This window comes from Procambarus clarkii, chromosome 43 (assembly GCF_040958095.1).
Source record: "Procambarus clarkii isolate CNS0578487 chromosome 43, FALCON_Pclarkii_2.0, whole genome shotgun sequence".
NCBI classification, from domain to species: domain Eukaryota; kingdom Metazoa; phylum Arthropoda; class Malacostraca; order Decapoda; family Cambaridae; genus Procambarus; species Procambarus clarkii.
In genome coordinates this window covers 24,656,670-24,720,845 of record NC_091192.1, presented here as the reverse complement: position 1 = coordinate 24,720,845, position 64,176 = coordinate 24,656,670, and the positions used below count along the sequence as shown (strand labels likewise).

Below are 64,176 nucleotides of genomic sequence, written 5' to 3'. Positions count from 1 at the left end.
TTGTGGCAAGGAAAATAGCACAAAATTAGAAGCATTTTTCCATGAAGGATGGGAAGCTGCCCTTTCTAGATGTAACAGTCATGGAAAGGAGCGGAGGTTTCCACACTGCAGTCTACACTAAGGAAACAAACATAGGAATGTGCCTCATTGAAGAAATCCGAACTCCACCTGCCAAAGATTATTGGGGAATACAAACCTGGGTATGCGTATGGAAATGTCAAGACACACAAGCCTGGAAACCCACTTCGGCCAATCATCAGCCAGATATCCACACCCACGTACAGACTGGCAAAGCGACTCAATGGCTTGCTGACTCCTTATGTCCCTTGCGCCTTCAGCCTGAAGTCTCCAAAGGAATTTGTTGACTTACTGCGGGGAACACGGGCCGCAGGGAGAAGAGCCTCGTTGGAAGTAGAATCACTGTTTACCAACGTACCTGTGGATGAAACAATCGGGATGATAGCGGACAGAGTGTATCGTGATCCGGCCTGTACTCCTCTTGACATACCAGAAAACATTCTAAGGAAACTACTCCAAACTTGTACTAAAGAGGCACCCTTCTTGAGCCCGGATGGGCACATGTATAAGTAAGTAGATGGGGTCGCCATGGGTTCTCCCCTAGGTGTCATGTTTGCGAACTTCTACATGGGTACCATCGAACAGAAGGTCTTAGTCGACATGAACTTGAAACTGGCCATATACTGCAGGTATGTTGATGACATTTTTACACAGGTACCTGATGTCAGACATCTGCAGGAGCTGAAAGAGGCATTTGAGCGGAATTCTGTGTTGCGTTTCACTTACGAGATGGAGAAGGAGGGGAAGCTGCCCTTTCTAGATGTAACAGTCATGAAAAGGAGCGGAGGTTTCCACACTGCAGTCTACACTAAGGAAACAAACAAAGGAATGTGCCTCAATGCCAACAGTGACTGCCCGGTCAGGTACAAGAGGAGTGTTGTTAACGCTTATGTTGATCGTGCTCTCAGCCACAGCTCAGGATGGAAGCAAGTCGATGAAGAACTCTGTAGGGTAAGGCAGGTCCTAGTCAACAACGGCTTCTCCAATGGTTTCGTTGAAGACATCATAAGAAGGAAGGTGAAACGCAATGCAACCTCTGAAGAGACAACTAACACAACACCTTTACCCCTTATTAGACTATTTTACAGGAACTTCTTTTCCACAGCTCATAAAACGGAGGAAAGGGTCCTGAAAGATATTGTTAATAGAAACGCTATCCCTACAGACAAAAATCAGAAGATACAATTGATGATTTACTATAAAACCAAAAAAACGGCCAACCTACTCATGAGAAACTCTCCAGACACAAAGCAGAACGCTTTAAAAGAGACCAACGTCGTCTATGCCTTCAAATGCCCACTTGGGGACTGTAAGCCTCAAAGAACTCAATATATAGGCAAGACAACAACATCTCTTTCCAGGCGATTAACGATGCATAAGCAACAGGGCTCCATCAAGGAACATATAATCTCTTCCCACAACCAGACCATCACCAGAGAAATCTTAACAAACAACACAAAAATCATCGATAGATACAGCGATAGCAGGCAGCTTGACATCTGCGAGGCACTACACATCAAGAGGTCAACACCAGCAATCAACAGCCAATTAATGCACAACTATATTCTACCCAATTCAAGACTCCGCACCAATATAGAAGCATCAAGAAATATGGGCCAATAGGCCCTTTGCAGTTACTTCCATTCTTCCCTTTAATTTACCCAATTTATACCCATTGTTTCATGTTTATTTATTTATTTATTTATTTATTTATTTATTTATATATATACAAGAAGCTACATTGGGTTTGTGAGAGTACATTGGATAGTACAGTATTTACATTCTTGTAAAGCCACTAGTACGCACAGCGTACTAGTGGCTTTAGTAGTGGCTTTGACTAGTGGCTTTGACTAGTGTGTTCTGTCTTGTGTTGAAAGTTTGCTCTACCTTGTGTTGAAAGTTTTGTTCACCTCATCCAAAACTGTTGTAACATATCACCTCACCCAAATGCGATTATATAAGATGAAAGCTGTTTAAATTATAGCATAGTAGAACACTGTTTGCATGTTATAGTTGTGTGTATGTGTAAACTAAAGTCTTTGAAAATGTAATAAATTATTACGAAACGCGTTCAAGTTTCGCGTCAGAAAATGAAATAAAAAACTAGAAATAAAAATGAATTTTGGAGAATTGATTTTTCAGTTACCATCGACAGTGAAAAGAAACATAAGAAATATTGAGAAAATTCGTGTTAGAATTATTAATCTTACTTTTTCGGTCATTTTTAATAATATAAGATAATTGTTAGCCTTAAAAAGAATGCAAAGGTCTCAGAGATCCTTTGTTTATATTTAACATGACGAATCTCCCGAGCAATGATAGATCAAACAAAATTTTAATTATTTTTAAATGAGGCATGACAAAATTATACAAATTGACAAAGCCATTACCAAAAAAAGGTAACAAGAATAGCCTAAGCTACTCTATCCCTTTGAGATGTATTTCTTTCTTATCTCAATAAACATACTTGAACTTGAACCAAGAATGTAAAGACTATTTAACACTGTTTGTGTCGCAGGACATTCAAAATGGCTTAAATATGGTCACTGCTTGATCGCAAGCGGGGATTTTTCTGGCGGGGGAGAAAGAAACAATTGCGCAGCGCGTCCCGCGGCGTTGCGCGGGCAGTTTGGGGCCGTATAAATACGGGCGCACAATGGGGCTCTGCCTCACTCCGCCTGCCCTCGCCGCTGCCCTCGCAAAACCCCACCCTCCCCCCCTTTGCAAGCGGCTGCTTTTGTACCCCCGTCATGCTTTGCACAGTTGTCCCGATTGTCTCCCCACTGCATGTGGGAAGGGGGGTGCAGTGCCGGTCCCCAAGTGTCCCGCTGTCCGCAGCTAATACTTTGCCCAGTCTAGGTGCTAGTAAGCCCTACTTGTAGTCACCCCCCTTCTCCTTATCCATTAGGTCTTTTACGGCCTCTTGGCCGGGTACATTACGTGTTATGTGGTCTCTCACTTATTAGTTATTCTTTGTGTCCTGCCTGTTATATCCTAGTGTTATATAATTACTACACATTTGCACTCGGCCTTAATTCTAGTACCAGTTAACCTTTAGGTTTCTGCAGAATTAGTTTCCATGTCACTATAGGCTAAGGTCTCATACTTACTACGGGTGTACCTTTTAAGTTAAATCTAGTCCTCGGACTTGGAATTGTTACTGTTAATTCTTACTTTATATATTTACTTTATATATTTTAATATAAACGTTATATATTTACTTAATTTATATTTGGAAACTTTATATATTTACATGTTCAATATTAAGTTTAATATAATATCAACTTTGTTATAAGTCTATAATATAAACCGTGTTTAATATAAACTTTATATAATTACTTACTTATATATTTGAACTTTATATATTTACATGTTCTGCAGAATTTAATCTTCAATAAACTTTAACGCCCCATACTGCCAGTATCTTTCTCCCCCTGGTCAGAAAATCACTACTCAGGATGCAAATAGAGAGAAGAGTTAAATAAATGAGAAATATTCACCTGGGACGCAACACTTGCACTTCCGTCCTCGACAGCCCTTCTTCACCACCTTCTCGCCAGGCGAACACTGCTTCTTGCAGGACCCGCCACGCTTCTCGCACTTCTTCTTTATCTTACACCCTGTCGGAGGAACACAGTGTTTCTACCATAAATTTATAATTAAGAAAAAATATTAGAATCATTTTTTACACCCTTAAAATCTCAGGGATACTGTCATCTTTGAAATACTGAATTATAATTATGAAAGTTTCTTTTTGAATAAAATATAGTTTGATAAAAGTAATTAATGAAAGATACTGTCGGGATAAGGTACTCAGTCAAAAGCTATAATTCATACAGTAACTGCAAATAGATAAAAAATAAAAATAAATACAGAACATAACAATTAGATCAGCACGGTCATCAAATTCAGTCCTAAACAAAATACATTAATGAAACAAAATACATTAATGAAACAACCCCCTGAAAACTGCTAGACAGGTAGAGGTCAGTTGACTGACAATGTTTAAGAAATGTACAACATTTTGAGTAACTATTTCACATAAATACTCACCAGGGAAGAACTTAACAATACACGAGGTTAGACACTGTTTACAGAGGAAGTGAAGTTCATTGCTGATTTAAGCAGCTAATAATAAAACTAAGATTTGTAAAACTACAGAACAATCCAAGTCAGTTTTGGGGTCAATTATGAGATATTTGTTAGACTTAAAAATAAAAGAATGTAAGGAAGAGCTCAGAGAACCTTTGTTAAAGTTAATCCTTAACATGATACAATCTGCTAGCTGTATTGTGCCTACCAATTTTTTTGTCAACTACCATTCAAGCTGTCATTGCAATCAATCTTAGCTATCTATGTGCTTTAATATACTGTACCTACAATTTCTATCATCTTTTTTTTTTTCATTTCATGTAATCTGTTATCATTTTTTTGTCTATAATTTTTGCAAGTATTTACCTCCTTAAAATTTTCTTAGATTAAGGACCTGCCCGAAACGCTGCGCGTGCTAGTGGCTTTACAAGGCTGTAATTACCATATTTGTATCCTCACATTCCTTATGTACATTCTTGTATATGCATAAATAAATAAATAAATAAATAAATGAAGCATCTCCAAAGCGATGATAAAGAAAACTGAACTTATATTCGCTTCAAATGCTTTGAATAAGAGGTATGACTAAAGTATACAACCCGGCGACGTACGCATCAAAAGAAGGCAAACATTATTTAGCACCGTCTGGGTCGCAGGATATTCAAAAGGTCCTAAAAGTGTCTCGGGATGCAAATGGACGAAACACATAAATAAATGAGAAATATTCACCTGGAACACAACACTTGCACTTCCGTCCTCGGCAGCCTTTCTTCACCTTCTTCTCGCCGGGCGAACACTGCTTCTTGCAGGACCCGCCACGCTTCTTGCACTTCTTCTTTGCCTTGCACTCTGTCGGAGGAGCACAGTGTTTCTATAGTAAATGCTTCAGCTTATTAGCCTAGCCTCATCAACAAACGCCAAATGTGGTAATCCAGAAGTCAAACCCCGTTTTTTAATGTGAGATCCTTTTCACACGACTCGCAACTGATGTATGTACTTTTTGTAAAAAGTGCTCCGTTCACGTACCCACGAAATATTTCTAAATATTTCACCCAAGTACTGCAAACACACCACAGCCCGTCCTCATCAGCAGAGTATCCCGTCCTTATCAACAAAGGCCAAATGCTCGTTAATCTAGCCGTCAAACCCACTGTTTAAGAAAGAAACCGGTTTACACACGACTGAAAACTGATAAAGCAACCCGTCCTCGACTCAAGTCCATTACATCCAGCGGTCGACCCCTCACACGCATTCATAAATTTTTACATGATGTTCATTCAAAACGGGAATTCTCTCAAATATAGATTAATATTACAATATATTAGCATATTGTGCATATATAGACAAAGATTAGGTTAGGTTAGGTGTTTAGGTTCTGTTGGCGATTATTTGTATTTGTAGTACGTGGGTGAAGCATTTACAGCATTGTGGTTCGAACAAAATTCGTCTGTGAAGCACTTGTTCCAGAATTGTTCGAAAGAAATCAGTTGAGTCGTGTGTAAACCGTTTTTCATTCATAAACAGGGGCTTTGGCGGGTGCATGGAATCACTTTTGGGTCTTTGTTTAGAGGACGTGCTGGACTCACAACTGATTTCATTAGAACCCTTCCGGAACAAGTGCTTCACTGACGAATTTTGCTCGAACCACAAACCTGTAAATGCTTCACCCACGTACTATATATATAAATAATCGCCAGCAGAACCGAAACACCTAACCATATATGTACAATATGCTAATATAAAATAATATTCATTTATAAATGATAAAATTTCTGTTTTGAATGAACAACATGTTAAAATTGATGAATGCGTCTTTGGGGTCGACCGCTGGATGAAATGGAATGGTCCGAGGACGGGTAAATGCTCCACCCACATAGAACAAATAGAAATAATCGGTACCTGTACCTAACCTATGCTTAACTATACATAGAATTGTAATGTATAATAATATTGAGTATTAGAACAAATCTATTTTTATTACACAGTACTTTAAAATTGATGAATGCGTCTTGGAGGATGGCCACCGCTTTAACGCCCTTGGCCTGAGGACAGGTTGAGGTTGAAACTGATAACGTTCGAAAATTTATCGAACAATGGTTCGCTGACGACTTCATTTTGAACTGCAACTCTGTAATTGCTTCTTCACCCATGTACTTGAAATACAAATAATCGCCAACAGAACTTAACCACCTAATGAAGCCTAATCTATTCCTAACTATACATGGAACTTTAAAATGTAGTAATACTAACATAAATGAGAAGTAACCTTCATTTAATATGGCGTACGTTTAAATTGATAAATGTGTCTCTGGGGGCTGTAGCCTGGACGAGCCTAACTTGAGAAGGGGTTGTTACATACTATAAATATACACATTTTAAGCATAATAGCCAAAATATATTGAAATGGGTAACCAACTACAGTGTAACTCAGGTCAGAGATGTGAAGAATGACAAGTCATTTGCCTAAGTGGTATTATGAGCCTTTTCCAGAAACAAAATAATATTATCAGCAAAATAACAAACATCAACCAATAACAGTCTGTGTTAGGAGGATAACAGAAAAGGAACAAACAATGGTTGTCAGCGACCTTACATATACAATAACTAATAGGCTATTAGCAAGATAAATACTATGTGTTAGCAACATAACAAAAGCAAGGGCCTGCAGGGTGTTCGTTTCATAACAAGTAATAGCCTGAGTAACAGCCAACAATAATGTGCGTCAGAAACATAAAAGAAAACTATAGTCCGAGTGTTAGAAACAACGGAAAACTACAATTTATGTTAAAACAGTAAATGGAAATCTGGATAGAAACTCTATCAGAATATAATCGTTTGGGTTTGAGAAAATTATAGATACTAATAGTCTGGGAGCACCATAACCTCTTGTTTTGGTGGTACTCATAGGAAGGATGAAGACCATAGGACCAAAGTGCATATACCTATGCACAACACAATTGGAAAGCAGAAATTTGTACTATTGAATGTGGACAAACCGGAAAACGATTTTCTACTTATGTTCCAAAGACAAACTAAACTAACCTAACTTTCTTCGGCCTAATACACGCTTTCTGCGGCCTAATATAGAACATAAGTGTGCTATACAAGACCTAGGAATAGTTAAGTTTGTAGTACGTCAATGTTTGTACTTTGGTGCATATAGTTACAAAAAGCACTATCTAAACAGGAGGATGGGTTGCTGGGGCTATAAACATAACAAAACAATAGTGTGGGAATTAGAAATATAACAAAAAACAATAGTCTGGGAGTTAGAAAAATTACAGAAAACGATAGTTTCGGCATCATAAACTTAACAGAAAACAAGTGTCGGGTATTAGATAAATAATTCAACAAAAGGAGACAAGACTCACCTTGTTTACAACATTTACAAGTCTTGCAGGTGTTGCTGGAGTAAGTTTCGTATAGCGATGGACACTCCTTGTCCGGACTGACGCACCAGCCGCCGTACCTCTTACAAGCTTCCATGGTCTCCTCACACAGGGGATCGCCTGACCAACCTTTCCAGGAGGCCTTGCCCTTCCTGGCTTTCTTATTCTTCCTGGAGGCTCCAGCCTTACCCTTCTTATTCTTCCTGGAGACTCCAGCCTTGCCCTTCTTATTCTTCTTAGAGGCTCCAGCCTTGCCCTTCTTATTCTTCCTGAAGGCTCCAGCCTTACCCTTCTTATTCTTCCTGGAGGCTCCAGCCTTGCCCTTCTTATTCTTCCTGAAGGCTCCAGCCTTACCCTTCTTATTCTTCCTGGAGGCTCCAGCCTTGCCCTTCTTATTCTTCTTGGAGGCTCCAGCCTTGCCCTTCTTATTCTTCCTGAAGGCTCCAGCCTTACCCTTCTTATTCTTCCTGGAGGCTCCAGCCTTGCCCTTCTTATTCTTCCTGAAGGCTCCAGCCTTACCCTTCTTATTCTTCCTGGAGGCTCCAGCCTTGCCCTTCTTATTCTTCTTGGAGGTTCCAGCCTTACCCTTCTTATTCTTCTTAGAGGCTCCAGCTTTGCCCTTCTTATTTTTCCTGGAGGCTCCAGTCTTGCCCTTCTTATTCTTCTTGGAGGTTCCAGCCTTACCCTTCTTATTCTTCTTAGAGGCTCCAGCCTTACCCTTCTTATTTTTCCTGGAGGCTCCAGCCTTACCCTTCTTATTTTTCCTGGAGGCTCCAGCCTTACCCTTCTTATTTTTCCTGGAGGCTCCAGCCTTACCCTTCTTATTTTTCCTGGAGGCTCCAGCCTTACCCTTCTTATTCTTCCTAGAGGCTCCAGCCTTGCCCTTCTTATTCTTCTTAGAGGTTCCAGCCTTGCCCTTCTTATTCTTATTGGAGGTTCCAGCCTTACCCTTCTTATTTTTCCTGGAGGCTCCAGCCTTGCCCTTCTTATTCTTCTTGGAGGTTCCAGCCTTACCCTTCTTATTCTTCTTGGAGGTTCCAGCCTTACCCTTCTTATTCTTCCTGGAGACTCCAATCTTACTCCTCTTCTTGGAAGTTGCAGCCTGGTTTTTCCTGCCTTTTTTCTGCTTTGTAAGGGCTTGCATTGTGTCCTTCCTGGACTTCTGCCTCCTGGAAGTTCCAGCCTTGCCCTTCCTGGCCTTATTATTCTTACTGGAGGCTCCAGCCTTGCCCTTCCTGGCATTTTTATTCTTACTGGAGGCTCCAGCCTTGCCCTTCCTGGCATTTTTATTCTTACTGGAGGCTCCAATCTTGCCCTTCCTGAACTTCTTATTCTTACTAGAAGCTCCAGCCTTGATTTTCCTGCCATTCGTTAGTATCCTGGAGCTTCCAGCTGAGCTCTTCTTCCTGGAGCTTCCAGCCAAGCTCTTCTTCCTGGAGCTTCCAGCCGAGCTCCTCTTCTTGGAGGCACCAGCCTTGCTATTCCTGCCTCTTTTCCGCTTCCAGGAGGCTCTAGCATTGTTTTTTCGGCTCTTCTGCTTCCTGGAGGCTCCAGTCTTGTCCTTCCTGACGTTCTTCCTGGAGGCTCTAACCTTATTCTTCCTGCCCTTCATGTTTTTATTGAACGCTTCACCCTTACTCTTCCTATTCTTCCAGGAGGCTCCAACCTTGCCTTTCCTGACCTTTTTTTTCTTCCAGGAGGTTCCAGCCTTGCTCTTCCTGACCTTCCTACTATTCTTCTTATTCACCTTAACACTATTTTTGTTCATATTTGGTTTATTTCCCATATTCTCTATATTTTTATTTTCCTTATTTATTGCATTTGTTTCTGTTCTGTTATTTTTGTTCTTTTTCTTATCCTTTTTATTTTTCTTAATCTCCTTTTTTCTCTCACTTTCCTTCGATGTCTTACTGTTTTTATATTTCTTGATCTCTTCACTTCGTCCGTTATTCTTTTTGATTGTCCTCTTCTTTTTCCTCGTTTTAGACACGTTTATTTTTCTTGTTCCTTTTTGTCTTTGTTTACTGCTTTTGTTTGTTCCTTTGTGGTTGTTAGTTGTTCCTCTGCCTCTCTTCCTCTTCTCTATTATTGTTTCCTTTTTATTGTTCCTCTTTCGTTTTATCTGAGTAATGTCTTTGTTTCTCTTCTTTTCCATTTGTATTTGGTTCATTTTCTCTTCGTCCTTTAAGTAATTTGTTTGTTTCATCTTTCTTGTGTTGTTGTTTTTTCCTTTACGTCTTTTCTTATTGTCTCCTTTCCGTCTGCTCTTTCCCCTAATCTCTTCATGTTTTTCTTGTTCTGTTTTCTTAATGCCAATTCCTTTGTTTTTATTCTTTTTCTCTTTAGGAAACTCTTTATTTTTCATTTGCTTGTTCTGTGTTTGGTTGTTGTGTTCTTTATTACTCTTAGTTTTGACATTTTCTGTGTTTTCTTTTCTTTTGGGCGTTTTCTTGTTTATTCCTTCCCGATGTTTTGCTCTTGTTTTCCTTTTATTTCCATTCGTTTTTGACTTGTCGTCTTCGTTCTTGTCATTTCTATTCCGACTCTTGTTATTTTGTTCTTCTTTAACCTCTTTATCGCTCGTGTTCTTCTCCCGTTCTTTACTCTTGACCATTGTCTTGTGTTCTGTCTCGTTTCTGCTCTTAACATGACCTTTATTCTTGTACATTTTAGTGTCATCTTTCTCGTAAATTTTTATGTTTCCTGAATGTTTATCTTTCTCATTTTCGTATCTCTTTCCTTGCCTGTTATTATATGTTTTCTTGGGTCGTTTTCCGTTGCTACCCAGCGAGTCCTTGTGTCGTTTTCTGTTGTTACCCAGCGAGTCCTTGTGTCGTTTTCTGTTGTTACCCAGCGAGTCCTTGTGTCGTTTTCCGTTGCTACCCAGCGAGTCCTTGTGTCGTTTTCTGTTGCTACCCAGCGAGTCATTGTGTCGTTTTCTGTTGCCACTGAGCGAGTCATCGTGTGGTTCATCACTGATGGGTCGTTTCCTGCTATTGAGTCTCTTGCGTGGAGCCTTGCGACCATCCTGGAGGCTTCTGCTCCTGTGATCATCACCTGGGAGGCCTTCCTGGGTGTCTCTCTCAGTCCTTCCTGGTCCGGATAGCTCAGGCAACCCGGTACCTTTGGTTAAATATAGTGACATGAAGAACTGTCTACCCGGCAGATGTATCCATACACCATGATGGCAGCAACATTAACGTTTAGAACATATTTACAGTTATAGTTGGAGTGATATTTATATGGGGATGGGTTTATGTGGGCATGATTTTTATTCAAATCTCATCTCATGTAACATGTCCATGTGGAAACTGTTGATGAATTGGTTATCATGCTGGCTCTGAATCCCCCAATAGTTTTGTGTTTAATTCTTGTTCAGTGAGAGGAATTAATGCCTAAGGCTAATTAAGCAAGTTTCCTGGGTGTAGGCTATCCTGACTCGTCTGTTGCAAAAAAAAAAACCTGCTCTTAAAAATACTCAATCCGTATTTGGAGTTGACGGCGTTGACTAGTGTCAAAACTTGAAATAACATTCTGGCTCTCTGTAAACTATCATAGTTTAATAACAAACGAGTCTTATCGACATTACAATTTTAATTTGCAAAAAGTTACCAAACTTTGCTATGCTGTCTAATTATAATGAAGACATTTTAATTATTATTAAGCAGACTAGATGTGCTTCGAGAGACAATTGTTTATATGTTTGTATTCTGTCAGCCCCACCAAAATAACAGTTAAAATGTCCTACGATCGTCTTCGCCCCAAAATCAACACAACAATAACAGTTAAAATGGAAAACTTACCGTGGAAGCTATAACTACGAAAGAGGATGTCTGTTTGACTGGCCAAGAGTGGAGGACAGACACATGAGGCTAGCCTCCCCCAAACTCTTTAGGGTAACTGGTGGTTGTATGGGAAGGTCAGTGTGCAGGGCCAAAATGGTGGGGTTCTGCAGCCGTGAATTGTGTACTAAACCCAAGGACATTTTTCTATGCGATGGGTGGGTGTATTGGAACAGTTGGTAGGTGGTCGGGGTCAACCCCCTTCTTGGACCTGACGAAGTCAGTGAGGGGATGGCATGCCTAAACGCTTGTTTTGATGACAGATTTACATTCTGAAGGCTCCCAACACTTAAATGGTACAACGTTTTGGCGTCGTCTGGGAACCATTGGTTACCTACAGAAATCATATTAACATAATATATCAAATGAGCAGGTCCATAAGGGTCGTGATGAGGGTTCGAACCTACGCACAGGATGGTGGTGTTGCTAGTCTGTATATGGTGGCTTAAAACGATGAAATTCGAACGACTAGCTACCAATCATCTCCAATTTCACAGAGGTCGCGCTCTCACCAATCACTCTACACAGGTGTTTGGTGAGGGTTGAGAGAGGCTAGCCCCAAGCATCTGGCCTCCATCCTTGGACACACAGATATTTCCTTTCATGTACATTTTACTGGAAGATAATGAAATATAATTAGTATATGGTTGGGTTTGTCCTAGACTCACAATCAGGAATCCCGGATTCGTATCCCATTCAGGACCTAAATGGTTGAGCATGGATCTTTAGCAATAACTGGGTACCCAAAGCTCGGCAACTGCTGTCAGGCTGCACTATTATGAATGGTTGAGAAAGATTAATTGGTGAAGATTAAGCCACCCAAGAGGTGGCACGGGCATGAATAGCCCGTAATTCCATTCCGTTCCAAGGACCCTAGAGCAGGTAAGCAGGGGATGGAAGGCAGGGGCGAGGATGCAGACATCTTGAGCTAGGGGCTGGAGACAAGTCGAAGAAAGGAGAAGAAAACATCAGTGGCCCAACCACCGTGGAAATGATTTCCAGTTGACGCTGTGGGTTGATGGTAGCGTGTAATTATTATGGATGCTCTCTGACACAGGACTGGGCTTGCAAGCAGCTGGCAGTTGATGGTAGTCAATCGATCGTGAGTGTTGCTAGTCTTTTTTTCATTCTTTTTTGGTCTTCGTTCTTCAGGCTTCTTAGTTGTTTTCATCTTCTTCTTATTTCTTCTTCTTCTTCTTTGTCCTGGAAGTAGCAGAAGTTACGGTCTTCCTTCTCGTAGACATTGCTGTGTTGTCGTTCGAGGTGGCGTCCAGTAGGAAGTCATCAGGTGAGTAATGAGCCTTCCCCTGAGGAGGAGGAGATGGTGTTCCTAACGAGACATTTTGACGAATCAGCAGGTGAGGTGGTGGTTCCTGTGTGTGGAGTAGATGCGGGCTGGAGGGAACGCCCCAACACTCTGTTGGGGCGGCGGCTCAGTTTTCTTAAGTGCACCAATCCTTTGCTGCTTCCAGACGGAGAGTTTCGGGTAAATAACAAAGAATCTGGGGTCAGTAAGGTCAGGGGAGTATTAGGGTCAGATAATGGACTGTAATTTTGCGACTGACATCCGTAAACATTTTTACTAATAAAAGTATATTAAAAACAAGAAATATTTTTATTGTTGTTAGATTAGAATAGAATAGGCTTGCTGAAAAGGCAGCGACGACGTAGAACAATCTAACTTTAGGCTCTCTAAAACCCTTCCTCGCCTCGCAGCCCTAGCACCAAACTAATGAAGCTTCTCTGTTGATCAATAACAGCCAAGTATGGGAGAGTCTCAGCTTTAGGCACGAGTCCAGTAAGGACCATACTGGCACCTAAGCTAGAGTGGTGCGGGCAGCACCATTTGTAACCATTTTGATGCAGTGTTGCCGCTTCAAGGACAACATCTTTTAACGAGAGACGTTGTTGACAAATTTTGAACACGTGAAAGACCTGTATAGTCTCCGTGGAGTACCTTACGTCACCCTCACGTGTCCAGAACCTGTCCAAATATACATCTTGTAGTTATGGGGAGAAATCCCATTGAAACAGCATGTGTAAGACAATGAATAATGAAATAAATTAATTTGATACCGAAATGAGACGATAATATGTGGCGCCTAAGATCAAAGGAAGTCAATGATCTAGTCGACAATATACTTCCACACACAATATGAGAATATTCTCACAGGCATTGGAAGTATATTCAAACAGGCTCTATGAGTATAGGTAGGTAAGCATCAGGTGTATACTCATGTCGGCAAAGTAAGAATACTATGAGAGCAAGAGTAAACTCGGTGTAAATAATGAAGTATACTCACGGAGACAGCAGCGAGCACCGGTGGGGCAGTCATCGTAGTTAGTGAGTGAGGTGAGGCAGTCAGCCGGACCCCACACACACACACCTCCCCCTGTACCGCACCTCTCTCCCGCACCTCCTGTCTGCAGCTCCTCCTGTAAGAAGGGAGGGACAGTCAGCCGGACCCCACACACGATGAGCCACAGAGACGTTAGAAAGAATTTTTTCAGTGTCAGAGTAGTTAATAAATGGCATGCACTAGGAAGCACTACCGCCCACGGGATGGGTATGGGGTGCATAATAAATGAACTAAACTAAAAACTAACTCTAGGAAGTGATGTGGTGGAGGCTGACTCCATACACGGTTTCAAATGTAGATATGATAGAGCCCAATAGGCTCAGGAATCTGTACACCAGTTGATTGACAGTTGAAAGGCGGGACCAAAGAGACAAAGCTCAACCCCCGCAAGCACAATTAGGTGAGTACACACACACACGCCTGCCCCTGTACCGTACCTCACCCGCACCTCATGTCTAAGGGAAGAGCGTCAGCCGGACCCCCCCCCCTTCCCACACACACACAGGGTATAGAATCGGAGTATATATAGGTATAGAATCGGAGTATATATAGAATCGGATTCAATACCCAGAGGGTATAGAATCGTTTCTCTCAATGTTTGCCGATGCTGCAAAAATTATGAGGAGGATTGAAACTGAGGACGATAGTAGGAGGCTACAAGATGACCTAGACAGACTGAGTGAATGGTCCAACAAATGGCTGTTGAAGTTCAACCCGAGTAAATGCAAAGTAATGAAACTAGGCAGTGGAAATAGGAGGCCAAACACAGGATACAGAATAGGAGATGAAGTACTTAATGAAACGAACAGAGAGAAAGATCTAGGAGTTGATATCACACCAAACCTGTCTCCTGAAGCCCACATAAAAAGAATAACGTCTGCGGCATATGCGAGGCTGGCTAACATCAGAACAGCGTTCAGGAACCTGTGTAAGGAATCATTCAGAATCTTGTACACCACATATGTAAGACCAATCCTGGAGTATGCGGCCCCAGCATGGAGCCCGTACCTTGTCAAGCACAAGACGAAGCTGGAAAAAGTCCAAAGGTATGCCACTAGACTAGTCCCAGAACTAAGAGGCATGAGTTACGAGGAAAGGCTGCGGGAAATGCACCTTACGACACTGGAAGACAGAAGAGTAAGGGGAGACATGATCACAACCTACAAAATCCTCAGAGGAATCGACCGGGTAAACAAGGATAAACTATTCAACACTGGTGGGACGCGAACAAGGGGACACAGGTGGAAACTGATTACCCACATGAGCCACAGAGACGTTAGAAGGAATTTTTTCAGTTTCAGAGTAGTTAACGGATGGAATGCATTAGGCAGTGATGTGGTGGAGGCTGACTCCATACACAGTTTTAAATGTAGATATGACAGAGCCCAGTAGGCTCAGGAATCTGTACACCAGTTGATTGACAGTTGAGAGGCGGGACCAAAGAGCCAAAGCTCAACTCCCGCAAGCACAAACTGGTGAGTACAAATAGGTGAGTACACACACACACACACACACACACACACACACACACACACACACACATACACGTGTACCAGGCTGTGATATCAGATCTGGTGGAGTCTGTGTTTACAGGTGTTTGAGCTCAAGCGTTCTGTACATGTGTTATGCCTTCAGTACAACATCTGGAAATATTTCAGCCCGTCCTCATCAACAAAGAACAAATGCTCGTTAATCCAGCCGCCAACCCCTCCCCCCCCCCCTGTTTATGAATTAAAAGTACTTTACATACGACTCACAACTGTTGGTCAAATATTTCTTCGCCGATAACCTCTGTGCGTATCGCAACTCTGTAAATGCTTCGCCCACGTACTTCAAATGCAAATAATTGCCAACTGAACTTAATTATTAAAAATATTATTATTTAACACATAATAATATTAACTTATATATGAGAACAAACTAATTTTTAAAACACAATATGTTAACATTGATATAAGCGTCTGGGGAGGACGACCGCCGCTTTCACAAACCTTAAGTTGCATCCTAATGCAGACGATGAGTCACAATAACGTGGCTAAAGTATGTTGACCAGACCACACACTAGAAGGTGAAGAGACGACGACGTTTCGGTCCATCCTGGACCATTCTCAAGTCGATTGTGAATTGTTCATTCTCACACTCGACTTGTGAATGGTCCAGGACGGACCGAAACGTCGTCGTCCCTTCACCTTCTAGTGTGTGGTCTGGTCAACAAGGTGCAGCCGCCAGCGTACTTGATCACTGTGATGGCCTCAGTCACACTTCTCACACCCACCTCGTTCCACTAACTTCCACTTGTTTTGAACCAGACGTCAACATCTTAGAACCGGTTCATATTGCTAGCACGAGGCAGAGTCCTGAGCGTGTAAACAAGAGTCATCAGCTCTTGTTTACACCTCAACCTCGCCTTCAGGAAGTCGGACGTTGTGTCTTTGGATAAAGTTGTATTGTCTCAACCTCTTTTATGTGATATTGACTTGTTTTAATCCTTGGGCTACTTTTTACTTTTTGTAGCTGATCTTGTGCTTAGTAATTTGCTATATATACAATATATACTAAATATGACTGCAAGGATTAGATAATTAGTTCTAGCAGGAATCTTTTTTCTTTTTTTAGATTCTTCTTCATTTGAGAAGAAACTTGAAAACTTAACTCTTTATCTAAGTTCATTTTACAATTGTATTGGCCTGACGCGGGTCGATAAAGGTGTATATGCATCATGGACTATTCTGATCCCGCGAGATATGTAGGTCAAAGTATATGGATTATTTAGCCTGACCGGGAACTATCTACGTTGGCTCCTTCCCGCTTATCTATACTCATTTCTTAATCCTTATCCATACTCTCTCTCCTTCTCTTTGGTTTAAAATCATTCCAGAAAGATTTGATCAGGAGAGGACCTCACTCATCGATGCGAGTAAACTCTAAAGCTTACTCGTTCCGAACGCCATGGTCCCAAACGTACAATATCGTGGCCACTGTGGCAAGGGGAGACTCACGAATATCTAAGTTCTCTATACCTGGGATGGTTAGGTTAGGGTGGGTAGCTTGAGTTCGTGCCTTTTAGTCCCCCCTTATTTTGTACGTTGTGGCAGCTCAAGAGAACTTGCTGGATCTGTAGCTTACCCTGTCGAACCTCTCTCTGCGGGGCCTATAGTGTCCACTCTGGCGCGGGGCCTCGAAAAACTAGTTCCATTTTATTGTTCTGTAATACTTTCATGGTTTAAATCAATACGTTTTAACATAATAACATTGATCCTATTTATCCTTCTGGTGTAATGTGAAACTTGGGCTTGCTTTTTTTTATCAGCACAATTTAATTCGCGATCGCAACTTTGCTGCCAAGTTGTACATTTTGCCGCAAGGTTTTGCAAATTCTCGCGGTACCCTGGATGGGAATCAGTGCCCGAACTTACCTGTTGTCCGCTGACCACAGTGTTGGAGGCGAGGAGAGCGATGACGTACTCCAGGATAAGCCAGGCCGCCGCCGCCATCACGTTCCGGTGATGTTGTTATGGGACCCTTGCCTGCTGCCTCACCCTCCACCACTGTGCCACTGTCAGCGTCGACAGCCTTCCTCCCACCACCGCTGTGCAACTGACAGCACCGAGAGGCTCTCACCCTCCACCACTGTGTGAATCTTCAATGGCCGGCTGTCACCGCCAGCTCCGAAATACTCTCAGCCACCAGCACTGTCCAGATCGCTTGTTCTCGCCCGATGTCACACCAGGAGCGTGTTCCCAGTGACGGCCACAGGAACTGTTCCTAGTGACAGCCTCAGGTACAATGTTCCCCAGACGAAGACTGGAGACTCATGAGCAAAACACCTGCGACACATTTATCTGCCAGTACATCCGACTGGCGTGCCGGCCCGCAAGCAGCCCCCGGATCATAATGGTGCAAGGAAGGCAATACAAAAGTATTACCTGACCGCATATCGCTGCGATGCTGTTTCGTCGGAAACTGCGACCCAAATTGAGTGTCTCCTTTACTTAAAATTCCACACATTCGTGTCTTCCTCGATGTGATGTTTTCCAGTGACCAGAAAAGCGAATTAAACTTTATTATTATTATTATCATCATTATTATTATTGTTATTATTATTATTATCATTATTATTATTGTTATTATTATTATTATTATTATTTGTTTGAGGACAATTTACATCACTCATTGTGTTCTGATGTGGACGATGAATGGTTCATGTGGTAGCCATTGGGCTCGACCACACAATATATGTAATAGATTTACGAAGAGATTCCGGGTCGTCAAACTAAGGGGTGGTCTTGGTTGTGCTGGCGTTGGTGCCTCTCTCTCACACGTTGTTGTGATGTTTGTGTTCAAAGGAACGTTCTCTGTGACTAGGGATGGCTATTTTAGTTCATGGAAATGTTCTATTTGACTAGGAATTGTTCTTTGCGTTAAAGGAAACGTTCTCCGTGACTGGGTACGGTTCTTTGCGTTCACGGAAATGTTCTCTGTGATTGGGTATGGTTCTTTGCGTTCATGGGAGCATTTTAAGTGTCTCAAAAGAGTTCTTCGTGTTCAGGGGAACGTTTTCCGACTTGTAATGTTTTTTGCGTTCAAAGGAACGTCTTCTGTGCTTGGGAATAACTCTTTGTGTTCAAGACATTGCATTCCAAGAGTCTGACCCCGAAGCCGAGTACATGGGCACATTGCCACCAAGAAACTGCATAGCGTCGTACAATGTTTAATAGTGTGTTTAGGGAAATAACTCTATAGTTGTCCGAGGAAGAGCAAGTGCAGGGGCTATTTGCAATAGATGGCGATGAAGCATGGAAGAGGAAGCCTATAAGACACTTAGATAACTAGACATACAGTTGGGAGAAGTCACAAGCACCGCGTCTGAAAGATCAACCATAGCAGCCATTCTCTTCCTCATATATGTCAACGACCTGACACAGGAAGTATTCATCAGAATAATCCGTATCCCTGGTTGCTGGTGATCAAAACTGTTGAGAAGTAATAACGAAGATGACTGAGGGAGACTAAAGTGTGATCCAGATGCGCTCCAACGCTGGTCGGACTGACCGACATCACTCAATCCTGATTTATACACTGATCAAACATGGACACCATCAACTGGTCGACCAGACGCCAGAACACACAAGGCGGACGTTGAAAACATCTGCAGTTGATGTACTCTTGGAGATCGCGCGGACCTCTTGATAATATCGTCGCCAACCAGTTACACAGAGAATACTTGTTTAATGATGATAACATGTTGGCGGCACCTGTGAAAGCCCAATGAACCCAGCATGAGTGCGTGACCTACTACACTTCGATTGCTGATTGCTTGTGTGTGTGTGTGTGTGCTCGCCTGTTTGCGCTTGCGGGGGTTGAGCTCTGGCTCTTTGGTCATTTGTGTGTGTGTGTGTGTGTGTGTGTGTGTGTGTGTGTGTGTGTGTGTGTGTACTCACCTAGTTGTGTTTGCGGGGCTTGAGCTCTGGCTCTTTGGTCCCGTCTCTCAACCGTCAATCAACAGGTGTACAGATTCCTGAGCCTATTGGGCTCTATCATATCTACACTTGAAACTATGTATGGAGTCCGCCTCCACCACATCACTTCCTAATGCATTCCATTTGTCAACCACTCTGACACTGAAAAAGTTCTTTCTAATATCTCTGTGGCTCATTTGGGCACTCAGTTTCCACCTGTGCCCCCTTGTGCGTGTGCCCCTTGTGTTAAATAGCCTATCTTTATCTACCCTATCAATTCCCTTCAGAATCTTGAATGTGGTAATCATGTTCCCCCCCCTAACTCTTCTGTCTTCCAGCGAAGTGAGGTTTAATTCCTGTAGTCTCTCCTCGTAGCTCATACCTCTCAGCTCGGGTACTAGTCTGGTGGCAAACCTTTGAACCTTTTCCAGTTTAGTCTTATCCTTGACTAGATATGGACTCCATGCTGGGGCTGCATACTCCAGGATTGCCCTGACATATGTGGTATACAAAGTTCTGAATGATTCTTTACACAAGTTTCTGAATGCCGTTCGTATGTTGGCCAGCCTGGCATATGCCGCTGATGTTATCCTCTTGTGTGTGTGTGTGTGTGTGCTACTCTTGACTATATATGTAATAAAGTTAGACATTTAAATTTATTCTTCAGCTTAATCTTGCAAGATTAAGTATCCTTGTTAGGCTCCATATAGATTGTGCAGTTCAGGTTAGAGCACCGTACAAGGTGCTTATACAAGGACACACTCTATAGCACTGTATTATTCTTTGCAGATGACACTAGGATCTTCATGAGAGTTGGCAACATAGGGGACACGGCGAACCTCCAATCAGATGTAAATTAGTCTTTCTATGGGCTACAGAAAATAATATGGTGTTTAACGAAGATAAGTTCCAGCTCATGCGCTACGGAAAAAATGAAAATATAAAAGCAGAAACCACGTACAAAACTCAGTCATATCATAACATAGGACGAAAAAGTAAAGGATTTGGGTGTACTCATGTCGGAAGACCTTACCTTCAAAGAACACAATAAAGTAGCCGTCACAACTGCAAGAAAAATGACAGGTTGGATAACAAGAACTTTTCAAACTAGAGATGCAATACCAATGATGATACTCTTCAAGATGCTAGTGCTCTCTAGAGTGGAGTACTGTTGCACAATGACAGCCCCTTTCCAAGCTGGAGAAATTGCTGACCTGGAAAGCGTGCAGAGATCCTTTACTACTAGAATCCACTCAGTAAAACATCTAAACTACTGGGATCGACTAAAAGGCCTAAATCTGTATTCTCTTGAGCGCAGGCGGGAGGGATACATAATTTACACGTGGAAAATAGTAGAAGGGCTGGTCTCAAACCTGCACACAGTAATAACATCACATGAGACCAGAAGACATGGCAGGATCTGCAGAATACCCCCGTTGAAGAGTAGAGGTGCAGCAGGAACTCTGAGAGAGAACTCTATGGGCATCAGAGGCCCGAAACTGTTCAATACTCTTCCACTACACATAAGGGGCATAACTGGCCGACCCCTCACAGTGTTCAATAGAGAACTTGATAAACACCTCCAAAGGATACCTGATCAACCAGGCTGTGATTCATACGTCATGTTGCCAGCAGCCGCGGCTAACAGCCCGGTTGACCAGTCCAGCAACGAGGAGGCCTGGTCGACGACTGGGCCGCGGGGACGCTAAGCCCCGAAAACACCTCAAGATCAAGGTAACCGTAGTATAAAAAAGACATGTTCACTAGAACTCGTACAGAGAAGGATGACGAAGTTTATCCCAAGAAAATACTTGCCACCATTAGGAAAATAGAATTAAAAAAAGCCTAATATACATTCTCTAGAAAGGCAGAGAATAAGATGTGGGAATATGACTGAACAAAGGGTATTGCAAATGGAATAGTAACCGCATGCTCATTATATCAACACGAAATATAGGATACAAATTGGACAAGTTTACATTCAGATTAGACCAGGAGTAAATACTGGTTTGGGAATAGGGTTGAAGATTCATGAAGCAGATTAACAGATGATTTATTAGACGCGGGATAACTTGATTATTTCAAATGTAAGTTAGGGCATATATATATGAGTGAGTTTTGTTGAGTTTCAATAGGAGCTGGCTTGTATTAATAGGCCTATTTTGTTTTATATATTATATTCATTACAACTACACACAAAATAAAAAATATTCAGGTTTAAATAAGCAAGATTATAATTGCATGTATAATTATAATTATTAAAATAATTATGATTATTAAATGTATAAACAAATATATAAAGTACTAAGGGAGGTGCCCAACGTTGGCAGGGTCTGTCTCTCCTGTCTCTACCTACCTCTTCGTCCTCCTACCCCCATGCCCCCCCTCCTCCTCTTTAAGAAACACTGAAACATATGTATGGCAGAGAAAGGAAAAGCAAAAAACTTTGATTTTTCCCCTCTCTTTTCTCCCTATTTTTTATTATAGTTACTCCTGTTACCTAGCAGTAAAATAGGTACCTGGGTGTTAGTCAGCTGTCATGGGCTGCTTCCTGGGGGTAGAAGCCTGGTCGAGGACCGGGCCGCGGGGACACTAAAGCCCCGAAATCATCTCAAGATAACCTCAAGAACCTAGTGTCTTTTCAGTAAAAACTCCACGTTAGTCACACGCTATATTTCACACTTGACTTCATGAAAGACTCCAAGAAAATGGCCTTGGGGTGTTTAAAATTGCTAATATTTCTTATAGTGCTAAACTTAAGCCTATCCCGACCAGCCTATGTCCGTCTTATACCCCAGACCATTTCCCCTGCAAATTTGGGTCAGGGTAGCCCGAAGCGTCTGGCTTTCAACTTTGGACAGACATACATTCTCTCTTATGGGAATAAATATATAAATTACCTTACGTTGGCGGGAAGTGCGTGGGCCAGGGTGAGAGGGAGTGACTCAGTGCCACCATAACCATTACTCTCCAGGCAAGGAGACGGTCGCATGTTGGCAGGGGAGAGTGTGTCGTGAGGAGCATGTGGGGTGGTAGCGTGTTATGGTGGTGGAGGGGGGGGTGAGGGTGTGGGGTGGGAGCATGTGGTGGGGGAGGGGGTGTGGGTGTGGGGTGGGAGCATGTGGTGGAAGAGGGGGTGAGAGCGTGTGGTGGCGGAGGGAGGTGTGAGGGTGTGGGGTGGGAGCATGTGGTGGGGGAGGGGGTGGGAGCGGGTAAGGGAGTGGCTCCCTGCGCCTGGCCTGGGCACCTAACCTGAAGTCCACTATCATCTTACGCCCCTACAAATTAACTATGAAAAATTACTTAATGTATATTGAGATTAAAAATAACTAAGTTCCATGTGCGCTCAAAAATAACTAACATAATGAGTAATAAAAAGAATATATATATATATATATATATATATATATATATATATATATATATATATATATATATATATATATATATATATATATATATATATATATATTTTACGCACCCCATGCCCATCCTGTAGGCGGTGATGGAAAGGGTTACAGAGGTACATAATGGGTTCAGGAAATGAACCCCATAGTTCATTTAGCTAAGCAAGTGACAATCTCTTGAGGCTAGTTATGCAATTGTTAATGTTACATATACATGTACATATATATACATCCATGTACACAAATATATACCAATAATCTTTTTATACCACGAGATTCAACAAGAGGCTCACAACAGTCACTATACAAGACACTTTACATCTATGGTGAGTCACACAGTTACTAGTCTTGCTCCACACCCACCCAACTGGGCGGCAGCTTTACAGTCATGTGCTCCATACCCACTCAACTGGGCGGCAGCTTTACAGTCATGTGCTCCACACCCACCCAACTGGGCGGCAGCTTTACAGTCATGTGCTCCACACCCACCCAACTGGGCGGCAGCTTTACAGTCATGTGCTCCACACCCACCCAACTGGGCGGCAGCTTTACAGTCATGTGCTCCACACCCACCCAACTGGGCGGCAGCTTTACAGTCATGTGCTCCACACCCACCCAACTGGGCGGCAGCTTTACAGTCATGTGTAGGCTGCAACTACAATAAGCAAATTTTGGATACTTCGCCAAGATTCCTGGCAGTATATCATTATGAGTGAAGTACTTACACATTTATTGGACTCCATTGATGCGTTATCTGAATTCCGCGATTTTTTCACATTTCATTATATAATGTCACAACATAATATGTGTTTATAAATAAATAAAATAATAAGTAATTACAAATGATGTAGTAAGTATTTATAGATAAAATAATGAATATTTATTAATATTTAACATAATGAGTATTTAAAAATAACATAAAAATATCCCGTACGTGTTTTTAAAATTAAGAAAGTCTATATATTATTTTTGACACTAGCGTCAAGTTTTGTGAAGAGATAAAAGTATATGCGACATTATTGGAGAGTACATTTTTCCAACGTGTTGTGGTGTTGTTGACAAGGAAGGTGCTCACGCATCACCCAATTCATAATTTTAAGTCCAGCGGTCGACCAAACAAGAAATGATAGTTATTAGTCGAACTATTTGATGCCATTAAATATAAGTTAAAGAAAATACAGTTACATACAATACACAAATAAAATTGTCTCCCCGACCACTGGTTGGCGACCGCTGCTCCAGAGGATAAGGGAGTACCCATGCAACAGAAAACTGTTACTGGCAGATTATTGACAAAATTTAATTACAATTTTGCCTATTCTGAGGAATTCAATTAAGTCTTATTAGAGTGGGGATAATGCTGTCATTCACTGTCACACAGGACAGAGGGTCAAACACAAGACAATAGGTCTAAACAGTAGGCTAAAGCACATATATATCATGGATTACAATGATAGTACATTGTATGATGGGTTACAATCAACGTTTACTGGTAGATGAGAGTGGCCGAGATGTTACCAGTAGCGTCCCACGGGGGTGAGTACTGAGCTAATCCTGTTCCTAATGTATGCTGACGATGAAAGACTGCATGAAACTACAAAATGAATCTATGGTCCCTCAAGTGGCTACTTGAATTTAACTCTATCAAGTGCAAATTAAATGGGATTGGGATAACAGAACGCCAAACACGGTGTTACGTGAGAGATGAAATCCTCCTAGAATCGGATAGGGAGAAAGCTGGTGTTGATATCATGCCGAACCTGTCACCAGAAGCCCATATTTAAAGAAAAACTTCAACTGCATACGGAAGGTTGGTTAATAAAACGAGCTCATATTATGATTTTGAACAGAGGTCGTTCAAGGTCTTGTATATTGTTTATGTCAAATTCTAGAATATGCGACCCAAACGTGGAGTCCTTATCTCGTTTGACAAAACGAGGCTTTAGAATGTTCAGAGGTATGCCACTAGACTAGTCCCAGGGCTAAGAGGAATGAGCTACGAGGAAACACTACAAATGTGTCGCCTCGTGTCACTGGCAGATCAATAGTAATAATGAAGAAACACATTTACGGTAGTTTTAGTGGTGTGATGACCCACGATACCTATAATGTCATCTAATATATATCCCAAAGGTTATTACAAATATATGTGATAATAGAAAACTTTAATTTTTATATTTATTGAATTATTGATGATACTCGGCACATACATATAAAAGATAACTAAGATATAATAATTATTATTGTTCATTTCCCTTACTACTATAGCTATAGGTCATACACCATGCATTATCAACCTGTTTGGCCTGACAATCCCAAGATTTCAGCACTCTCACAGGGGATAAATTTATCTAGGAGTATACCCCTGCTCCTCAGTGTATGTATACCCACTAAGTTTACTTTAGTTCTCGACCATGTTCAGGCCTATAGTTTACTTGCTGGTTAGTAACTATATGCACTTGTGGTGGCCTTAATAACCCTCCGGAGGTTCATAGGACTTACGATTAACCCGAGCTTACACACCTGCAAGCGTTGAACCTAATCCCTCCCCTTCCCCCCATCAGATTAAATCAATCGTCAGCCTAATCCCAGCGATACAATGATGATTCCATAATAGCAGATAAATATTTTTATGGTAGAGAAAGAAATACAATTTTTCTAGCTTGCTAGTCTCTATTATACTAGGAAATATTTAAGAAAATACAAATGATTAGTAAAGTTGTCCCGTAACCAACTCGTCCAGTGTTATAAATAAGCCTTACGGCGTTCATATGTGAAAAAATATACAGCGGTAAATCTCTTTATGTAACAAACAATTATATAAGACGATTTTCTGAGCAATTTCTCACTAATTAGTCATGCTATTCTACATGCTAGTTTGGTATTGAGCTTGAGGCCTCTTAGCCTGATCTGGAGGGTTATTAAGTTATTACCATAGCCTACTGACCAAGCAGCAAAATATACTTTAGTCTTGAATATACTCCAGGACGAAGGTAAAATCTCAGAGATGTAGGTGTACACTAGACCAATGCAGGTGCAATGCAATACACCAAGATGCAGGTGTATACACCAGTCTGTGTATTTATCCGTCCGCGGCCGAGGCGTCAAATGGCGGAGCGAGGCACATCATGGATCTCTTTCCCGGCCCCTGTCGGCGGCGAGGGCGAGCTTGAGGAGAGGAATGACCCGAATGGCAGTAATATCCGCCAGCACCGCCTGCACAAGGGGAGATACGCCCAGTCAGTACAAGGATTTACGATGCATTTAGGTGTGCATTTGAGAGAGCTGTAACTCTTTATCTAGATCACGGTGGTTTTGTCGGTGTTTCTAAACTCTTTTTTACAAGCTCCAAGGTCATCCATAACTGAAGGCTGTTATGGACGATCTTGTTACACTATAGAGCTCGTTAACTGAGATTAGTAAATACCAACAAAGCCGTCATACTCGAGGTAAGTCGTACAGATGTTGTAATTGAACGCGTAAATGTTTTGTGAATCCTGGAACAAGTCTGAGGTCTTATTTACAACCAATATCACACATATTACTTGATTATTATCGCAGACCAGATATATATAATTATCAAATATATCTAAAAATATCATTTTGGATTAATGTTCAAGTTCAAGTATGTTTATTGAGACAATAAGATACCTCTCAAAATTATAGAAAGAAATAGCCTATGCTAATCTATCATTTTGAGATCATGAAAGAAAATCAAGAAAAGAGATCAACAAAGAAAGAAATAGCCTATGCTAATCTTTCTTTGGATTAATGTTAAATCAATTTATTAAACGTTAACACTAATTATGTATAACTAAAAAAGAATATTAAATTATTATCATTATTCAGTTTGTTTACTTACTGCGCGTTATTGGTAATTGAAATATGCCACTGTCGTTATACATGATTTAAACAGTTCTCCTATTTAAATGAACTATATTATTTTCCACAGCAAAATGAGCACAGAATGTGTGTAAGAAGTATCCCTAATTAAAAACGTTATAGGTTCATATTCATGGAAAACTGAGTCATGAGTGAAATTATTTACTCAAGCTGAACCTGTCACGAGCGTTACAATGCAGACTCAAGCTGTCAAGGGCACTACAATTAAGGTTGAAGCTGTCAAGAGCGTTGAAACTGTCAAGAGCAATGTAGACTACACTGTCAAGAAAGTATAATGCAGGTTGAAGTTGTCAAAGATGTTAAAATGTAATCTGAAGTTGTCTAGCCTCGCTATGTAGCTAGCTGAAGCTGTTGCGTTTCTTACGATACAGGCTGTCAAGAAAGTTATAATAAAGATTACAGATGTTTAGAGTGTGGTACTGCAAGCTGATGCTACCTAGGGTGTTATAATGCAAGCTGAAGCTGTCTAGGGTGTTGAAATGCAAGTTGAAGCTATCAAGGACGAAACAGTGTAGATATAAACTGTGATGAGTGTTATAATACATTACTGAATCAGTCAGTACACATGTTTAAAAGAATTCTCCGTGAATGTTTGGCACACCCAGTGACGTATCATTGCTGTGATTGACTCGAGGATTGACTCAGGGAAGTAAGTCACTTGGTAATATGCAGATGATGAGTCACAGTAACGTGGCTGAAATATGTTGACCAGACCACACACTAGAAAATGAAGGGACGACGACGTTTCGGTCCGTCCTGGACCATTCTCAAGTCGACAATCGACTTGAGAATGGTTCAAGACGGACCAAAACGTCGTCGTCCCTTCATTTTCTAGTGTGTGGTCTGGTCATCACTTAGTAATATTTTTTTTCCTGAGACGGGTGATACAATACCTCAGCGGCCTGCTGCGAGGTGACGTCCATGAGGTTCTCCCGACGGAAACTGACGATGGCGAGGGCGAGGATAGGCAGGACCTCGACGGACTCCCAAGCCAACACCACGTCCCACAAGTGGAACAGCTGGTCAGGGATCAGGTACCCGCTAAATCCGCGTACCATCCACTTGAACACTATAGGAAGCCTAAGGACGAGAGCTTCGTTAAAATGGTCTCTGGCAGTAACGTCGAATTTGATTGATTGATTTTACATTGATACAACTGTGTTGTATTAGGACGTCCTTCGCTGGTAGTAACCTGTGCATGATTTATTGCTTTATTTTGCAGTATTGGGGCGTTCTTGGCTGTTTGTAATGGCTGTATTCGTGTCTGATTTATTTATTCATTTGGCTTTAAATTTTGCTTTTTCAAAACCTTCAAAGTCGTACCATGATGATTTGGGATCGTTAATTTGACATCTAACTTAGTAGTACAATGACAACTCTGAACGCTCTAGGAAATCAGATAATGGTATCAATACAACTTGATTACAAAGTTCTCAAAAGCTCGGTTGTAACGTTTGGGATATTTTATTAAGATGAATGGAAGGGTTATATATGAACATTATATTTTAGGTGCACATAAGAGGAGTATATTTGAGTCAGTGTGAGCTGGACATGAGGGTGTCAGTGTGAGTGCGAATATATGAGTGTGTATGAAGGGGAACAGCAAAAAGTGTTACCAACTCACAGTTGTATGGTCATCGCGGCGCAGTGTTGCCAGAGGCGCGTCTCACAACTCTGCAACAGCAACTCAAACTGGAGCGCCAAAGCTGCCGCTCCCTGCACCATAAAGAGAAAGCATCACTCCATCAGAAGCAAATTATCTAACACGCATTAACTCTTAAATACAGAATTAAATAACACTTTGAACCAATCAACTGAACAGGAGAGCCTCTCCTTATACATTCTTATTGGGGGTTATTATTGTTACAGACGTCTGCTCGTCTTTGTTGCAAGAAATCATACACTCAACTTAATTTTTCCTCGTCTCTGATGTGCGATTTAAGGCCTATTAAGCACGGGAACGTAATTAAAGCACCACAGGAGTTTACTGACTATTGCTTACTAAACATCCAGTAGTTCAAAACTAAAGTAAACTCAGTGTATACTCACCTAAAACCAGAATACAACTTTCTTATAAGTGTGGTTAGCAATGTATGTCTACCATAAAACGCTTATAAGCGTTCCAGCAGTCTAAGGGTTAAGAATAATATATCCATCATTTCATGATATCCTTCACTCATTGCCTCATAAATACATAATGAATGAATTAAATAATCATCGGAAATTTGTACCGCCTCAATGAATACTGTCGTGCATGCTAATAAGTCTTATAACACACTAGCAGAAGAATCCCAGTCAAAATACAGCAATAGAACAATGTGTGACTTGTGGATGCTATTATATAGCAACCCGTTCTCGCAAATTTAATAAGTCAATATTGACTTATTAAATATGTGCATAGGTGACATACTTAACATAATAGATACCCTTAAAAAGATTCATAGAAAACACCGACCTTACCTAACCTACTTAGTATGTTAAGATAAGCATCTTATTGCTTCGTAATTACAATTATTACCTAACCTATAATAGGTATAGGTTAAGTAATAATTGTAATTACGAAGCAATAAGATGCTTATCTTAAGATACTAACAAGGTTAGGTAAGGTCGGTGTTTTCTATGAATCTTTTTAAGGGTATCTATTATGTTTAGTATATCACCTATGCACGTAGTTAATAAGTCAATATTGACTTTACGAATTTGCGAGAACGGGTTGCATATAGAGCAAAATCTGACCTGACCAGAGAACCAGGAAGAAGAACCCCTGAAGAGTTGTTATAAAACCAGGAGGGTGGTGCTGAACCACCAGGACTGACCTGGGGGTGGCTGGTGACAATGTGGAGGCGGTACCAGTAGCGGCAGTACATCTCCCTGAAGGTGAAGTACAGGTGTACAGGGTCCTCGTACAGGCAGCTCAGAGGGGCAGCTGAACGACACCGAAACCTCTCTCTTAGATACCCTATGTTATAAATCTCTCTCGAACACACTCCAATATAATGCTCTGAGACACACTACAATATAATGCTCTGAGACACACTACAATATAATGCTCTGAGACACACTACAATATAATGCTCTAAGACACACTCCAATATAATGCTCTGAGACACACTACAATATAATGCTCTGAGACACACTCCAATATAATGATCTGAGACACACTCCAATATAATGCTCTGAGACACACTCCAATATAATGATCTGAGACACACTACAATATAATGCTCTGAGACACACTACAATATAATGCTCTGAGACACACTACAATATAATGCTCTGAGACACACTACAATATAATGCTCTGAGACACACTCCAATATAATGCTCTGAGACACACTACAATATAATGCTCTGAGACACACTACAATATAATGCTCTGAGACACACTCCAATAAAATGCTCTGAGACACACTACAATATAATGCTCTGAGACACACTACAATATAATGCTCTGAGACACACTCCAATATAATGCTCTGAGACACACTACAATATAATGCTCTGAGACACACTCCAATATAATGCTCTGAGACACACTACAATATAATGCTCTGAGACACACTACAATATAATGCTCTGAGACACACTACAATATAATGCTCTGAGACACACTACAATATAATGCTCTGAGACACACTACAATATAATGCTCTGAGACACACTACAATATAATGCTCTGAGACACACTACAATATAATGCTCTGAGACACACTACAATATAATGCTCTGAGACACACTACAATATAATGCTCTGAGACACACTACAATATAATGCTCTGAGACACACTACAATACAATGCTCTGAGACACACTACAATATAATGCTCTGAGACACACTACAATATAATGCTCTGAGACACACTACAATATAATGCTCTGAGACACACTACAATATAATGCTCTGAGACACACTACAATATAATGCTCTGAGACACACTACAATATAATGCTCTGAGACACACTACAATATAATGCTCTGAGACACACTACAATATAATGCTCTGAGACACACTACAATATAATGCTCTGAGACACACTACAATACAATGCTCTGAGACACACTACAATATAATGCTCTGAGACACACTACAATCAAAAAACACTGAGATAACACTAATTCCGTGCACACCAATAATACTAACGTACACACCAACAGGCAAAAACATATTACAAAATAAGAATCTTTTCAATCCATTGGAAACAAAAAAAAACAAAAACAAATATTTTGGTAAATATTTGTTAATATTAAAAAAGTAACATTAGAAATATTTCTAAATAATACCAATAATAATTTAATTTTCTCAATAATTAATTTGATATTTAAATTAACAGGAGGGTTAAATTAACGGTTAATTAAAATAATAGTGGGAGGAAGCTGTATTTTTTTTTTAAATTGTTTAGATAAACAGCTTCTGTTTATTGTAAGGTGAGTGTTTTAGATTGTTTTACTGGGAGTGCGATAGACTCAATGTACGTGGTAAGTGTGACGGGTTCACTGTACGTGGTGAGTGTGATGAGTTCACTGCACGTGGTCGGTGTGGTAGATTCACTGTACGTGGTGAGTGTGATGGGTTCACTGTACGTGGTCGGTGTGGTAGATTCACTGTACGTGGTGAGTGTGATGGGTTCACTGTACGTGGTCGGTGTGGTAGATTCACGTTACATGGCGAGTGTGGTGGACTCACGGTAAGTGGAGCGCCTGGTAGACTCGCAGTACATGTACAGTGGTAGACTCACCGTACATAGTAAACCCATGGAAGGGTATTACCCCACAGGGCGGGTAGGCTACCAGAGTATCCGGCGAGGGAGTGTTTCCCCGGGCCGCCGCCAGGGGAGGCGAGGCGCTGCTGTGCTCGAAGTGGCTCAACACTTCTGTGTCTCTGAAGAAACACAACAACACCTGCAACGAATATACAATAACACCTGTAGTGTATATGCTTAAGCCGTACCGTATATGTTTAAGCCGAAGCTTATATGCTTAAGCTTATAAATAGTAGTAACTGTAGCAAGTAGGATATACATGGCAAGCAGTATGCATAGGAGAAACCATCAAACCCAAGAGTTTTCGTCTATTACGAAGCGTTCTGAAAGTTGGTTGTTCTCAAGCAGCATCAAAGCATTTGATGTTGTTCCTCACAAAATGTGTCCAACCATTTGGGCTAGACGGTGGAGCGACGGTCTCGCTTCATGCAAGTCGCCGTTCAATCCCCGACCGTCCTCAAGTGGTTGGACACCATTCCTCTCCTCCCGTCCCTTCCCAAATCCTTATCCTGACCCCTTCCAAGTGCTATATATAGTCGTAATGGCTTGGCGCTTTCCCCTCATAATTCTCTCCCTCACAAAATGTTGGCATATGAGATTGAGAAGCGAGCTAAGAAAACTGACAAGACACTGAACTGGATAATGGAGTACCTGACAGACAGCAAACAAGGGTCAGTCTGTGAGGTGACGAAAGGCTGAAATGTTATAGCAATTTGGATCTCTAATGAAACGTCATATTTCACTGCTGTTCCTATATAACCTTCGTCCGTGACCTACCGGAAGGGTGAATCCTCACACGTCAAGATTTATATTGGAAGAGAAGTTTATAAAAACAGTAAAACTGAGGAAGACTGTTGAATGTTTCAAGAAAACTTGAAACACTACAGGAGTAGGAAGATAAATGGCTGCAGGAGTTCAATCCCAGTAAGTGCAAGGCAATGGAAATAGAAAAATGAGACAAGAGACCCGAAGGAATCTGTCATAGTTGGATGGCAACTATACGAATAAAAAACAGATTTGGAAATTAATTTAATTTCAGAACTAACACCGGAAGCATACACAACTAGGATAATATTGGCAGCATGTGGAAGGTTGATAAACATGAGAAATGTTTAAAAACTTAAGTCATACATTAGTATGGGATCGATCGAAGCAATAAACTTTACCAACGTCAAGACCAATATTAGGATACGCACAGCCGGCATCGTGTACACTTCTAATCATGCACAAAATTGAACTTGAAAAGTTCAGAGGTTTTACTAAATTTTACACCTTTAGAATATAGACAATCCAGAACGAATATGATCACAACATAAAAGGGGGGATGACAAGGTGGACATTGAGAGCCCCTTTCAATTTTCAATTAAAAGAAAATAGGATAAGAGTACATCATGAAAAGTTGAAAATGCGAATTTATCTGAAGTCCACCATCTCCCTAGTGGCCTTCACGGGGACAGGAAGCCGACAAATTGCCAAAGGTCCTTCAGTATTTTTCCATCTGGATTTTGAACTGAAGTAATGTCTTGACATTTACGGCTTCACCCGATAGGCTATTCCATCGGCTTATAGCCTTGTGGGTATAAAAAAAAAGTACCTCCTTTGCCTTGTCCTACATTGTGGCTTGTTGAGCCTGAAGGTTCTATATAATTACATTTGACGTTTCAAAGAAATGGTCTGGCTTAATATCCACAACCCTGTTAAGTATTTTAAATGTCTCGATGAAATCAGCCCTTTCATGTCTGGTTTGTAGTGTTGTTAGAACTGTGGCCCTCAGGCGTACCTGGTATGAGAGATGACTACAGGTTTCTGAAGCTTAAGTCCTCAGACGGGCAATATTGGGGACTGAAACCAAAGAAACTCCAAATGTCAGCTTAGTATTTGTGTATAACCCAACCCCCCACACATGCAAAAGAAATGAAACCGACGACGTTTCAGTTTGTCCTGGACTTTATCAAGTCAGGACGGACTGCAACGTCGTCTCTTTCGTTCCACAACGTTATTGTGACTTATTCTCTTACCTGAAATAATATGTCTTCAAACACAAAGTACTGGTCGTCATTAGAAGCTGTCAGCTGGATGTCCTGCAAGAGGAATTAATTAGTACATAGTAACGTGAGATCAAAGTGAAGGCACACTGACTCATGTGAGGCCATTTTGTACTTATACCCGACTAAATAGATACATATATACGTCTAACCTCCGCTTAGAACAATCCAGAGACCCAGATGTCTAATGTTGTCAATCCGCTAAGTTGTCCCATAAATCAACACCATAATTTTTAAATCTGGAGTATGGTGCTTTGCTGTCATCATGGTAAACATCACGCTCAAGGATACAGCAACACTCATCATTCAAGGTTACATCAACAATCATTCATCAAGGATACGCTCATCACGCTCAAGAATACAGCAACACATGAAGATTTAGTGGCTGGAGAATTACATTTGGATCCGATATTTAATGGAACATATTGTGGAGGTGGCAAACTGAGGAGGAAGGTGCCAAACGGAATGTGAAGAAGAATGTTGAGCAAACTGAGTGGAGTGTGTGTGTGTGTGTGTGTGTGTGTGTGTGTGTGTGTGTGTGTGTGTGTGTGTGTGTGTGTGTGTGTGTGTGTGTGTGTGTGTGTGTGTGTGTGTGTAAAGGAGAGACATACTGTAGAGGAGCGACACAATGGGGAAGAGACATACAGTGTGTGGAGGATCCATCTTACCTTCATAATAAGTTTATCCACCAGCAGCTCGTGTTGCAGGACCGTCTGCACCAGCTCCTCGAAGTACTTGTAGTGCTAAAGACAATATTAATGTTTTGAAGAAAGATTGTTCTATATATGTGGATATTACTGCCATGTTGTCTAAACATGAGGCTATTTCTGACACTGTCATATATGTGGGATTAATACATCCAGACGTACAGATCAACTTGTATATGGGGGATACTACTGACAGATTGACATATATTAAACTACTATGGGGTACCCGGCGGTGCCCGGGTCTCTCTCTCCCCTTCAACACACACACCTAACAAGCACACGTACCTACCCGAGCTCTAATTATAAAAAAATGAGATGATATACATTACATGAAAAGCTGCCGAGACATTTAAACAGAGTGCAGGCGATGAGTCACAATAACGTGGCTGAAGTATGTTGACCAGACCACACACTAGAAATTGAAGGGACGACGACGTTTCGGTCCGTCCTGGACCATTCTCAAGTCGATTGTGATGAGGACAGGTAGGGACAGGCATTAAATTTTCCTCCAAAATAATCTTTCCTGCCTCTACTCTACACAGACGCCGTCTTGTAGAATCGGCTCTTATTAACAATGTACCCAACATGAACTTGAGTCCTGGCTTTGTTGCTGTGGACTCTTCCCTTTCACAGTATATACTCAAATGCTCTAATCTTTCTAACAAACGTGACTTAACATAAGCTTTCCCCCTTCCATTTCTTTCTTTCTCTTTCCCTTTCTTTCTCTCTTCTCCCTTTTTCTGTTCATTGTCTTCTACGCTCCCTTGCTATCCTCTTCTTATTCCTATTACTATCTCCTTCGGTGGTTATAATAGGAGCTGCCTCGTATGGGCCAATAGGCCTGCTGTAGTTCTCATTACTACTATCCCATACACCTGACTTTCCTCCTCAGCTCTCTCTTGCCTATTTAATGCCTGTCCCTACCTGTCCTCATCACAATCGACTTGAGAATGGTCCAAGACGGACCGAAACGTCGTCGTCCCTTCAATTTCTAGTGTGTGGTCTGGTCAACATTTAAACAGAGTAGTCTTCAATATGAAGTGCAAAGTTAATATAGCTGTATAGCGCAGCATTTAGGCTTATTGTTTTACCAATCATAATTCGTGGGTTACCAAGATAGTTTGGTACAGTGTACCATTAAGGCCTTGGGGGGGAGGTGTTACCGCTGCTCATTGGTAGCTTTTCATAATGTGTCAAAATTATAGTGACAAGAATTATACCGATGCAAACACAATAATTATACTATATAATGGTTATAATAACAAGAAAATACACCTTCTCAAGAAGACTTCTCTCTACCTTATTCACTCACTATTATCCATTCGTTCAATATGGCCAAAGCATCTCGGTAAACTGTCTTCAATCTCATGATTTACAAACTTTTATACGCAACATTTTCTGTGACATTTACATTCCTTATTCTTTGTCCCCCAAACACTACCCATGCATCTCACACTGTCTATCCCTACATATAAACGTGTTGGAACCGTAGGTGTCCGTGCTATAAACGCGCCTTACATCCGTACAAAAGGATAGGCTGTTGTATATCAACCCAACCCGTCCACCTAAAAGAGCGTCGCATTTTGACGTATACTCTACCTAAGGTCAAACATTGTCGTACTAGAAAATGGAAGCGGCTCGCGAAATTGACATACTGTCCCTTTTTTTGTTTTGGGTCCTCTGGTAGGTTAGAATAAGGGGCACTTTTGTACGACAGTTTCGTGACGTTGGAAAACAGTAGGAGGACGGACTGCTATCTATCATATTCTCCGAAATAAATGTTGCCAATTATGATAGCACCTTCTTAATGATAATTAACGGAAATAGGGTACACTGTAATGTCATAACACCAGCAAAAAATGACATGACGGGGGGCTGCAGGGGGAGACTAAACACCTGACGTGCTGGGTACAGAGAGCGATGCTCTGAGAGACTGACTCACCGCTCCTGTGCCAGGTAAGTCCACTACGGGCTCACCATAGCACGTGATTCTTGGAACTTGTTCCGAGTAGCTGAATCTATAACAACAACGACATGAGAGACTGACCTTGTCTGTGATCTCCAGGCCCAGCACCTGGTGCCACAGGATGCCACGGAGGCTCGGCGGACACCCAGTCTTGCACAGCTCCCGGCTCAGTGGACCGTGGTTCCTCTCCACCACTGAAATGTACACACGAATACACAAGAGTCCATACACAACTGTGTCTGTTCTCTCTCTCTCTCTCTCTCTCTCTCTCTCTCTCTCTCTCTCTCTCTCTCTCTCTCTCTCTCTCTCTCTCTCTCTCTCTCTCTCTCTCTCTCTCTCTCTCTCTTTGTATCTCTCCCCTTCTCTCTCTCTCTGTATCTCCCCCCCTCTCTCTCTGTCTCTCTCTCCCCCTCTCTTTCTCTCTCTATCTCTCTCTCTGTCTTTCTCTATATTTCTCTTCCTATCTCTCTCTCTCTCTCTCTCTTTCTCATATACATATATATATATATATATATATATATATATATATATATATATATATATATATATATATATATATATATATATATATGTATATATATGTATATATATATATATATATATATATATATATATATATATATATATATATATATATATATATATATATATATCCCTGTATTAAACTGTTCCACGCTCTCAGGTATCCCTAACCCTTTAGAGTGACGAGGGAAAAGAATGACCTAATATGAACATCATACAAAAGAGAGGGGGGCAGGTAATTATGGATATGAACACACAAAGGATAATTCACTGGGAGTTATTCCATTCTAATAGCCAGCTATTAGAATGGAAAAAGAATAATAACAGTACTGGCATTAAGGAATAAAGATAAGTGAAATAGGAAGAGTGAAGAACAAAGACTATAGCTTCAGTGAAAAGTATAATGACATTGGATGCAGATGACATGAAAATAATTGAAATAATAGAGATATATTTAGGTTAGAAAGGAGGGGTCCAAGAGCTAAAGCTCGATCCTGCAAGCAGAAATAGGTGAACATACATACACACACACACATACAAATATATACAGGAACCCACATACACATACACACACAGAGGTAGACATAAATACACACATGTACACTCACAGGAACTCATCAGACTGTCATGTCATATACTGTGGTGCAGTGTATCACGTAGTTAACCAACTCCAATTCGAAAAAAATCTGCTTAAAATTTAACATTCTTAAGAGTATTTTTATTATTAAAATTTAAATTCTAAAAATAGGAAACTTAACAAAATTGAAATTATAAAAATAGGAAATTAAATTATATTTTTTTATTAAAAATTAAGAAATTTAATTGTAGAAATATTACTGATAGAGATTTTTATTTTATTTATATTGTTTATTTTTTAAAAAGTTTAAAACATTTCAAGTTACTGTATCATGTAGCTCAAGTTTACTTATTTCATTGATAATATTAATCAGCTATACAATGGAAAATCTAAGAATATTTGTCTTTAAGTGGTAAGAATAACACAAACCTAAACTCACCATAAACTAATTACCAGTCAAAATACAACTAATTTACTTTTAAGAGTACTGTATAAGATTTTATGTGATACTTTTGATTGTTAAATGGTCAATGAAAAGAAGATTAAGCTGCAGACGCCCACCTTTCTGTCCTATAATGAGTCTCTCTGCTGCCAGCGACAGGTTAGGCTTGTATTCTCCAGCAACAGCTTCGTCCAGTCCAGTGTGTTTACAACAGCACGCCAGCTCCCCGTACACCTCCACCTGCACCACCAACACCGCTCTCTTAGCCTCTACACTGTCTTGTTGGTGTACAGGTGCTTACATTAGCCCATGTACACTATCGCCTAAATCGCCAATGCCACTGTAACAGTCACATCTGCCCCCCGTAGAATATACCATCTACACCACAGACATCACTCTCACACCAGCTCCCCGGTAATCTTATAATTCAAACAGTAAGTATCAGTAACTAGCAGAACCAATCACGCCATCTAATGAATAAAAGAAAAACAAAGAATTAAATCTGAATATTTTCGGCAAGAAGGCGAGCAACGGCATGCAGGCTGTTGTTGCAAATGGGATTAGAAGGATGGAGGATTGACCACAGATTCGGGTCAACCGTGCATAGATCCTCTTTTTGGTTACTGGTTATTGACCAGAGCAATGCAAGTAGCGTAGGTGAATGATGCAGTCTAGTCGTTGACTAGACTGCATCATACGCCTGAGGATCTGTCGACGGGGCAGGCCAAGAGCGACACGTCATTGACACTTCTTGCAGGAACTTGTCTAAATTGTTTCTTGGAACACTTCCTCTTTTTTGTTCCGTGTATGTGATCTATGGATTTTGGACCATGATTCACAAAGCCCTTACTTCAGGGGTGGGGGAACCTTTTGTCATACGAAGGGTATACTTAGCGAAGATTTCATAAGGCCGCATCAGGGATGGGGGGGGGGAACCTTTTATCATACGGTTATCTTGAGATGATTTCAGGGCTTAGCGTCTCCGCGACCAGGACTCCTTTTTGTTACACCCAGGAAGCAGCACGTAGCAGCTGTCTAACTCCCAGGTACTTATTTATTGCTAGGTGAACAGGAGCATCAGGGGTGAAAGAAACTGCCCATTTGTTTCTGCCTCCGCCGGGGATCGAACCCGGAATCTTAGGACTACGAATCCCGAGCGCTGACCACTCAGCCGTGAGGCTCCCCTACGAAGGGCATACTTGGCGAAGATTTCATATGACCGCATCACTCGGAGTAGGACAGCAATATGCTGTAGAAGATGGTTTTATATTAGTGGCTTATAATTAAAACCTTAGAAAAACTTACGAATTTTAAAGTATTATAGAAAAAGGAGAAGAAAAATATAAATATTTTCTAACTCGAAGAGTACTTTTTGTTTTGTATGCTATTTTTATAATTAGTGATAAAAGCAAAAATGAAAAATAATATACAAGGAGATATAAAACTATATTTTTAAGAAAAAACTATTTCTGTACAAAATTTGGACTTCTATAAGTTGGCTGCACTTATAATGCCCAGAAGGCCACAGGTTCCACACTCCTACCCTCACTTACCAAGTCCCCTGCCCCACCGTGCCCTTGGTGACAAAAAGTCCCTTATTCACCTCAATCTCTCACAAATCTACCACACACACCAAGCTCCCTGACTTTCTAAGTTCTCTGACTCACCAAGCCTTTGATGTCGTTGACTTTGAGAGGCAGCTGGATACACCCCCAAAGGTTTTCCTCTCTATTGGTGAAAGAATGAATTAAATGCATTAAAACTTCTAATATGTTTTGAAGGCAAACTATAGCCTTAGTAATATATATTTGATTATAATGAAGGTCATTTGCCAGCATTATGAATTGTTTTATAAATATAACCAATACCATGATGTGTCTTGGCTAAGATCATAACAAACCTGATTGATGTGTCTTTTTTGGAGACACTGGAGAAAATCGAAATAGTTTTTTTTACGCATTATCACTCGGAAAGAAGCAGCTGTGTCTAAATTTAGTTAACATAGTCTCTATATTCCCAAGGGCACTGTATCATATGACCTAACGAATGATGCGGTTTTACGTATGACCTCGCGAATGATAAAGTTTTATACGTGATCTCATGAAAGATGCAGCTTTACATGTGACCCCCACGAATGACGTATAATTTGCCAACAAACCAAGGCATCGGAAAAAGAACATGATTATTCCAAAGTCACTGATGGTGGTTTTTTTTTATTTGTTTTTTTTTTAATTTAGGTATATATACAAGAGTTCTTACATTCTTGTACGGCCACTAGTACGCGTAGAGTTTCGGGCAAGTCCTTAATCCTATGTTCCCTGGAATACGACCCCGCGAAAAATCGTTTAAAAATCCAAGTACCCATTTTACTGATGAGTTAAACAGAGGCTACAGTTAAGGATTTGCTCCCAGTAAATCATCCAGGATACGAACCCAGGACAAAGCGCTCGTGAAACGCCACGGGGAAGCGTCTTATCCACTACACCACGTGTTATGTCAGAAGTCTATAGGCTGTAAAAATTGCGAAAGTAAAATAGACAATATGAACTGGAATTGCATATCCACTGAATGAACGAGAATTTAGTTTATGTTTTAAATCCAAGCCATGAAAATAGGCTGTCAGAAGCGGATTTACCACACTGGAAGAATTCATAGCGGAACAACACACAATATGTGATCAAAAACACCATTAAATACATGGGTCTGTGTGTGGTGAAAGGCACGATTTTGACCAGAAATATCTGTTCAACTACTTTATACACACCATTATTTTCAGTTATTTATATAAAGCCCTGCGATTGGTTGAAATTAATATATATAATTGCCTGGTCCAGGAAGCCTCGAGAAAAAAAGGAAGCCTGGTCGAGGACCGGGCCGCAGGGTTGCTAAGCACCGAAATCATCTCAAGATAACCTCAAGATATGGTGGATTGAATCAACATCAGAAGCCCGAGACTGTTCAACACGCTTCCACTACACATAAGGAGCATAACTGACCGACTCCTCACAGTATTCAAGAGAGAACTGGATAAGCACCTCCAAAGGATACCTGATCAACCAGGCTGTGACTCATACGTCAGGCTGTGAGCAGCCGCGTCCAACAGCCTGGTTGACCAGTCCAGCAACGAGGAGGCCTGGTTGAGGACCGGGCCGCGGAGACACTAAGCCCGAAATTATCGCAAGGTAACCACAAGGTAACCGCAAGGTAACCACAAGGTAACCGCAAGGTAATCACACGGTAACCTCAATGTAACTGCAAGGTAACCGCAATGTAACCACAAGGTAACCGCAATGTAACCACAATGTAACCACAAGGTAACCACAAGGTAACCACAAGGTAACCGCAAGGTAACCACAAGGTAACCGCAAGGTAATCACAAGGTAACCACAAGGTATGGTGTAACAAGGTTGTAACAAGCTCTGCCAGTGATCAAGCCATCTGTTGGCTTCAAATACGAAATTTGCTTTTAATTAAAAAAAAAAAGCAAGAGCCTAAAGTGAAGAATATATATAGTGAATTATCCTCTGTTACTTTTAGAATATATAAAAATATATATAGCATATAGATATACTGTATATAAGTAATTAATTGATTCTGTGTCTATCCTGTTAGCAGCCTCAAACATGAGTGTTCCTTACCTGACCTTGATCACGTGATTTACTAACGTGACCTTGATTATGTGTTTTACTTATGTGACCCTGATCATGTGTTTTACTTAAATGACTTTGATCACGTGATTTACTTACATGGTCTTAATCATGTGTTTTACTTAAATAGCCTCGTTCCTAAATGTTACATACACGTTTTGGTTACTGATTAGGAATTTAATGGCCTGGGTCAGGATTCAACAAGTATTTATGCGTCCACTTACGACACCTGTACATCTGTTCTGGATCATGGCGATTACGTCTGTAGTTATTAAACATTTTACGAGCTAGACAACTTCGCAACCCAAGGTTAGTATGGCTATAAACAGCCTCCCAGCGCTTCGGAGCTCATAAATGTAAACAAAGCCGTCATGATTGACGAGAGATGAACCTATTTTGCAAGTGGACACTTAAATGTTTGATAAATCAAACGCTTAAGTGTCTCCTGCTGTCTTGACTTACGTGACTTGGTCCTGGAGGGTGACTTACATGGTCTCATCATAGTTTGGGTTGGTGAGAGTGGCGAGGACCTCCAGGAAGTCTTTTGGGGCGTAGACCGGCCGGATCATCGACAGGTCTCCTCGAGGTAAACACAGAGACATTGGATGGTGTTATTTGCATTTCCTGTTCCCTATTTTACATTTTAGTTTGCAGTTAATTATATGAGAAACAAAGGAGGAAGCATGCGTTTCAAATAGCTATTGGTAATAGACAGTGGGTGTACAGAGACTGTTACTATAAAGTGGATGAAATAAATTACCAAATTCATATATACGAAATGAAAGTGACGATGCTTCGGTCCATGTGGAACATTTATCAAGTTGATAAAGTGTCCAAGATGGATCGAAACGTCACTTTGGTCTCATTTCATATGTGTAGGTTAACAGAGAGTATGTTCTGGCAGTCGGGGACCAAACTAAGCTTAATCCAATGTGTTATATAGCAGTGGAGACCAAAATAAGCATAATACAATGCGTTATGTGAACGCCATCACGCTAGTTAAAGTCATGGCAGGATCTTCTTCCGTGAGTGAGTCACATACCTGAGATTTGTCGCAAATGTTAATGAATGATAACCAAAAGAATTATTTTAATCATTCGAGAAAAAATACAAAAAATTGGGGACGGTCACTCGAGGTTCGCATAATACTCGTTATCCATGCATTAACTAGAAAGGTGCAACCAATCTATACTTTGTTGTCTCCTACTGAGAGTAAAGATTGTCAGAAAACTAAGGAAGTAGTTATGAAGGTGCACGATTACTGCTTCCCTTCCACTCCTCCCTCCCCATATACATCCCTCCTCCCTCTGCCTCTCCCAGCTCCCTGCTAGCAGCTAACCGGACTCGTCGGTGGAGAGGTCGGCCCAGTGGTCAGCGAAGTCCTCCCTCTCCTGCTTGGTCCGTCGCCTGGCCAGAGGAACGCCCAGCTCGGCCGCCATGCTGTTGACACACTTCACCAGCCGTCGCTCCCACGAACTCTGGGATAACATAAGAAAACCAGTGTGCATTGTTCAGAACAGCTGGGTCACAACCCAATGGTCCCGGGTTCGATTACCGGTGGAGGATAGAGATGTTTGGGCGCGTTTCTTTTCACCTGATGCTTCTATTCACATAGCCGTAACAATTTCAATTTGTTTCATTATTATGCACCACATACCCATCCCGTGGGCGGTGGTGGAAAGAGTTACAGAGGCACATAATGGGTGAACCCCATAGTTCGTTTAGCTAAGCAAGTGACACTCGTTTGAAGCTAGTTACACAACTGTTTATGTTACATACACATGTACATATATATACATCCATATACACAAATACACATCAATAATCTTTTTATATCACAAGTGATTCAACAAGAGGTTCACAACAGTCACTATACAAGGCTCTGCCAGCAGACTAAGATTAAGGGTCTTGAAGGAAAAACGAATCAGACTAATCCTCATCTGCTACATAATATCGCACAGATGCATAGAGAAGCAAACTTGGCATCTGGCAGCTTCACATACTTCACAGATGGATCAGTAGACCAACAGGGGACAAGAAATCGGAGCTGCAGTTAAGGCAGGAAACTCTGAAAATAGTTGGAGACTCTCAAATGGGTGTTCAGCTTTACAAACAGAGATGCTAGCCATTCAAAAGGCTCTTGCTCTTGCTGAACACCGACAACATGCTAGACGAACAGACAACGAATGTAAGGAAAACGTGTCCAATGTCCTCGTTCTCCCAAGGTACTGAACCCAAGACCAATTGGTTATGAGCTGATTGCGCTAACAACTTCGCTACAGACACATTTAAAACATCCAAAACACTCTCATGCTCAATATAAACACGGGGATGATAGCCGTACCTGAGCCTTCCTGACGTAGGCGAGAGGTTCCTTGAGGACGTGCCTGGGGGTGTCCGGGTTGGCCAGGAGGGTGGGCTGGACGTGCATCAGGTGGTAGAGGGCGTTGCGGAGCCGGGTGTCCAGAGAGCTGCCCTGGGCCCACTCATAACACTCGCTGCCAAATCGTTCTGTGCTAAAGTTCTGCGTTGCCATCGTCGTCTGTAGAACGGAGAAACATGTCTACAAGAACATATATTTATATACTCAAGAAGTTAAACGTTCAGATATTTAATAATCGTCTTTTATAAATAGCGTCAATATTTCAACCAATTATCCAGAAATTATAGTACTTATGGCAACAATTGATCGAACGTACAAAAATGGACTATTGTATCCAAAAAAAGATGTATATTATTGGAATATAGCAATTATACAACCTAACTTAACTTTGTCCTAGGCCTAAATATGCAATCCTAAGCCAAATATACGCTATCTCAAACCTAATTTAATACATATATGCTATAGTAGGCCCAGGAAACTATAGGTTTTATTGCTGCTTTCTATGAATGAGAGGTTGCTATATCTATATATAGAAATCAGTTTTCATACATATCACAACTAGAGGGGGTACTCGGCGTTGCTCGGGTGACGGAAGCCACAGCTTCGCTGCACAGTCTTCATCACTGAAACCATTCACGTCACACGAACCATCATGACTGGTACCATCAACACTACACCATCATGACTGGTACCATCAACACTACACCATCACTGGTACCATCAACACTACACCATCACTGGTACCATCAACACTACACCATCACTGGTACCATCAACACTACACCATCACTGGTACCATCAACACTACACCATCACTGGTACCATCAACACTACACCATCACTGGTACCATCAACACTACACCATCACTGGTACCATCAACACTACACCATCACTGGTACCATCAACACTACACCATCACTGGTACCATCAACACTACACCATCACTGGTACCATTAACACTACACCATCACTGGTACCATCAACAAACACTACCCATGACGGCCAACACTGCAACCATCTTCACTACACACGATTTCACCAACTGATGATGAAGTGATGTGTAGTGATTTCACTAAACATCTCCCTACCCCGCCCAACTACTTGGGCTGGACTGTAGGGCGACAATCTCGCTTCATGCAGGTCGGCGTTCGATCCCCGATCGTTCAAGTGGTTGGGCACCATTCCTTCCTCCCCCCCCCCGTCCCTTCCCAAATCCTTATCCTGACCCCCTTCCAAGTGCTATATAGTTGTAATGGTTTGGCCCTTTCTCCTGATACTTCCCTTCCCATCTCCCTACCCTTCATCACCTTCCCTACCCTTCACCACTTGCCCTACCCTTTGCCATCTTCCTTACCCTTCATCACCTTCTCTACTCCTCACCATTATCCCTTCATCACTGTAACCCTCTTCAATACACATTGTCTTCACCAATAAATAAACTACATAAAACAAACTAACATTTAATCATATAAAAGAACATTATGCTTGGTGAAGATGGATTCTGGTAGTTAACGAGAGGGGAAATTTATATTACTTTTTATTTAATGTCATCGGGGCCGACCCTCTATGGCTATTCCTGAAACCCCACCACCATTCTGCCAAGGTTGGCGAGGCTATCCCCCCCCAAGGGTCTATAACCTCGAACAGATAGACAGACAAATAAACAGATATTCGTTATCTTTTATTGTTATAGATTGTTAAGTTACTAAGCTTTCTAAATGCATCTATCCACCATCGGTGTTAATTTCAAAGCTTATATTAAGTAAAGGAGTTTTTTGTCGCATTGTTTTCCTTGGTTAACCAATTTTAGGAGTTTATGAGCATTTTATCACAACATTAGAATAATTTAACAATTACTACTTGGTAATATAATTGTTTGATCAAGTTGATTTCGTGATAACTGTAATGTCAGTACAGTTACTTTTATTATTTGTTATTATATAATATATAATAACTGTTTATACTCCAAATCAAATCAAATTCTGCATTTGGTTTACGAACAGTACATTAAAGTCATAACCTGAAATGTTGAACACACGTGGAACATCTCTCTTACCTGAACATCAGCAAGAAAATCTGAGTAGAAGGGAGTGTTTTGGAGTTCTGATGCCAGCCTGTTGACGATGGCCGTGATGTTCGTACCCAGCTCATGGCGAAGCATCGTGTCCCATGTGGTATTCCTTCGGGGGGGGGGGGGGGGCAGGGTAGGGCGGAGAGTCAAAATTATCTGCTACCAGAAGCTATTGTGATTTGAATGAAAACAAAATTAGTTGCAGTTCTGACAGCTGATTGTTGTTATTCTTCCCGTGTCTCGGGTCTGCACAGTAATCTACTGCTACCTTACTCTAATAATAACTTAATAATCTACTACTTAGGGAGCCGGTGGCTGAGTGGACAGAACACTGGACGCATGATCCTGTGATCCCGGGCGCCGGCGAGAAACAATGGGCAGTTTCTTTCACCCTGACGCCACTGTTACCTAGCAGTAAATAGGTACCTGGGAGTTAGTCAGCTGACACGGGCTGCTTCCTGGGGTGGAAGCCTGGTCGAGGACCGGGCCGCGTGGACACTAAGCCCCGAAATCATCTCAAGATAACCTCAAGAAGATACCCTATTGTATGGGACGGATTACAGAGTATAGATCAAAAGCTAACTATGAATTCATCTAACATCTCCATCTCACCGGATGGTTATAGCCATACATCAGAAGAAAACACGAGATACGAGTCTAGTCACCTAGTCTTCACTAAACTCTGGATAAGATACAAGAATATCTTCCAATATTCGTGAGAGTGTACTGAAGTAGTTGCAGAACTCATAGTACCTCATACCATTTGGTCTGAGGTCATTGATAACAGTGCGACACATAACAACACAGATATATACAACAACACAGATATGGTGTTGGAGATAACAACACAGATATGGTGTTGGAGAGTGTACCCTAGCTGTCGTTAATATAGTTTACAATTGAATGTTCCATTTGGGGAGAAAACATTACCAGCAGCTACCTGTCATAGGTATCAATATCCCAAGTTCAATCATCATTCTATTATGCAGGAGGTACCGCACGTCTATGGGTCATCAAATAAGGTTAGCAGACTTCTAGATTTCATCACTGCTAGGCTTAGGCTCGGCTACAAGTACCTCTGGGAATTTGTAACAGCTGCCGATGTAGATTTGACTAAATGTAAACTCTGTCAGCAGAACTATTCGCATAATTTGCGTCATTATATAATGGAATGTGAAAAAATCGCGGAATTTAGAGATAACGCCATCAATAGTGTCCAAGAAATGTGTAAGTACTTCATTCATAATGATGTGCTGCCCGAAATCTTAGCGAAGTATCCAAAATTTGCTTACTGTAAGTAATGCATGCACATGACTGTAAAGCTGCCGCCCAGTTGGGTGGGTGTGGAGCAAGACTAGTAACTGTGTGACTCACCATAGATGTAAAGTGCCTTGTATAGTGACTGTTGTGTGCCTCTTGTTGAATCACTTGTGACACAAAAGATTATTGATGTGTGGGTGATTGAATATGTATGTGTATGTATATATGTATATGTACATGTATGCATGAGTATGAGTACATGTATATATAACATTAATAATTGTGTAACTAGCGTCAAAAGATTGTTATTTGCTTAGCTAAACGAACTAGAGGGTTCAGTTCCTGAACCGATTATGTGCCTCTGTAATCCTTTACACCACCTCCCACGGGATGGGTATGGGGTGCATAATAAAGAAAGAAATTGAATTGAATTCAAGTTCAAGTATGTTTATTAAGACAAGAAAAAATACATCTCAAAGGGAATAGTTTAGGCTATTTCTACTCCTGTTCAATATCCCAACCTAAATCTGACAATTACAATGTCACACTATACTGTCTAGTAGATGTTTTATGCCGCCCGTAAATATAGTTCTCGGTTCTAAACATATAACTCATTATATTTGTGCTTACAGCCCTTTGAGTGTTAGCGACCGCTTTTCTGTCATCCCTAATTTCCTGAAGTTTTGTGGTTTTTACAACAGAGATGGGGCCGTCTAATTACCTAAAGCTTCCTAGCATTACGTAAGTAATGAAGAACTATGATATATTTACTCACTGTAATATTGGTGCTGAATGTACAACATGAAAAAACATTCTTTTACTCTGAAATAATATAGTTTTATAACGAAATCAGGTCCATCTAATTACTCAAAGCCATTACATTGGTGCGTGGAGCGTTGACTTCCTGTGGCGTCACCTGCCACTTAAATTCGTCTAATTTCGTTATAAAATTATATTATTTCAGAGTAAAAATATGTTTTTTTCAGTTTGTACATTCAGCACCAACATTATAGTGAGCAAATATATCATAGTTCGTCATTACTTACGTAATGCTAGGAAGCTTTGGGTAATTAGACGGACCGACAGAGGGTGGCATACCTAGAGATTTAACTCAATTTCAGGCAGCTTAAGCTGCCTTGTCCATCTAAGTAAACACAGAAAAACAGTCATTCCATTGCAAAATTTGAATGGACTATTCCATGCAACTTTATGAAAACAGACTATACAAAATAAAAGACATTGTGATTAAGTCTCACCAGTGTGAAGCAGCGTCGTTTCCCCAGCCTAGGGTTGTTTACATCCGTCGCCTAGCAACCCAGAGTTTAGACTATACACTTTTCCCTATATTTTAAAATTATGTTACTGAATCTACAAATATATATTTTGTTAGATGAATACATAAAGGATTTATTTCTAACAATGACTACAAATATATAAAATTAGGTTTACATTTACGTGGGCTGTGGGGATTGGTTGCGAGGTGTTGTTGTAATCAGCTGATAGTGTTGTGCTGTAATCAGGTGATACAGTGTTGTGCTGTAATCAGCTGATGCAGTGGTCGCTCTGAGTGCCTCATGGACGAAGCCAGCTGAAGGACACGTCGGATACTGGTCCAAAATGAATTTTCTACCCCGAGAAGCGGTGATATACGAGACGATGAACAAGGCGACGTCTGTCGTGAAGACCAGACGATCGTATGTTCTCGGGGGATTGGCGTGTGTCATCCTTGTTGTCAAGTATGGGCCCAATGTGAGGCATAGGTCAGTAGGCATTCTCACTTGTAAGGCACAGGTCAACAGGCACTAACATGTATAAAGCACAGGTCAACAGGCACTGACACTTTGATATCCCCAGGGTCAAACTTAATCTGTGTAAACACTCTATGCAAATTAAGGGACCTAGTCTATGGAACTCACTCCCTAGTGAATTGAAAAACTGTAAAATTTTTGCCTTATTTAAAAGCAAAACCAAAAAGTACCTAATTTCATCTTCTTAGTTTCCTACACTGAGCTTTAAATTTGCTCTGTACCTAGTGTTACCCAATCTCCTAATTTTTATGTAGTATCAAACAACCTTATCATTGTGTTCATTGCTGTCTTCTTTTATGTGAAAGCCATATGCTGTATTGTGACTACCAATTTTTGTCAACTACCATTCAAGCTGTCATTGCAATCAATCTTAGCTACCTATGTGCTTTAATATACTGTACCTACAATTTTCTCTCATCTTCTTTTTTTCATTCCATGTAACCGTTATCATTTTTTTTGTCTATAAATTTTGCAAGTATTTACCTACTTAAAATTTTCTTAGATTAAGGACCTGCCCGAAACGCTGCGCGTACTAGTGGCTTTACAAGACTGTAATTACCATATTATGTACCCTCACATTCCCAATGTACCTTCTTGTATATGCATAAATAAATAAATAAATAAAAAATAAACATGTATAAGGTGCAGGTCAACAGGCACTGACATGTATAAAGCACAGGTCCTCAGGCACTGACATGTATGAGGCACAGGTCAACAGGTGTGAGGCACAAGATCGTTAGGCACTCCCAGGTGTGTATTACAGGCCAGTAGACACGGGGTGTTAGGCATAGGGCTGTAGGCACTCAGGTGTTAGGCATAGGGCTGTAGGCACTCAGGTGAGATGCACAAGTCAATACACACACAGTCAGGTGTAAGTAATAGGTCAGTAGACACAAGTGTGAAGCACAAGCCAGTTGTCACCTTCAGATATGAGGCACAGGCCAATAGATCAAATGACTTCTTGAAGACTTGTAAAACAGCCAGCCAACAGGGAAGGTGAGCTGCATACAATTACACTGCCTTATCCCCAGAATGCAGTATGATCAGCTTGAGAACTTCTGCAGCACCTGAACAATGTTGTTAAGTTCTAAGAGTGGGAGGAAAGCATAAATAGGTTTAATTGACAGCTGTGAAAGAATGGTTACTCAGGTTTAAGGAACACCCTCCTCCCCAATGCTGAGAAAAACCTAGAAAATGTAGATCATCCTCTCCCAGCTGAGCACTTACATATGATAAAAATTCTCCTACGTGTCAAAGTAGTAAACCCCATGCTGTTCAAAATATTCAAGAGATTGCTAACACATCTTATCTGAAAGCATTAAGCTCAATGTGGGTCCAGCAGAGGCATGTGACCTTGGCTTGACCAGATGAGTTACTCATGATGCTGGCTGGCAAGGACCTTGGGTGACCTGGGCTGTCATCTGGTGATAGTCAGTTACATTACAGCTAAGGTATTTACCCCGTATGAACAATTATTTACCTTATTTTCCTCAGGGTTACTAATTTTTTCAAACGGTTGCTTGTTTTGATGCTTTTATATTTTCTAATGTTTTTTCTTGCTTTTGGATTGATTTCCAATTTTCAATTTGTCCATGCCTTATAGAGAGAGCCAAATTCTGGTCATGGCTCTTCATAGGCTTGGGTGGGTCTCAATGCCTGGTGCAGTTTCCTAAAGCTTTGCAACTTCAGTAGACCCTCCCAGAAATACTGGGAACACCATGAGAAGCATCAAGTACTTAATTGAAGCAGAATCAGGATATGAAATCTGAGCAGGCCAAGAGATTCATTGTGACCATGCTAGCAAAGCAAACAAAGCAAACAACCTCTCTAATTCTAAAAACTGATAGATCTTTGCCAGACAACAATATGGTAAGAAAACAAAGAAACATGAGTACACATTTATGGTCTACAAATACAGTACTGAATTCCATCTAGCACCAGTGAGAGGCCATAGGCTAGGTATTCACAAAAAAAACGAAGGAAATGACGTGACTCACACTTGCCACAGAAAAATGGGGCATATCTCTATCCACTGAATGAGCTAGAGACAAAACACACAACAATCACACACTGATTGCATCATTCCAGCTCCAGAGTCTCATCCAGCACAGGTCCACCTTGAAAGAATGCCTTACTAGGGAGGAAAACCTCAGAAGAGGTATCTCTTGTAATTGGTCTTTATTGAAGGCAACTGACATGGGGAACCTTGAGACAAATCTTGAACAGATGAGCAAAAGACATTCTTAATACAGTATAGTAGTTTGCATACTTGCCTTGAAATGTTAGGGATGAACATTTCAAGGCAAGGGGCACCGTGTCTAAGAATAGGTTGTCAATTTTGATTTATGTAGCAGATGAGAGTCGGCCAGAAGCTCGTATATCTATTCAGATGCATGCCAGGGAAATGTGTGTGGGTGCTTCTTCCTCACAACCTTTGGGTGGCTCGGCCACGACCTTGTGGTGATCGGAGTATTAGGATTGGTAAGAATTATGTACTTCAAAGAGTTGTTTGGCAACTTTATTTTTTAAAAATATCTTGAAGGAAGGTTGAGAGTTCCTATGGTTATGCAGTTCATCTTGGAAATCATCAGTGTACAGAGATAGGTCCTGTGTAGACCATTGATGCAAGCAAAGGGGTAGATATTAAAGTGTGCCAGCCCAGAAATAACATCTATAGACAAATATTTAAACAAAAATATAATCCACAAGTATTTTTCCCCACAGTTCAGAGTTTTGGTATACATTCCAAACTTTGAAATAGTTCTCTCCATCAGTATGGATTTGCCCACCCCATTCACATTTGAAAGTTTAGGTCCCCGTTCTGGACTTGAAAACATTAATTATGGTAGCATGATATTTCTGAATTGTTTAGATTTCTGTAGCAGCCTAACCTAACCACTTGGGCTGGACGGTAGAGCAACGATCTCGCCTCATGCAGGTTGGCACTCAATTCCCGACCGTCCAAGTCGTTGGGCACCATTCCTTCCCCCACTTTCCATTCCAAGTCCTTGTCCTGGTCCCTTCCAAGTGCTATATACAGTAGTTGTGATGGCTTGGCACTTTCTCCTGATAATTCCCTTTCATTCTGTAGCAGAAGAATAGTAAAAGAATTAGCTTCTCACAAGCTCTAAAGTATATTTTTGTATTCCTACTAACTTGATATACTGTATAAGACTGAGACTTCTTTCAGATATTTTGCATGGCTAAATAGTCAGGCAATCAAGATGAAGTATGGTCCCTATGAAGATGTCAAGAAAGAGTTATTTGTACCAATTACAAAAATCAAGTCACATGATCCTGAATTGCAAAAAGAAAATGCCATTAGAATTCTTGAAATTGGTGTTGGCATTGGTATGTTTTTTTTTATTTCTATAATACATAGGACTCATTAAACGCAAAATAATGTGCAGTAAGCACATGCATTATATTTAATTAAAAATATTATGTTACTGTATTCATTTGAGGATTTTTATTTTTTTAGTATTTTACGTATGATTTTATCCATTAACAATTTCTTTATAATTTGATATTAATAGTATTAGTTTTTATTAATATCTGATTCTGTTTTAGGGACCAACTTTACCTACTACCCAGATGGTTGCCAGCTAATTGTTGTGGATCCTAACCCATACTTCAGTAAATACTTCAATGAAAACCGGGCCAAGTTTCCAAATGTTAAATCTGAATCGATCATTATATCAACAGGTATAAACTTTTGATCTGTACGATAGTTAATATTACCATTTATATTGTATTATACAAAGTTAGTATCATTTAAAAGCGAGTTTTAAACATAAAAGACTTTCTAAACGACTGGCTTCATTTATCACGTCATTTTTCATAATGTAGAAAAATGTCCTGTAGCATAATGGTGAGAGTTATTGGATCACAACTGAAAGGTCTAGAGTTTTGTTCTCATGGCAGGTCAGAAATGTTTCAGTATTTCTTTACACCTGATGTTGCTGTTCACCCAGCAGTAAATAGGTACCTAGGAGTTAGGCATCTGTTGTGGATTACGAATTAATTCATTAAATTAAATTAATTAATGTGTTTTTAATCCTTCAGGAGAAGATATGGATATGGTGAAAAGTGAAAGTGTAGATGCTGTTGTTATGACTTTGGTTTTGTGTAGTGTGACTGACATTGCCAAAGTTGTCAGTCAGATCCAACGCATTCTAGTTCCTGTAAGTACTGTATAGAATTTTGTTTTGTTTTTAAACTTTCTTAGAAAATGTAATATCCTAAGAGGTAGTTACAGGATGAGAGCTATACTCGTGGTGTCCTGTCTTTCCAGTACTCTTTGTCATACAGTATAACGCTTTGAAACTACTGACGGTTTTGGCCTCCACCACCTTCTCACTTATCTTGTTCCAACCGTCTACCACTCTGTTTGCAAAAGAAAACTTTCTAATATTTTTTCGGCACCTTTGCTTCCTTAGCTTGAATCTGGGTCCTCTTGTTCGTGAAGTTGCTGGTTTCGGGAATTCTTCTTTGTCAATTTGCTTAATCCCTGTTAGTATTTTGTACATGGTAATCATATCACCTCTTTTTTTTTTTTTGTCCTCCAGTTTTGGCATGTTTAATGCTTCTAGTCTCTCCTCGTAACTCATGGTTTTTCAGTTCCGGAAGTCATTTTGCACCTTTTCCAGTTTATTTATGTGCTTCTTGAGATTTGGGCACCATACAACTGCTACATATTCCAATTTTGGTCTCACAAAGGTCATGAACAGTTTCTTTAATATTTCACCATCCATATAATAATAAGCAAGTCTGAAGTTGGAAAGCGACGCATACGCTCCTCTCACAATGTTCTTTGTGTTCCTTTGATGATGGCTTACTATTCAAAACCACCCCTAGGGCTCATTCTTTATTAGAGTTCTGTAATACCTATCCACATAATTTGCAAGTTGTATGTGGTCTATTTTCTCCGAATCCACATTCCATAACAGCATTTATTCACATTGAATTCCAATTGCCACTTGATGCCCCAAGCACCTATTTTATCTAGATCAAGTTGAAGGTCCTTACAATTGTCTGCATCTCCTATCTTCCCCAGTATCTTAGCACCATCCACAAACATGTTCATATAATTCTGTATTCCTACTGGTAGATCGTTTATGTAGATGATAAACATTACTGGCGCAAGAACTGAACCTTGTGGTACTAGTAACACTTCTCCAGTCTGATGCATTGTCTCTGATTACTGCCCTCATCTGTCTATCATTTAGAAAATTTTATCATCCATGTCAAAAGTCTCCCTGTCACCCCTCCAGCATGTTCGTTTCCAAAACAGCCTCTTGTGTGGGACTCTATCAAAAGCCTTTATGTCCAGATAGACAGTTAACCCAACCACCTCTTTCCTAGTATCTCTGTTGCTCCATCATGAAAACCAAGACGATTTGTTACACAGGATCTTCCTGTTTGAAAACTATACTGCCTGTCCATTAATATGCCATTAATCTCTAGGTGTTCAACCCATTTGGCTTTAACTATTTTTTCTAGTGTTTTGACTACCACGCTTGTTAATGATACGGGTCTATAATTTAAAGGTTCCTCTTGACTACCATTTTCGTTGATTGGTACTATGTTATAATGCAAACTGCTTGCCATTACAAAATAATAGATTAGAAATTATGGGCCACACAGTGTTTCATGGAAAACTGATTTGTTGACCTATTGTACTGTATGTGTGTTTGTACATCTTTGTATCTATCCTACATATTGCTGCCATTACCATAAGCTTGACCAACCATGGAAATTCATTTCATAATGTCATTGTCATTACACTTCAGTGTTGTGAGCAACAGCTTTGTCAAATCTACACATGTTATATCTACAGGCTTCAAAAAATGTGAGAAATGATTCATTAACCCTTAAAGTGTAGTTATCATCACAATGTTAAATCCCAGGGGGACAATTCCATTATCATATGATGATTTTAGATACTGTATTTTTGCCTGGTTTATATACAAATGATATAAATGTGGTTTTGATAAAATTTATGTGGATGTAATGGAATTAGCCTAGACCTATGAACAAAATTCTTCTATCATTTTTAACTGCATGCTATCAATGAGGTTCTCTTGTACCAAAAGCAATGTAATTACAGTACTATACCATTAAATCGCAATTTGGTGTTTCCCACTGGTGTTTGAGTCTGTTTCTGGACGACATTACTAGCTCTGGCCACAAGACGCTTCCTTTGAGCTATAACGGGAACAGATTTACATGCAATATAAGTGTGCCCATTTAATTTTAGACCAATATAAAGTACATACCTGATCACTGTTTTTGTCAGTTAGGGGTAAATAAATTGAGTAATTTCCCACATTGTGTAAACTAAAGTGAAACTGCAAACACATAAATGCACCAACACAATTCTCGCAGCTCTCTTCTTTGCTTGACTCGTCAGCAATATTGCATTGCTGCAGGTTGCAGACCAAATAACTTTCCATTCCCTCTCCTATTTCAGTGAAAATGGAAACCAGCCATAATTTTTTTTTTTAATACACTCCTGCCTTTTGGTAATCCCAAGAAGATTTAATAAATACTGTAAATGCATTGGGAATTGTTTCTTGTGATTTTTCTCTAATATTGATTGACATGTTATTGTGAATAATTTTCCATGTACAATATTGTATGTATGTACAGTATATATAATATGCTGTATACAGCATATACAGTATCTTGTATATGCTGTATATATATGCTGTGTATAGCATATACAGTATTTATATATGCTGTATACAGATACTGTACTGCTATCTGTATCATTCATGTTGAATAGTTTACACTTTTTCCTTTTAAAAACTACTGTACATTACATGAAACAATTGCTTTAAATTACACTTGGCTACTATTTAAATTACAGTACTGCTTTAAATAAATGTTTACCATAAGACTTTATGAAGCATTATAGTGTAACCGAGTTCTCTGCAAGACTTTGTGAAGCATTAGTTATTGTGTAACTGGATTTATTGCGAGACTATATGAAGCATTAGTTATATCTTAATTGATTTTTTTCAGGGTGGCAAATTTTTTTTCCTAGAGCACATTCAGGAGTGGGACCTAAAGAAGCACTGGATGCGTCGGCATCTTCAAAGTATGCTGACGTGGTTGGGGATCTGGCCATTTGTGTTTGATGGGTGTTGTCTAAATCGTGACCCTTTACCAATAATAAATACTATAGGGTTCTCAAATGTCTGTGCTGAAAGGCTGTATGCACCAATACCAGTGGCGTTTATGAAAGTTGTTTCTCCTCACTTGCGTGGAATTGCCACCAAGTAATTAGTGAACAATGAAACTCGACATTTAACCTGTTGAATTAACAGGAATAACAATAACATGTCTGCCTGAAATGCTATGCGTGCTAGTGGCTTTACAAGAATGTAAAAACATCAATGCTATATACTCTCATAAACCCAATGTACCTTTTTGTACATAAATATTTTATTATTATTGTTACCTGTATTCGAAACAATGATTGTTTAATTATGTCACCTCATGATTAAATCTTGACCCCTAAAGTGGGGCAGTCATTAAATTTGCCACCCTGCCTTTAAACAGAAGAAAAAGAGGATAATTATTTTAGTTGTTTTATTCTTGTGAAATGGTGCATCTATATTGAAAAGTATGGAAAATACACACAAATCATCTACCTGTATTTTTGCCTGGGCAGTGGTCAACATATCCTCTGGTATTCATCAGCCTTGAATTGTGATAGTAACAAAGACCAAACAAAATAGATTTTTTTGTTTAATTTACATAGGAAATATATGATATTCAGAAATAATCTGTATGAAAAATAAAACATATTACAAAATAAATATATGTGCAGTACTTAAGATTTTTATGTTGGCCCGGGTAAATGCTACAATCTCTTTATGATAAGAGACCAGGAGCTGAAGTCTACCCGACTCCAAATTATTTTATGGCCTATCATGGCTGCTAAGAGAGACATTTGAGCATTGGAGCTCAACTCACAGGCTACGGGAGCCCAGGCAACCAGCACATCGATCAACCGATCGGCAGCCTCGGCCGCCACCGCCTTGGTTCCTGTACTGATTCACCTTGCAGAGAAGCTGGCAGGAACAGACATCGCCAAGTGCATGAAAATACTCGACAGACTTCTCACTGCAATTGGTCTACCCAAGATGTCGGTTTCACCGCACCTACTACAGACTCCACAAGCTACCTCAACTCGACCAGAACAGATCCCAACAGCAACATCAGAACCAGCAGCAGCAACATCATCATCATCTCCGGAAACGGAACTGATAGCAGAACTAGCAGCCCAAACAACTCAGCCGGCGGAACTGATAGCAGAGCTAGCAGCCCCAATGACTCGGGCACCAGCTACTGCATCAACACATCACCACCACCCAGTGGCAACCTCGACACCTTTCACGCTGGCACAAACGTGGGACAGGAGAAGGGGGAGATAAGAATATACAGAACCACCTATCTGCTACAACAACAGCACCAGCATACAACGGGGACCTTGAAGTTACCTATATCGAATCAGAAGCCAAAGAACCCAAACCTGAAGACGGGGAACACACCAGACGCATGAAACTCTCATGCTATCTCCTTTTCATCGAAGATCAAGATATCGAGGTACCGCACAAATGAGAAGACAACTGGCCACCAAATGCAACCAGATCATCTCCCCCAAGAACCCCAACAAATTCCTTCACCATATATTTGTCCAGGCACACACAATGGATCGCTTCATGGAAGTTGACAACCTGACAAGACTGTTCTATGACCAAAACCAAATTCCTCGGACTGTTTCAAAGAAAATGCATTAAGCATCAACATTTGTAGATTTTGAATCAATGATTTATAATACAATAAAACTATAACCTTCTCTGTTTAGGACAAAGGTTCACTTATCAATTTACAAGTAGACTATTATTGGAACTATAATATGCTCTCAGACCATCACAAATACATAGATAACTATCCAGGTTGTTTGAGTGGGGGGAGGGGGTTTGGTGTCTTATTCTGATCACTTTCCCTGAGAACGGGCTTAAAGCGCTTGAGGGTATTTTTGAAGAAAATTACATTCAGTAGATGTTACACTATTTACTACAAACCATCAAACTATAAACTATACACCAAGCTATACACTATCCACTATAAACCACCAAACTGTTGATCAGTGTTGTACAACTAATAACACATCACACGACCAATCACCTTGTTACAAATGAGAAATTGACCCCAGGATTGTCCGGCATCACAGCTTATATTAAATTCCTCACAAATGAAATTACCTAATTTTCAGTCCTTACGGTGAGTGCATCCTGCTAGAAATAACAAGTAAATGGTTCAAACAAATTACCTCAAACGTGATTTGAGATACTTCATAGCATTCTTGAGATGTTAACAAGGTATTTGACACTACAATATATATACTGTAGTTTGGTGTATTATAGTCGAGGACAGGAAGACTTTTAGGATAATCTAGTTCCCATAAGGCCAGGGATGGCAAACCTTGTTGAGTGTGTTCCCAAATTGGCAACCCATCAATCTAAATAAAATTATCTCGCTTGCCCATGGAAATTTGGAGCAGCAGATTATAATTTATTATTATTATTATTATATTTGCATTTGATCACTTGTACTGTATATAAAAAAGAGAATAAAATGCTTGAAAGCATTACTGAAAGAAGAATGTTTAAATACCAACCAATATTATGGTCTGTAAATATATTTATTTATAATACTAGGTGTTTAAAGAACCATTCGATGAGGGGGGGGTCCCTTCCCCCATCGATGGGTGTGTGGTCCCTTCCCCCATCGACGGGTGTGTGTGGTCCCTTCCCCCCATCGACGGGTGTGTGGTCCCTTCCCCCATCGACGGGTGTGGTCCCTTCCCCCATCGACGGGTGTGTGGTCCCTTCCCCCATTGACGGGTGTGGTCCCTTCCCCCATTGACGGGTGTGGTCCCTTCCCCCATCGACGGGTGTGTGGTCCCTTCCCCCATCGACGGGTGTGTGTGGTCCCTTCCCCCATCGACGGGTGTGTTCCCTTCCCCCATCGACGGGTGTGGTCCCTTCCCCCATCGACGGGTGTGTGGTCCCTTCCCCCATTGACGGGTGTGGTCCCTTCCCCCATCGACGGGTGTGTGGTCCCTTCCCCCATCGACGGGTGTGTGTGGTCCCTTCTCTCATCGACGGGTGTGTGGTCCCTCCCCCCATCGACAGGTGTGGTCCATCCCCCCATCGACGGGTGTGGTCCCTCCCCCCATCGACGGGTGTGTGGTCCCTCCCCCCATCGACAGGTGTGGTCCATCCCCCCATCGACGGGTGTGGTCCCTCCCCCATCGACGTGTGTGGTCCCTCCCCCCATCGACGGGTGTGGACCCTCCCCCCATCGATGGTTGTGGTCCCTTCCCCCATTGACGGGTGTGGTCCCTCTCCCCCATCGACGGGTGTGGTCCCTCCCCCCATCGATGGGTGTGGTCCCTTCCCCCCATCGACGGGTGTGGTCCCTTCCCCCCATCGACGGGTGTGGTCCCTTCCCCCCATCGACGGGTGTGGTCCCTTCCCCCCATCGACGGGTGTGGTCCCTCCCCCCATCGATGGGTGTGGTCCCTTCCCCCCATCGACGGGTGTGGTCCCTTCCCCCCATCGACGGGTGTGGTCCCTTCCCCCCATCGACGGGTGTGGTCCCTCCCCCCATCGACGGGTGTGGTCCCTTCCCCCCATCGACGGGTGTGATCCCTCCCCCCATCGATGGGTGTGGTCCTTCCCCCCATCGACGGGTGTGGTCCCTCCCCCCATCGACGGGTGTGGTCCCTCCCCCCCCCATCGACGGGTGTGGTCCCTTCCCCCCATCGACGGGTGTGGTCCTTCCCCCCATCGACGGGTGTGGTCCCTTCCCCCCATCGACGGGTGTGGTCCCTTCCCCCCATCGACGGGTGTGGTCCCTTCCCCCATTGACGGGTGTGTGGGCCCTTCCCCCATCGACGGGTGTGGTCCCTCTCCCCCATTGACGGGTGTGGTCCCTCCCCCATCGACGGGTGTGGTCCCTTCCCCCATCGACGGGTGTGTGATCCCTTCCCCCATCGACGGGTGTGTGGTCCCTTCCCCCATCGACGGGTGTGTGATCCCTTCCCCCATCGACGGGTGTGGTCCCTCTCCCCCGTCGACGGGTGTGGTCCCTTCTCCCATCGACGGGTGTGGTCCTTCTCCTCCATCGACGGGTGTGGTCCCTACCCCCCGTCGACGGGTGTGGTCCCTACCCCCATCGACGGGTGTGGTCCCTACCCCCCAACGACGGGTGTGGTCCCTTCTCCCATCGACGGGTGTGGACTCTACCCCCATCGACGGGTGTGGTCCCTACCCCCCAACGACGGGTGTGGTCCCTTCTCCCATCGACGGGTGTGGACTCTACCCCCATCGACGGGTGTGGTCCCTACCTCCCGTCGACGGGTGTGGTCCCTCCCCCCATCGACGGGTGTGGTCCCTCCCCCCATCGACGGGTGTGGTCCCTTCCCCATCGACGGGTGGGGTCCCTTCCCCCGTCGACGGGTGTGGTCCCTCCCCCCATCGACGGGTGTGGTCCCTTCCCCTTCTACGGGTCGAGTCTGTGCCCCTTCTCCCCTTCCCCTACTCCGACGAGTGATGTTGGCGGGCAACCAGTTTCCCCCTCTCTACCAACGGGTGGGGTCTGTAGCCGCAGTACAGCTAAGTTCTCACCTCAACTGGTTAACTACTTGGATGTTGTTAATTTCTATAAGTTTCTGGCATAAATAGAGATTTAAGAGTGAGGCATAATGTTATTCTGATGAAATTCGATCATCGGAAACGCTTGGTTTAAAGAACAAACGTCCCATGAATATTCAGTGTATTATCGATTTATGTGTGTGCGTGCGGTGGAATCCAAACATAATGGATCTGAAACATGTGTACCGTTAGAAAGTACTGTATGTGAGACATACGTAGTCTCTTCTCGCACTCTTAAATCTTGCCTTTAACCTTTCTTGGAAACCCCAATTCACAGTACTGTGAACATTTTGTATATGCTCTATTTTTGTATGTATGTAGAGAATCCTTAATTCCTCTCAACTCTTTAAGACATAACTGTAACATGCTTGTGTCTAAAGCTAGACACAAATACAACAAAATTATTAATGATGGTAACAGGGTCCATTTCATGTGGACTCCATCTCATGTTGGCCTCTGAATGCATGATAGAGCTGATGAGTTAGCCAAAGAATGTGCTTTAAAGGAGAAATTGAGCATAACCTTGATTTGTCAATAAGCAGTCTGAGAGCAATAGTACACCAAGAACTTCAACAAAATCTTGTAGATCTGAGGCAAAGTGAAATCGACACCAGTAATTTCATCATCATACTATCATGCAAGAGGAGCCACACACCTATGGATCATCCAATAAAATCGGCAGACTTCTAGATGTTGCTACTGCTCGGCTTAGACTCTGTTACAAGTATCTCTGGGAATTCTCATTATCTACTGATGTAGACCTGACCAAATGTAAACTGTCAACAAAATTATTCGCACACCCTCCGTCACTATGTGATGCAGTGCGAAAAGATACGGGAATTCAGAGACAATTCTATAACATGTTCCAGTGATGTGTAAATATTTCATTCAAAATTATCTGCTATCAGAAATTTTAGCCAAATGTCCCTCAGTTTGCTAACTGCAGGTAGTAACTAAGTGATTGTAACCTATCCACCGCTGCCCACTGGATGGGGGGCGGTGTGCAGGACAAACATATCAATTGTGACACTAGCTCTCCACATATGTCAGTTGCTTAATTTTGAAATTGTACTTGTGGTCGGTCTCGAGCCCATTGTTGATGTGACGATGTGCATTTAATTTTGTAACTAGCTCATCAAGATTGTAGCTTGCTGACCTAATGAATTGTGGGGTTCAGTCCCTGAGCCCATTATGTGCCTCTGTAACCGTTTCCACTACCGCTCACAGGATGGATATGGGGCTGCATAATAAATGAACTAAACTGGAGAATCTTCAAGTATCGTATAAAGTAAATTGTATTTAAAGTCAAATTTCTACAATAGACAAAAGCTAAGTCATCCGGTTAGAACCATACACGCATTTTTCTATCAATTATTTTAATTCAACTTATGCTTATAAGTGCAATGCAGTCCTTCTGGCTTAGCTCTTTCTCCTTAATTGTACTTTTTACCTCATTTTGGCAAAGGCTTAACAACGTAATATAAAATAAGTTATATTTAAATGTAAATGATATATGGAATATGCATCTTAATTTATATATAGCCAAGCAGGTGATATCTAGCTTAATGAGGCTGCGTAATTTGGAAGGTTGGTCTCTTGATAGCCTAGGGTGAGGCGGTCACTTTGTGTAGTATGTGTGTATGAACTTTTATGTTAATAGCGTATGCATGCTAGTATTTATCGGGTCTTATACCTTAACACTTCAACACCTCCAGAAATGTCTTGATCTAATTTTATTATTTTATTTAGCTAATTCTTCAGTCCTGACGCCATCATGACAGGCAACTCTGTACAATATAATAATTTTCGGTGGCTTTGCAATTTCTTCCTTTTATTAACAAGCTTGGGTACGCAGCAATGTGCTGCTACCCCCATTCTATATGAGGAATTACAGAGAACATATAAAAAACTAGCTTCATGTAATATCCCCATCTCACGGGATGGTTACCCGTTTTTGGAATCAGATAAACACAGGGAATGTGAGCATGGCAAAATAGAGAGCTGACTGGACCACTGGGCTATGTTTACATGTACGAGTCATTCACCTGATCTGGTCTCTGGTATGCATATAAATGATTTGCAATTTCAACGCCTTCCTCGGACAAAGTCTTGCCAGCACAATGACGTCGGATACCTGTATGTCTTTGGTACGATTCAGCAAATATTTGCGCAGGATATTTCTAAATTAACGTTGGGATATTTACCTGTATTTACCTGAGGTCCACCATCTCTCTAGTAGCCTCGACGGGGATATGAAAACGGCGGCTTATTAAGATTGCCCCATTGTTCCTGAGGATTTAATACCCGATTATCGAGAGATGCTATCTTGCTAGACCCCCTCCCCTTCCCTATCGGTTCTGGAATTGCTGTCAGGAAGTTGGTAGGATGGAAGACTTACTGGTTTTGGAACTTGTCTGGTAGGAGAGAGAGAGAGAGTGTGTGCGTGCGTGCGTGTACATACGGACGTACACGCCAGTACTTGTCATCATATGTGTATACCTGCACTCACCACCGTGTGCGTGCGCAACTCGCCGTCGTGTGTGTAATTCGTTCTGCCGCGGACAGGAAGCCTGTGTTTACATATATTTTAGACTTGTATCGAGGTCCCCCAAGGTCGAACTACTGGCCCTTCCCAGGATGCAATCACACTACAGTTGACTAAACTTTTTTTTATGTGAATAAGAGGTATTAGGTGAAGGCAAATTTGCCCAACCATTTCTGTCCTACCTGGGATCCCTGCTTGTGAGTCGAGAAGGAACCCAGATGTACTACGAGACGCTTGAGGGATGGTAGCTATGCTTGTAGTATCCCGTCTTCCCAGTACAGTACTTTATAATATGACGGCTTTGAAAATACTGACGGTTTTGGCCTCCACCGCCTTCTCGCTCCTCACTAGTTCCAACCGTCTATCACTATTTGCAAAGGAGGACTTTCTAATACATTTTTCCATAAATTTTGTTTCCTGAACTTGAATCTGTGACTTTTAATTTATTCTTGAAGTTGCAGATTTCAAGAATTTCTCCTGGTCAGTTTGGTCGATTCCTCTTAATATTTTTGTATATAGTGTATCGCCTCTTTTATTTTTTTTCCTTCTACCTTCTAACTTTGGCATGTTTAACACCTCTAGCCTCTCCTCGTATCCCTTGTTTATTCAGCTCAGGAAGTCATTTCATGGCATGTCTCTGCACCTTTACCAGCTTACTGATCGATGTGCATCTTAAGATATGACACCATACAACCCCTGCATATTCCAACTTTGGTTTCATGAAAATCGTGAACAATTTTCTGTAATATATCTCTATTCATGTAATTTAAAGCGATTCTAAAGTTGGAGAGCGTAGCATATGCTCCTCGCACAATGTCCTTTATATGGTCCTCTGGTGATTTTTCCTATCTCTCCTCCAAGAGTTCATGTAACTTACCATCATCAGCAAACATGTTCCTGTTGTTCTGTATTCCTGCTGGTAGATCGCTTATATATACGTGGTGTAGGTGGACGTCAGTACTCATTGTTGTGTGTGGGTGACGCCAGTATCCATCGCTGTTTTTTGCATTTTTTGCTACACATTTCTTTGTGTAGCAAAATTGCTACACAATAGTGTATACAAAGCCCGTCCTAATAAACGGAGGTCAAATGCTTGTTAATGCAGCCGTCAAAGTTTGGCGGCTCACAACTGATGAAGCTCGAACTTTTCAGGAACAGTGCTTCGCTCACGTCCGC

At 41.2% G+C, this 64,176-nt stretch overlaps 2 protein-coding genes across 2 annotated transcripts; one reads left to right on the top strand and one right to left on the bottom strand.

The window, feature by feature from the left end:
• Positions 1-24,461: 24,461 nt before the first annotated feature.
• Positions 24,462-48,202, bottom strand: LOC123755874 (TBC1 domain family member 19). Its single transcript, XM_045738798.2, has 15 exons — positions 48,169-48,202; positions 45,638-45,761; positions 43,542-43,739; positions 42,537-42,675; positions 41,687-41,774; positions 39,218-39,278; positions 37,670-37,790; positions 36,091-36,203; positions 34,005-34,079; positions 33,310-33,372; positions 31,268-31,430; positions 29,347-29,456; positions 28,155-28,246; positions 27,424-27,610; positions 24,462-25,843 (listed from the first exon to the last, which is right to left on the bottom strand). Exons 2-15 carry the CDS (start codon positions 45,740-45,742, stop codon positions 25,754-25,756), a joined length of 1,605 nt encoding a protein of 534 aa, XP_045594754.1. The 5' UTR covers positions 45,743-45,761; positions 48,169-48,202; the 3' UTR covers positions 24,462-25,753.
• A 206-nt stretch (positions 48,203-48,408) lies between these two features.
• On the top strand, positions 48,409-58,399 carry LOC123755875 (thiol S-methyltransferase TMT1B). The gene is made up of 5 exons (XM_045738799.2): positions 48,409-48,672; positions 51,911-52,071; positions 52,291-52,425; positions 52,786-52,904; positions 55,747-58,399. Exons 1-5 carry the CDS (start codon positions 48,530-48,532, stop codon positions 56,005-56,007), a joined length of 819 nt encoding a protein of 272 aa, XP_045594755.2. The 5' UTR covers positions 48,409-48,529; the 3' UTR covers positions 56,008-58,399.
• The last annotated feature ends 5,777 nt before the right edge of the window (positions 58,400-64,176 follow it).

Coding starts and splice junctions, on each gene's coding strand:
- LOC123755874 (XM_045738798.2), bottom strand. CDS start 45,742: ATGCTTCGCCATGAGCTGGGTACGAACATCACGGCCATCGTCAACAGG. Junction 39,279..41,686: donor CCAAACTATGATGAGACCAT/GTAAGTCACCCT, acceptor TTTCACCAATAG/AGAGGAAAACCTTTGGGGGT. Junction 36,204..37,669: donor ACTCATTATAGGACAGAAAG/GTGGGCGTCTGC, acceptor TGTACATTTCAG/TGGTGGAGAGGAACCACGGT.
- LOC123755875 (XM_045738799.2), top strand. CDS start 48,530: ATGAATTTTCTACCCCGAGAAGCGGTGATATACGAGACGATGAACAAG. Junction 52,072..52,290: donor TGAAATTGGTGTTGGCATTG/GTATGTTTTTTT, acceptor ATTCTGTTTTAG/GGACCAACTTTACCTACTAC. Junction 52,426..52,785: donor ATCGATCATTATATCAACAG/GTATAAACTTTT, acceptor TTAATCCTTCAG/GAGAAGATATGGATATGGTG.